The sequence below is a fragment of the Phycodurus eques genome, chromosome 1, assembly GCF_024500275.1.
Source record: "Phycodurus eques isolate BA_2022a chromosome 1, UOR_Pequ_1.1, whole genome shotgun sequence".
Lineage (NCBI taxonomy): Eukaryota > Metazoa > Chordata > Actinopteri > Syngnathiformes > Syngnathidae > Phycodurus > Phycodurus eques.
Window position 1 is genome coordinate 38,711,525 of NC_084525.1, and position 72,089 is coordinate 38,783,613.

The 72,089-nt window shown below is 42.2% G+C and overlaps 1 protein-coding gene across 1 annotated transcript; it reads right to left on the reverse strand.

The window, feature by feature from the left end:
• Positions 1-21,121: 21,121 nt before the first annotated feature.
• On the reverse strand, positions 21,122-37,130 carry slitrk6 (SLIT and NTRK-like family, member 6). The gene is made up of 2 exons (XM_061706639.1): positions 36,703-37,130; positions 21,122-24,792 (listed from the first exon to the last, which is right to left on the reverse strand). The coding sequence occupies exon 2, from the start codon at positions 24,775-24,777 to the stop codon at positions 22,243-22,245; it is 2,535 nt and encodes an 844-aa protein (XP_061562623.1). The 5' UTR covers positions 24,778-24,792; positions 36,703-37,130; the 3' UTR covers positions 21,122-22,242.
• Between the last annotated feature and the right edge of the window lie 34,959 nt (positions 37,131-72,089).

A 72,089-nucleotide genomic window follows, 5' to 3' on the forward strand; every position in this document is an offset into this window, starting at 1 on the left:
TCGCGGGCGTGCTGGAGCCTATCCCAGCTATCTTCGGGAAAGAGGCGGGGTACACCCTGAACTGGTCGCCAGCCAATCGCAGGGGACAACCATTGGCACTCAAATTCACACATACGGGCAATTTAGTGTCTTCAATTAACCTACCATGCATGTTTTTGGAATGTGGGAGGAAACCGGAGTACCCGGAGAAAACCCACACAGGCACGGGGAGAACATGCAAACTCCACACAGGCGAGGCCGGATTTAGACCTGGGTCCTCAGAACTGTGAGACAGATATGCTAAACAGTTGTTCACTGTACCAGATTATTATTCATTCAAGGAAAAATCAAAATGAAGAAGGAGTACAACCTACCCTTCTTTTAATAGATTCTCCCCCCAACCCCCACAACCGCCTCATTTAAATCTGTTTTCCTTTTCTCTGAGAGCAATCCGCTTCTCCGTAATCCCTAAAATTAAGCTCTGGCTATAATACCATTTAACCGATTTCAGAATTTAGTGATTCCACCAAGGGACGCCCCTAAACCCAAAACCCAAGCTGTGAGTGGATCTTGAAGATTGAGAGACCTCCAGACATGTGGGACGTGACCTGTGAGTCACATCTGTTACTTCATGTGAAAACCTGGATTGAATCTTTGGACACGTCTGTTGGTGTTTCCCACACCATCACAGATATCCAAGGAAATCCACAAACTAGCAGAGATTATATCATGTTTTACAAGTTAACATGTATTTATTTATTTAACCTTTACTTATACAGGTAAGGCCATTGAGAACATATTGTTATTTACAATTCCGACCTGGCTACAGGAAGCAGGGTAAAACAATGTAAAATAAAAGCAAATACATGGTACAAAAATAATGGGTAGGGAAAGTATTCAGAGCCCCTTAAAATTTTCACTCTTTGTTATATTGCAACCATTTGCTAAAATAATTTAAGTTCACGGTGGCCGACTGGTTAGAGCGTCTGCCTCACAGTTTTGAGGACCGGGGTTCAATCCTGTGTGGAGTTTGCATGTTCTCCCCGTGGCTGCCTGGGTTTTCTCCGGGTACTCCGGTTTCCTCCCACATCCCAAAAACATGCATGCGAGGTTAATTGAAGACTCTATATTGCCCGTAGGTGTGAATGGGAGTGTGAATGGTTGTTTGTTTCTATGTGCCCTGCGATTGGCTGACAACCGGTTCAGGGTGTACCCCGCCTCCTGCCCGATGATAGATGGGATAGGCTCCAGCACTCCCGCAACCCTTGTGAGGATAATCGTCTCAGAAAATGGATGGATGGATGGAATTGAAGTTAATTTTTTCCTCATTAATGTACACACAGCACCCCATATTGACAGAAAAAAAACGGAATTGTTGACATCTTGGCAGATTTATTAAAAAAGAAAAACTGAAATATCATACAGCCATAAGTATTCAGACCCTTTGCTCAGTATTTACTAGAAGCACCCTTTTGAGTTAATGCAGCCATGAGTCTTTTTGGGAATGATGCAACAAGTTTCTCATACCTGGATTTGGAGATCCTCTGCCATTCCTCCTTGCAGATCCTCTCCAGTTATGTCACGTTGGATGATGAACATTGGTGGACAGCCATTTTCAGGTCTCTCCAGAAAACAACAAACAAGGGACACCCTCCCGCCCTCGGGCTGGGCGGGGACTGGCTGCAGCGTCAACCCTACAGGTTGGGGTGGCGTCTGGCTCTCCTGGGGGAGTAGGGGCGTGGGGAGGGTGTTTGGGCTGTTGGTGTTGGCTGGGTGGATGGCATTGGGTCCCTGCAGCCTCCTCCGGCTGGCTGGTTGTTGGGGTGCCTCGGTGGGGCCAGCGGACCGCCCTGGGTCCCTCGTTGTGGGACGTGTATGTCATGGGTGTGTGTTCTGGTTGTTGTCTTCCCCCTGTCTCATACACACCTGCTCCTGAGAGCATCTTCCTCACCTGTGCCTCGTTTACCCTAATTACACCATGCATTTAACGCTGTGTCTAATTTTTTCTAGTCGCTAGTTCATTGTACCTTGTTGTCACGTTCCAGCATTCCACATCACCGACCCACAGTAAGACTTGACCCTGTTCTGATTTTTTACCTTGCCTCTTTGCCTCACGTTTTTTGGATACTGTTGCCTTTATCGGATTGCCTGCCTGTGTACCAACCTCTGCTCGTTTATTAAACCTCTCTTTTTAAAACTGTCAATTTGTATTAGAGTCGTGCATTTTGGGTTGTGTCATTTGTTCCGTTCATGACAGTGTCCCGTCCACCGGGCTGCTCTCGAATGGACCACTGGGCCCGATCCTGCCTCTCTATTGATTGGGTGGGGTCCTCAGCCTCCGCGGTGCAGGCACAGCAATTACAGGACACTTCTGTCAGGCATTGTGCATGCGAAACGGTGTCAATTCACTTGCATGTGTCTGCAGGCACACACCCCTGCGACTCTTTCGCTGGGTGTGGGGCCACTCACTTATTGCGGCAAATAACTCATGAATATGCAGATCGCTTGGGTATCCACTCACTCACACTCTTGTCCTATAGACTTTTATAATTTACATAGTCAATCCCACCACACTTCAGTTGTACAGCCGGGTTCACGACCCTTGTCTTGGAGCACATTTCATACACAAGGTAACTCAATGTGCTTTACATGATTAAAAGCATTTAAAAACAAAGAAAAACAGCTTATAAACATTTAAAACAAAGAGAGACTAGATAAATAAATGAAATAAAAATACAATTAAAACAGCATACAGTGCAAGTAATATCATTTAAAAGTGGAAATGCTATAAAAAGCATAGGAAAAAAAAGAAGAGTTTTTAACCTGGACTTAAAAAGATGCACACTTGGTGCTGTCACTTCTGTTGGCAACTTATTCCATTTGTGTGCAGCATAATAGCTAAATGCTGCTTCACCATGTTTGCTTTGGACTCTGTGCTCCACTATTCGACCTGAGTCGGTCAATCTCAGATCCCTACTGGGTTTATATACCATTAGCATTTCTTTTGTTGTTTTGGTAAGCCGAAAGGCAAAGCTCTCGATTTACCGGTTGATCTACGTTCCTAGCCTCACCTATGGTCACGAGCTGTGGGTCGTGACCGAAAGAACAAGATCCCGGATGCAAGCGGCCGAAATGAGTTTCCTCATGTCCGGGCTCTCCCTTAGAGATAGGGTGAGAAGCTCTGTCATCCGGGAGGATCTCTGAGTAGAGCCTCTGCTCCTCCACATCGAGAGGAACCAGATGAGGTGGCTGGGGCATCTGTTTAGGATGCCTCCCGGACGCCTCCCTGGTGAGGTGTTCCGGGCACGTCCCACCGGGAGGAGACCCAGGACACGCTGGAGAGACTACGTCTCTCGGCTGGCCTGGGAATGCCTCGGGATCCCCTCGGAAGAGCTGGAGGAAGTGGCTGTGGAGAGGGAAATCTGGGCGTCCCTGCAAAAGCTACTGCCCCCGCGACGCGACCTCGGTTAAGCGGAGGAAAATGGTTGGATGGATGGATGGATAGCATTTGTTTTATGTATTCAGGACTTAAACCATTTAGTGATTTATAGACCAGTAGCAGAACTTTAAAATCTATTCTAAAGCTGACTGGAAGCCAGTGTAAAGACTTTAGAATTGGAGTAATCTGCTCTGACCTCTTTGTTCTTGTCAGAACCTGAGCCACAGCATTCTAAACAGTCACAGAGTTGTTTTGAAGCCACTCCGTTATTTTAGCTGTGTGCTTTGGGTCATTGTCTTGTTGGATGGTGAACCTTAGGCCCAGTCGGAGGTTCTGAGCACTCTGGAGAAGATTTTTGTCCAAGATATCTCTGTACTTGGCCGCATTCATCTTTCCTTTGATTGCAAGCAAAAAAAAAAAAAAAAAAAAAAAACCCACAGCATGACGCTGCCACCACAATGCTTCACTGGTGGGACTGTATTGGACAGGTGATGAGCAGTGCCTGGTTTTCTCCACACATGCCGCTTAGAATTAAGGCCCTATCTTATTTCTCACCATCTTGGAGTCATTCAGGTGTTTTTTAACAAACTCCATGCGAGCTTTCATGTGTCTTGCACTGAGGAGAGGCTTCCACCGGGCCACTTTCCCTGATTGGTTTAGGGCTGCAGTGATGGTTGACTGTGTAGAACTTTCTCCCATCTCCCGACTGCATCTCTGGAGCTCAGCCACAGTGATCTTTCGGTTCTTCTTTACTGCTCTAACCAAAGCTCTTCTCTATTGATAGCTCAGTTTGGCCGGACGGCCAGTTCTAAGAAGGGTTCTGGTCGTCCCAAACGTCTTCCATTTCAGGATTATGGAGGCCACTGGGCTCTCAGGAACCTTAAGGGCAGCAGAATTTTTTTTGTAACCTTGGCCAGATCTGTGCCTTGCCATAATTCTGTCTCTGAGCTCTTCAGGCAGTTCCTTTGACCTCATGATTCTCATTTGCTCTGACATGCAATGTGAACTGTAAGGTCTTATATAGACAGGTGTGTGGCTTTCCTAATCAAGTCCAATCCGTATAATCTATCACAACTGGACTCCAATGAAGGTGTAGAACCATCTCAAGGATGATCAGAAGAAATGGACAGCACACAAGTTAAATATATGAGTATCACAGCAAAGGGTCTGAAAACTTATGGCTGTCTGATATTTCAGTTTGTTTTTTTTAATAGATCTGCAAATATTTCAAGAATTCTTTTTTTTCTCTCAATATGGGGTGCTGTGTGTACGTTAATGAGGGGGAAAAAAAGAACATAAATGATTTTAGCAAATGGCCGCAATATAACACAGAGCGAAAAATTTAAGGGGGTCTGAATACTTTCCATACCCACTGTACGTACTTTCATGACCTGCAATATTAGTGCGCTTTCGATATTCACTTGTCATCGTTTCATATTACGCTACAGGCCAATGACGCTATTTTGTCAATGCGGTTCTTCTGTGTCCAAATGGCTTATATGTGCAGCTTTTGAGGTGACATGAGTAAAAAAGATTAGAGCGCTGTCACCCGTGGCCCTTGAGGACTATTGTCATAAAGAATATGTCACATCTGACATGTTATTTCAACACACATTTACTGTGCCATTTGTTGCCCAAGTAGTCTACACTGCACTTTATTTTGGGTTTTAAAAAAAGGGCTTTTATGACAATAGTTTTACGACTATGCGGCTGTAACTTTGTTGTGATGGCTGGGGTTGGAAAGACATTATCTTGATGCTTTTTAATGATTTGTGCAAGATAAATATGGTAAATACTGGGATGCAACTGTGTGTATTTTAATCTCAAAACAATCTATCATGGTAGCTATTTTTTTATCATCTTCCCATTGGATTTATAGCATGCCTTTTGATCACTGACAGACAATTGCTTTTACAATTGTGCTACAGAACAAAGTAGACTTGAGTATATTGAAGCCACCCTCTACACTGAGATTCACTGATTTTTCAAAGCAAAAAATAAAAAAGCAGCTTCCTCAGCTTATTGCAAAAACTGATCTGACTCAGCTCTACTTTTAGAATGACAGGACAAAGTAGAAGACAAAGGTACAGTTTGGAAGAAGGCAGGACAACAAAAGGAGCTGGGCTTTGTGTGTTTCCTTGACATGTCTTTGAATGAAATTGACAAAATAGTAGGGAGTAGGGAGCCCAACTGTCAAACTTACGTTGGCACAGAATGAAAAGTTTTAATATTGCTATCTTCCAGCGTTGGAATGAGTTGGTGGCTCACACTGCTGTCTTGTGTCATTTAAAAACCATAAAAGGCCATCAGTGAGCGTACTCAATGGTCCTTGTACTAATGGGTCATTGTCTTGTAATATTTATAGAAACACTTTCATTTATTTTGCACAGCACAATTATAAAAAGATATTTGTTTCAATGTCAAGAGTGAAAGCAGCTTTCTGAAGATGCTCGCGTCACTGCCAGTGAAGCGGCCATCTCCAAACTGTTCCCACAAAGTTGTAAATGTCCAAAATATTGGCCCCTGAGCTCCAGTGAAAGGACTTTGGATCGTCAAACAGTTTTGGGATTACCCCTTCCTGTTCCAAAATTTCTGATCTTTTTTGTTCAATTTACTTTGTATGTATGGATTACTTGGGTTGTTCCCAACATCTGGTGAAACTTTCATGTCAATAGGACATTTAGAAATATATTTAATGAGAAAAAAAGTGATGTGTTAAATACGTATTTCAGCCGCTGTGTGTGTGTGTGTGTATATATATATATTTTTTTTTTTTTTTGTTTTTTTGGTTTTTTGTTTTTGTTTTGTTTTTGGGGTGGGTTGCGGGGGAACTTTTGACCACCCTGAGCCAGGGTTGAATTCTGGGTAAAGTAGTAACAATGCGTGTTTGTGGCTCTGCCAATGCCTTGTGATCTTTTATTGAAAACACTGTATTCCCAACACCTTGAAGTTCATTAAAAATTTTTTTTTTTTTGGATGTCTTTGGCTCTGAGGCAACATTGTGGAGCAGGAAAAATACGTTTGGGCATATTTCTTAGAACATTAATAGTGCTGAAACAAACCTCCAATGGTATATATGTTTGTGAGTCGTAATTTGGTATTTAGAGATATGCGCGAGACCTACTTCAGCACCTTAAGGACACACGATGCTAGCATACTGCTAAAACCGGACCCCATAAAAAGTGCAAGGCATTTAAGTGGGAGATTTACATAAATTGTTATCATTTCTACACTGTTTACCTGATGTGGATGTAAATACCCTTAAATTAAAGCTGAAAGTCTACAGTTAAAGTACATCTTCCATCCATCCATTTTCTGAGCCGCTTATCCTCACTAGGGTCGCGGGCGTGCTGGAGCCTATCCCAGCTGTCATCGGGCAGGAGGCGGGGTACACCCTGAACTGGTTGCCAGCCAATCGCAGGGCACATACAAACAGACAACCATTCGCACTCACATGCACACCTACGGGCAATTTAGAGTCTCCAATTTATGCATGTTTTTGGGATGTGGGAGGAAACTGGAGTGCCCAGAGAAAACCCACACAGGCACGGGGAGAACATGCAAACTCCACACAGTCGGGGCCGGGGATTGAACCCGGGTCCTCAGAACTGTGAGGCTGACGCTCTAACCAGTCGCCCACCGTGCCACCTAAAGTACATGTTTTTCATTTAAATTTAAATCCATTGTGGTGGTGTTCAGAACCAAAAAGGTGAGAATAGTGTTCACGTCCCATAAATGAAATGATAGTAAGGAGTGAACTTTATGCATGAGCTGAGCTCATTCATGTATGATGCAGTTTGCCTACCGAGCAAACAGGTCTGCGGATGATGGAGTCAACATGGGACGGCACTTCAACAGGAAGTGTAACGGCTGGACCTGTGGTGTGGCTGACACAACCTGGAGCTGAACACACTCAAGACTCTAGAGATGATCGTGGACTTCAGGAGGCATCCTTGGCCACAGCTGCCCCTCACGGTTGACACACGCTACCCTGTGTCAACCGTCGAGACCTTCAAGTTCCTGGGAATTACAGTATCTCGGGACCTGAAGTAGGAGACCAAGGTCAACTCCATCCTCAAAAAGGCCCAGCAGAGGATGTACTTCCTGCGGCTTATGAGGAAGCACGGCCTGCCAGCACGGTCTGCCAGACAGTTCTACACAACAGTCATTGAATCAGTCCTGTGTTCTTCCATCACAGTCTGGTTTGGTGCTGCTACAAAAAAGGACAAACTCCGACTGCAACGGACAATCAAAACACCTGAAAAGGTTGTCGGTACCCCCCTACCCGTCCTTGAGAATTTGCACGCTGGCAGAACTAAGACAAGAGCATGCAAAATCCTATTGGACCCTCCACATCCTGGTCACCACCTCTTCCAGCCTCTTTCAGGTAGACGCTACTAATCAATGCAAACTAAAACAAGCAGACATTCCATCAACTTCTTCCTTCTTGCCATTAAGCTCTTAAACAGTTAACTTTCATTTAATTCATTTTTTGCTGCAACATGCTGGCAATTTTTGACTTGAGATTGTTGTCACATCACTATCGGGCCAATTATACTTTACTGGTGCACTCACTGTAGTAGTCTCACCACTCTGCACTATTTGCATATCTGTTGTTGGCCAATGCTGGCCACTCATGTGCTTGAGTAGCATCTGCACCTTTGCACAATTGATATTGTCCCAGATTATCGCACTACGAGTCACTTTAAACTGCATCAATTTCTTGAAGTCTGCGCTCTTTGCACAATGCTCATTGCACCGGACTATTGTTCTATTAGTAATTTCCAACTGCTCTAATTGCTCGAGGACTCTGAACCTTTTTGAACAATTGTTTGAACAATTGTCACAAAAAAAAAAGAAAAATATCTGACGGCCGGCATTACCACATGAATGTTAACCTTTTTATTGCTCAGTGACTGTGTTTTTTATGTCTTTACGTCTCAAAAGTATTCTCTGTCAATCGATTCTAATTCTGATTCCACTCTTCAACAACACATTTATTGTCTTCGGTTTTGCATTATTATGCTCTAATATCGTTATATCCGTGGCTTAAAACAACATCGAAACTTTCCTTTGTCGTGATAGTTTTTGGAAAATATATTGTCCCTAAAATTATTTGCTATCATGACAGGCCGAAACACATATATGTAATATACTGAGAGAGAGCAAGAGCAAAGGATAACACAAAAAATTGTAAAAACAGTTTAAAAAAAAATAGAATTACTGTAATAAAAATCTGCAATGTAGTGGGACCGCGAAGCAAGAACCTTGATATAGCGAAGGATTACTGTATCTGTATTCCGTGATGATAAATTGTAGCAGGGACTCATTGCCCCCGGGTTGAGACTCATTGTTTCTATGACTTGCATCCTAGGACTCACATAGTCTCAAGGGTAAAGATATTTCCGCTTTAGGGGTTCAAAGAAATTCATTCCCTGAATTTTGAACAATGATGACATAACTTTCAATTTAATGGTATTTACTAGACTTTACACCAATTTGATCGGGCTGACCGGTATCGGCCAATATTTAGCATTTTATGCTGATCGGCTTTAATGTCATAATTCACCAATCCGATCAATGACGCTCCGCAAAAGACATGAACTCCGCGTTTCCGCGTGCACAGTACATTTTAATCCAAAAGCTAGTTTATTTTTAGCCTTGTCGAGTTTTTTTGACGTAGTACTGTAAATATCTGACGGCCAAAGAAGTTATTTTAAAAAAAATATAAAAAAATAAACCTCGGCGGTGTGGGACAGACATCACGTCGGAGACAGTCAATAGGTAATGCATGGATCAGACTCCAAGACATATTTCCTCATTCACAATTGCACAGTCAGACTACTGCAATAAAATCGTGTAGTCCGATACCACCGCATCCCATTTTTTACGATCATTGGGCTTTATCTTGTCAAGTCAAATGCGACCGGATACTCTTGTTACCGTGGCGACGACAACAAGAGTGGAGCGCGTCGACTTTGTATTATAAGGACAAAATGTGGAAAAACGTGTGTTGGTGGTCACCAATGCTCAGGACAGGAGAGGACGTTCATTAAAGGCTTGCCTGAGTTATGTTCACGTACTTTTAATACGATACGGCTCGCAAGCAGGCAACAAAACGTTATGTAGCCTAGCAAGCTAGTGGTACCACGAACGGTTGGACGTAAATATGCCGCCGTTCTGTCGAATCATGCTCTAAAGTTTGTCTAAACTGGGTGAAGTAATTTAATTAAAAATAACGTAATTTAATTACAGTAAGTTAGCACCCATTTTTTCTGTCATGTAATGTTGGTTTGACCTGACTGACCTTACAATACACAATCTGACTAGAGCAGTGATTTCCAAACTTTATGGAGCCAAGGAACATATTTTACAATTGAAAAATCTCACTGCACACCAACAAACAAAAATGTCACAAAAAGTGGATACATTAATTACTGTATTTACTTCCTGCCATCTAATAGAAGACCATTCATTTGTTCTGTCTGTCACTATGCCTCACTGGGATAAATAGAGGACCAAAGATACATTATTTATTTTAAACATAATTTTTGAGCGATTAAGTACACAAGTATATACAGTAAATGAACAGGTCATTTCAATAGACACATTCCTCCATCTTGTGATCGGATCGGTGATCAGTTATCGGGTTTTTAAACTCGCTGATCGGTGATCGGCCCCAAAAATCCTGATCGTGTGAAGCCTGGTATTTACTTTTATCAATGTCTTCTATTCAATTTATAATAAGCAAAGTTGTAACATTCGATTGATAAACTTCGAACAACTTGGCATAAACACCTTTCCTTAGCACACTCCACTGGACTGTTGGCCTTACGTATTTAAAATCCTCCACCCTTGCTATCTCTTCTCCCTGTAGCCTCACTCTTCCACATCCAGCCCTCTCATTCATGCACCTATATTCTGTCTTACTTTGGCTAATCTTCATTCGTCTCCTTTCCAGTGCATGCCTCCACCTTTTTGATTGTTCCTCCGCCTGCTCCCTGCTTTTATTACAGATCACAATTTCATCTGCGAACACATAGTCCACAGGGATTCAAGTCAAACATCATGTGTAAGCGTATCCATCACCACTGCAAACAGCAAGGGGCTCAGGGCTGATCCCTGATGCAGCCCCACCTCCACCTTAAACTCCTCTGTCACACTTACAGCACACCTCACCACTGTTCTGCTGCCCTCGTACATGTCCTGTATTAATCTATGATACTTCTCTGCCACTTCAGACTTCCGCATGCAGTACCACAGTTCCTCTCTGAGTACTCTGTCATAGGCTTTCTCTAGATCTACAAAGACACAATGTAGCTCCTTCTGACCTTCTCTGTACTTCTTTCTTACGTACTTCTTCTTGCTACTTCTGTACTTTCCTTGTCTGATTTCCTGTACTTTAAGTTTCCACCACAAAATTTCCTTCTCCCCTTTCCTACCAGAAGACACACCAAGCACTTTCCTGACTGTCTCTCTGATCATCTTGGCTGTAGTGGTCCAGTCTTCTGGAAGCTCCTCCTGTCCACCAAGAGCCGCACAACACTCTTCTTTCCTCAGCTTCTACCACATGGTTCTCTGCTCTGCCTTTGTCTTCTTAGGCTTCTTCTCTACCACCAGACTCATCTTACACACAATTATCCTATGCTGTCTAGCTACACTCTCTCCTACCACTACCTTACAGTCAGTAACCTCCTTCAGATTACATCATCTGCACAAAATGTAATTCACCTGTGTGCTTCTAACGCCGCTCTTGTTGGTCACCCGATGTTCCTGCCTCTTCTGGAAGAAAGTATTAATTTCTATCATTTTTGCAAAGTCTACCACGATCTGTCCCTCCAAGTTCCTTTCCTGGATGCCAAACTAACCCATCACTTCTTCATAACCCCTGTTTCCTTCACCAACATGACCATTACAATCTGCACCAATCACAACTCTCTCTCTGTCTGGGATACTCAGAACTACAGGACTTTCTCTTTCTCCTTCCAGAATTTCTCTTTCATCACTAGGTCCAATCCTACCTGTGGGGAATAGCTACTAATTACATAAAACATCCATCCATCCATTTTCTGTACCGCTTTATCCTCACAAGGGTCGCGGGCAAGCTGGAGCCTATCTCAGCTATCTTCGGGCGAGAGGCAATGTACACCCTGAACTGGTCGCCAGTCAATCGCAGGGCACATATAAACAAACAACCATTCATGCACACATTCACATCTAAGGTTTCCAATCAACCTACCATGCATGTTTTTTTTGGGAATGTGGGGGGAAACTGGAGTGCCTGGACAAAACCCACGCAGATTGAACCCCGGTCCTCAGAACTGTGAGGGAGATGTGCTAACATCTACACCATGGTAAAATAATTTGAACCCTGCCCCAAACTTTCGAGCCTTATTGCCTTCCCACCTGCTCTCTTGGCTGCATAATATATCTAATTTTATTCTAATCATCCTGTCAACCAACTCCCTAGCTTTTCCTGTCATCGACCCAACATTCAAAGTCCCCATATTTGGTTTTATTTGGTAGTGAAGTAATCCAAATGTAATTACAAGTAATGAAGTTACATTACTTGAATCTTACAGTACTTGAATGATATTACTGACTACAGTTTTTAACAAGTATCTACTCACTGTATCAGAATACATTTTTAAAGAAACCCTCCCAGCTCTGGAAACAACCCAATGCAAAAAACAAAACAGGTACACAACAGTAAACTGGGACGGAAATGGAGGGAAGCAATGAACAAAGAACCTGCAATACTCTGGTTATGTTCTCCTGCAACAGCGACGCTTCTATACCAGGTGTGTTGCCTGAAACTCCGCCCACCAACGTTAGCCGCAGCGACTGAGGAAACAGACAGGCAGAGAAACAGGAATGTGACAACACTGTGATTGATGTTATCTTTGCTCTATTGACGCAACAAAAAAAGGGCCAGAATATTACAAATTATTTCAGAGAATGGACTTTTCAGTTTGATCTGTTATGCATTCATGGCTTCTTTCATTACAAAATAATATACTGTATCATACATCCCATGATTTTTATGTTTTGAACCAAATTGGGTCACCGGCTTGATGTTCCAACTGCTTTCCAAGCGAACAACAGGATCGGGGTGCAATCCGTGAGCTTTATAGCAAGCTGCGGAGCTTGGCAACCCAAGCATCAAGAGATCGCTGAGGGAGAAGATGGATATGTGAAGGAGCACCAAAATACAGAAGTGGATATTTGCGAAAAATAAATGGACACAATCCATATGGAAAGTAGAAGTGGAAATATTCCATTTTAGACACATTCAATGATTAATGAGACCTCATATATTTTTTTAAAATACTATTTTCAACTTTGGATTACTTTGTGATGTTGACTTTAATCATGTTTTTTCATTGAACAACGACATGAATGTCAAGTAGAATTACCATTTCTTATAGTTCTCCCCGCATTCACCAATATACTGCAGAGGTGAATCATTCAATTAGACTACTACTCTACTCAGCATTTATGTTTTATGTTATCCTGTATTTTTTCATGTCGCAATATATATTCCAATGTAAATATTTTCCAATATCGTGCAGCCCTATATGTGTGTTATACACACACATATAGGGCTTATTACTGTTGAATTTTTTTTTTTTTTTTTTTGTATAGGACTTAGTCACCTGAAGCTGTGTTTAAATGTGGTGTATGAATGAACTTGACTTGCACGTACCACAATTATGGTAATAATGTAATGAATAGGTGGCACGGTGGATGACTGGTTAGAACGTCAGCCTCACAGTTCTGAGGAGCAGGGTTCAATCCCCGGTCCCGCCTGTGTGGAGTTTGCATGTTCTCCCCGTGCCTGCGTGGGTTTTCTCCGGGTACTCCGGTTTCCTCCCATAGGCATGACGTAGGCATGACTGTGAGTGCGAATGGTTGTTTGTTTCTATGTGCCCTGCGATTGGCTGGCAACCAGTTCAGGGTCTACCCCGCCTCCTGCCCGATGACAGCTGGGATAGGCTCCAGCACGCCAGCGACCCTAGTGAGGAGAAGCGGCTCAGAAAATGGATGGATGGATGGATGGATGTAATGAATAAGCTTCAAGTGTGAAGTTGTGAAATTAGGCTAGAGTGAAGACACTGCACTGTATGAGTGAGGAGTAAAGCAGGACATGTTTATTTCAAAGTCATTTTTGGGATAATTTAAGGTTTTTATTGTATTTGTATATGCTCAACAGTTTTTCATTTTTCTTCACCATTTCTCATTTATTGTTCTGAAAGCTCAGGTCCCTTTTAAATAACACAACAAATTTATTTTTGTGCACTTTAATTATAAAAAAACATATATATGGCAGACATTGTGTAGCATACATTTGTATGTTTATGTGTTGGTCCATGGCCTATTGTAAAGCTATTTGACCTCAACATTTATCCATCCATCCATCCATTTTCTGAGCTGCTTCTCCTCACTAGGGTAGCGGCCGTGCTGGAGCCTATCCCAGCTATCACAGGGCACATATAAACAAACAACCATTTGCACTCACATTCACACCTACAGGCAATTTAGAGTTGTCAATTAACCTACCATGCATGTTTTTGGGATGTGGGAGGAAACCGGAGTGCCCGGAGAAAACCCACGCAGGCACGGGGAGAACATGCAAACTCCACACAGGCGGGGCCGGGGATTGAACCCTGATCCTCAGAACTGCGAGGCAGACGCTCTAACCAGTCGTCCACCGTGCCGCCATGCAGCAACCTATTTGCACAATTTTCTGCACTGCCAATTTGAAATAATGTCCTGCGTTTGAATCAGAGGATGGAAATGAAATATATTTTATCCGATTCTTTGATTATTAAAATAATTGTTGTTGCCATTGGCAACATAATTCCTCCCATGGTTCCTCGCATGCGCTATACAGAACATTCTGTGCGAGATGGGCCAGTAGGAAGTATTGGGTATTGGAAGTGTAATTAAATCTCGATAGATGCAGTAGTCAGATTTAATGATATTTTTCAAACACTTTGCAAACCACACTAAAGTCAGCCTTGAGAAAATGGTGCGACTGCTCTTGGATAATATTTCTCACCTCTTTACTGTCGCCATCGACTTCTATTAATAATAATAATAAAACTTTTTTTCATACAGCACCATTAAAAACACATGTTCGCAAAGTGTTTTGACAGAAAGAGTTAAACACAGTACGCACCAAAGATCAAAGACATCACATAAATGCCACTTTGTAAAAGTGCCTTTTAAGTGATCTTAAAAAATGTCACAGATTTTGCATGCGTCTGCTCCTCAGGCAGGTTATTCCAAAGTTGAGGCACTCTGATGGAGAACACTAGATAACCTTTAGCTTTGAGCTTCGACTTTGGAACAACCAGTAGGCTCTCACCTGAGGAATGTGAGTTTGCACCTTCTCAAGTAACAGCCAGAAACCCATCAAACCTGGAAAACTGAGCCACTGGAGACTGAGAGAGTCCTCTGATGATGATAATTTCTGTATCGTCTGCATGGAACACTTAAATAACTCAAAGACAAAAGAAGCCTGCATGGTTAATGGGCCTTCATAGGCCCATTAAGCTTGCACTCCAGGAATCACCACCGTCAGTCATACACCAACAATCATACAACATAGGGGGCACATACAATCCCCCCAACACACACACACACCAACACCGACAACGACTGTACAGACCCTTTCCAAAAAATTTGAATATCATGGAAAAGTTCATTTATTTCCATAATTCCATTAAAAAGGTTAAACTTTCATAGATTATAGATTCAGGGCCCACAATTTACAGTAAACAATTTCAAGTATTTATTTGTTTATTTTTACATAATATGGGCTACCAGCTCATAAAACCCACTCAATCAGGAATTCAAAAGATTTTAATACAGTGAAGAAATCACCATTTACTTTTCAGTTTTTGTATAAAAAAAAGAAAAGAAATTCGGATCAAATAAAATCAATCAAAATATGGTACTTTCAAAACGATATGTTAATCAATACTTTGTTGGGAATCCCTTTGTGTTAATCACTGCCTCGATGCACCGTGGCATTGAGGCAATCAGCCTGTGGCATTGCCTGGGAGTTATGGAAGCCCAGATTTCCTTAATGCTTCCTGTTAGTTGTTCTTTGTTTTTGGGTCTGGTGACGCTCATTTTCCGCTTGGTAATACCCTTTAGCTTCTCAATGGGGTTTAGCCAGTCAAGCATTGTGATGGCATGGGCATCAAACCAGGTTTTGGTGCTGGAAGATGAAATCGGCATCTCCATACAGATCCTCAGCAGAAAGAATCATGAGGTCCTCTAAAACATTCTGGTAGACTGTTGCGGTGACCTTGCATTTAAGAAAGCAGAGTTTACCAACACCTGCACTGGACATTGCACCCCAAATCATGACTGACTGTGGATATTTCAGACTGGATCTCAAGCAGCTTGGGTTCTGTTCTTCGCCCGTCTTCCTCCAAACCCTTGGACCTTGATTCCCAAATGAAAGGGACACTTAACTTTTATCGGAAAATAGGACCTTGGACCACTGGCCAACAGTCCAGTCCTTCTTCTCGTTGGCCCAGATAAGACGCTTCCTACGTTGGGTTAGGCTCAGAAGCACCTTGACCCGAGGAACCTGACAGTTGTAACCCATCTCCCGGATGCGTCTGAGTGTGGTGGTTTTTGAAGCTGTGAGTCCCGCCTCATTCCACTCCTTCTGGATCTCTGTTAGATTCTTCAATCTTCTCTGTTTGATAATCCACTGAAGCCCACGGTGATCTCTTATTCTGGTGCATCTTCTCCTTCCACATTTTGTCCTTCCACTAGACTTTCCAATGATATGCTTGGACACAGCACTTTGTGAACAGCCAGCCTCCTTAGCTATGATGTTTTGTGTCTTACCCATCCTATGGATGGTATCAATGATGGTCTTCTGGCCAGTTGTCAAGTCTGCAGTCTTCCCCATATTGAACCCAACTGAGACAATTGAACCAAACTGAAGTAATTTAATGACACCTGGGGAAACCTGTGCAGGTGCTTTGAGTTTAGTAGATGATTAGTGTGTGACACTCAGTTTAAAACATTTATGGTCTGCAAAATTTGGGGTGATTACTTCACAGTATTCTAATTTTTTGAATTCCTGATTTCCTAGGTTTTATGAGATGGAAGCCCAAATTATGTAAAAATAAACAAACAAATAATTGAAATTGTTTAAATTGTGGGCCATGAATCTATAATCTATGAAAGTAAATTTTTTTGAATATAATTATGGAAATAAATAAACTTTTCCATGGTATTCAAAGTTTTTGGAAAGGGTCTATATGTTCAGTTGTTAAAGCCAGTGAATGATATCACATTTTGTTAATTTCTTCATAATTTCAAAATGTTATGTTAGACAGCACACATACTGTTTGATTGTTGAAGCTAGTGCAGACTTTAGACTGGTATAAGTCCTAATTTTGTTTAAAAGGTTTGAACTAAAAGCTTTAAATGTATTAATGTAATGGTTCTTATTTCATAATGTTACATTACACCCTGAGGTATGTTAACACTGACATGGACTATGGGGTCAATTGTAACATTTCACTCCTTTAACCCATGAAGCCATGCATTTTCTGTTTGGGTTGTACAGGCATTTTTGAGGCATTTTATGAGCAGACCCTTGAAGCTTTTCCGTTTGGCAGTTTGAATGCACAAGGTTAAAAGAGCTCTAAGTTCATGACAGAAATAACAAATATTACAACTGTCTCCCAATTTCGGTGTTTTAGAATCCAAAATAGGCACAGTTCTTCTTCACAAGTAATTGGCAGGTGCTGAACAATTGTCAATGAGCTCATCCATGTATGAAAATACTGTGCCGTCTCATTAACAAGAATGATACTTGAATGCAATAGCTTCAATAAAATAATTATTTTTGTCCATGAATTAAATACCCCACACAGATCAGGGGCACTTCTCATTGGCTCACACCCAGGGGGAAAGAAAATCGGCCACCCATAGCGGTGGGGGGGGGGGCCACCCCACCGGCGGGTGCGGACACCTCGCTAGCGGTCGCAGCCACCGCTAGCTGGTGTCCCAAATATAGTGTTTTTCAACACAGAATGGTTTGATCAGCAGCCCCCCTCCCCTCTCCGTCAACAAAAATTTTCAGCCAACCCTCGGAAAATTTTGGTCACCCCACGGAAAGATTTCTGGCTGTGCCCCTGCTTGGCTCTGACTTGAACCCTGCTACTGGGTCTCATCATGTCCACTTCATAAAAATCTTTTACATGGTCATCATTGGTGTCACAGGTGACTTGTTCTCACAAGTTGATTTTTACTACAGCGTACCACATCTACAGAAATATCAATAAAACATACTCGGCTGGATGTAGTCTGTTGTTTAAAATGCAGCAGCGGGGTGTTCTCCTGGGGTGTTCTCCTGCTGAGGAATTTTGGGACTCATGTTTGCATTGTAATGGAGGATTGCACAGTGCATGTATGCTGTGTCTGTGCATGCAGTACAGGACGTTGTGTGGTGTTTGCAGGTGGAAAATCGATTAAATTTGCTGCACAAAATTTTTTTTGATTGTTTTGGATATAAAGATTGGTGTTTAAAAAAAAGTCTAAAAAAAATCTGTTCAAATGACAGGATTTTGTAAATTAAAAAATAAATAAATAACGAAACAAAGATAGATTATTGTTATGTTATGGTCTGATGAAACCATGGTTGAATGTTTTGGCCGCAATTCCTAAAGGTATGTTCATGCTCATCACAAAAAGAACACTATAGCTCCAGTGAAGCATGGTGGATGCAGCATCGTGCTTTGGGGCTGTTTTTCTTCAGCTGGACCTGGGGCCGTAGTCAATGTGGAGGGAATTATGAACAGTTCCAAACAGCAGGCAGTGCTAGCATAAAACCTTCAGGCTTCTTCTGGAAATCAAGAAAAAAAATGTCAGTAAAAGCCCACTGGAACACCTCAACTTTATTTGGGGTTAATCAAAGGCGCTATAAAGGGTGGCACGTCTGTGTTGACTCCCATTTAACATAAGTTTGAATGTGATTTGGTTAATTCTGAACACAGCCACCATCACCAGTTATAAGCGGGTGCGCACACTTGTGTAACCACATTATATAAGTTGTTTTATTTTTACCTCCCCTTTCAAAAAATTTTTTTTTTTTTAGTTGTTTGTGCCGGCACGGTGGACGACTGGTTAGTACATCTTTGGGGACCGGGGTTCAAATGTGTTCTGTGTGGAGTTTTATATTTGTATGTTCTCCCCGTGCCTGGGTGGGTTTTCTCCGGGCACTCCGGTTTCCTCCCACATCCCAAAAACATGCATGGTATTTTGATTGAAGACTCTAAATTCCCTGTAGGTGTGACTGTGAGTGCGAATCGTTGTTTGTTTCAATGTGCCCTGCGATTGGCTGGCAACCAGTTCAGGGTGTACCCCGCCTCCCGCCCGAAGATAGCTGGGACAGGCTCCAGCAGCCCGCGACCCTGGTGAGGATAAGTGGTGAAGAAAATGGATGGATAGTTGTTTGTCAGGTTCTAGATCACATTAATAGTGAAAAACGTTTTGAAATGAATTATTTTGGCCTCATTTCGTTATATCACAAACACCTGGGGCGGCACGGTGGACGACTGGCTAGCACATTTACCTCACAGTCCTGAGGACCAGGGTTCAAATCCCAGCCCAGCCTGTGTGGAGTTTGCATGTTCGCCCTGTGCCTGCATGGGTTTTCTCCGGGTACTCCGGTTTCCTCCCACATCCCAAAAACATGCGTGATAGGTTGATTGAAGACTCTAAATTGCCCGTAGGTGTGAATGTGAGTGGGAATGGTTGTTTGTTTATACTGCATGTGACCTGCGATTGGCTGGCGACCAGTTCAGGGTGTTCCGCCTCTGGGATAGGTTCCAGCACGTGCGCAACCCTAGTGAGGATAAGCGGTACAGAAAATGGATGGATGGACAAAAACCTGGCATTGGAACAGGGGTGTGCAGACTTATTATCTTCACTATAAGTTCCCCGTGAAGAGTAGCCTCAAGTTTTTCACAGTTCCAGTTCATTCCCATCAATTCCATTACATTACCATGTATTCTCTGTAATTTTGTAAATTCTTGTGAATGTCCACTGGAAGTTTCACACTTTGAAAATTCCCAGAATTTTGTTACCCTTGAGGCTAATTCTACTTCAGCACACAGGATGCGGTTTGGCTGTGATGGAAAACAAATACAAATAAATGGTGACAGTGTGTGGCTGATATGTTGTTCTTGCTCACTAGTTTGGAACATATGGGAAAAATGGCCGTTGTGTGTTTGTTGTATTCCTTTTCTAAGTTAGCTCCAGCCACGCTGAAAAACTTTAATAAGAAATATTTATTTTCCACATAAAGTCATTGCGTGTAATTACAGTGAGTTAACAGAGGAATCATTGCGCAGCTGCTGCCTTGACATGTTGCCTGTATCAGCACTAGCTTTCCATCAGGTAAGCTTAAAAGCAGAACTCGGCCCGAATGAACCGCCATCTTTTTATCAGCACTGTGCATATATGTGCAGTAAAATATTACTTTGCATCATCTCCTCTGTGTGGGGACCATCACATTAACTGTGAGGCTACTTTTGATCAATTACTAAAAAAAAAAAAAAATGAAATGTTTTAAGCTGAGGTGAAATCATTTAGAGCAGGGGTGTCAAACTCATTTTTCCTGGGGGGTCCGTCATGAGCGCGAACACATATAGAGTAAATTTACTATTGCCTCATGTTATTACATATACACAAAAAAATCGATGAATAACTATATTTGAAACCAGAAGCCAGTAAAAAGTTGTTAATTCAGTTTATTTTTAAATGGGGATTGGTAACAAAAATGTTTGGAATCAATAAAAGGGGAGACGATTTGCAATGTTGTTATTTTAGCAAGAAACATGAAGCGACACACTTGATTTGCTTTTGCGGGCCACATAAATTGATGTGGCGGGTCGGATGTGGCCCCCGGGCCTTGAGTTTGACACTTGTGATTTAGGGGAATAATTTAGAGTATGTCATAGTAATAATGTAACATTGACAAAAACAACAAACAGCATGTTCTTTTCTATACCTTTGTATAAAAAACAAAACCCTAGTCTTGCACCGGCAAAGGACTTTTGCAGCAATATTCACAAGGCAGGATTACTAATGCACCAAATTGGACCTATTCCTATAATTTCTCCCTTATAAATGATTTAGTCCACCTCAAAATGGAAAGCAGTGCTTTATTGGCCATTTTCTTCTACCGCCTTAGTGCATGCACACTAGTATAATTTCTCATCATTTGTGGCACTACATTGGATCCTCCATGGCTCCATGTGTTAAGCACACAAGTCCATAAACAAACATCAATCCCCAGTGGTGTGGTGTTTTTGTGCTGGTGCTGTATACGTATATGTGTTTTCATCTCCCCCACTGTGAGGTTGCATGCGCTGCTCTCGCAAGGAGCTTCTGCAGCATCAATTGTTATAGAAACTGTGCTGGCTAGCTACAACCCCCACAGCCATTGTTGTGTGATTAAGGACTAGATTTGAGCTTTTGCGCAGAACGCTGGGGTACAACAGCAGGGAGATAACCAAATGAGTATTTGCACAAGTATGAGCCTGTAAAGAAGGAAGCTGATTGGAGGGGAAGAGGAAGGGGGGATCAAGAAAGCAAAGACTGAGATTTCCATCCTCAATACTTAAAACACACATTAACATGTCCATAATTATGTTGTATTCTTTATTTTTCTGGTCATTAGTTACAACTTCATTTTATGGTCTGTACAGCACTGAAGGCACACAGAACCAAAATATAGAATGCACCAAGACTATATACAAGTTGTACAGAATAAATAATTCAATCAAGTAAGGTAAAAAAGCTACAGAGTGTGTGCTTATATGGAATCCTGAATAATGTCCAAGTTTAGAATGTCAGTCGCTGACTGTCTTTTGCTTATAAGAGTCATAAAAGGGAAATGCATTCTTTTGCAACATTCCAGTCCAGTTCACAACATTGGTTCGGATTAGACAAATTGTGACGTCTGTATTTTTTGGAGCAAGAAGAAGAAGAAAAAAATATCAGCAGGACTCAGTTGATTGTCATGCACTATCTTGTCGCATCTGATTAGTGCAATGCATTTTACAATAGTACTGTATAACAGACTGTACTTCTAAGTGCTCTAGTTGTTTATTTAGACAAAGAAACCTTTCTCAATGTGACCTATCCACACATTTGTATAAAAATAAATATTCTGTGATACGTGTTCAGTGTATATGACAGGAGTGTTGACAAGGGAAAACATTATACCCATACTTCTGTATTTCTGATGTACACTTAGTATATTGCTGACCCGAAAAACCCACCACCAAAGATACACTCCCTGGCCCATGGCACAATGAGCATTCCGGTTCGAGCAATCCAGCTGGCTTATGTTGACAGAGGGTGTAATCAGGTCAGACCCGGAGTGAGGATAGACTGATTAAACGGCAATTCTAGGTCAAGTGGTGATTCAAATTCACTGTTTTCTAACATCTGCTTTATCCTCAACGAATGGGCGTGGGCTGGATGAGGGCAGAGTCTTTACTGATCAATTCATCTGCAAGCTGTGGATGCTGGATGGGTTAAGAAAATAGTCTATTTATGTTATATTTGGCCCCAAAAAGTACACCTTCCACAGGCTACATCACATGGCTGTCAATGGATAATAAAATATCTGCGCAGTTACATTCTGTGCTACAGTTTGACTTAAAGTGACGTGCCTGTTACAGATAATTTCACACTGTGGAAAATAGAAGAGGGCAAAGAGGGCAAGGCACTTGCTTCAAAACGTCACACTTTGTCTCTATTTCTGATGGAGCTCAGTTATATGCCGGTTGATGCTCTACAATCTCCAAGTAGTCTGGCTCAGTATGTAAATTGGCCTTGAGTTCAAAGTACTCATTCTTAGTTTGCTCGAGCATGACCTTACGCGGCCGGGAGTACATAATTGTCTCCATTAACTTTAACTCCTCCTGGTGCCCTGGGACCTGCCTTTCTACAGCAGGCTGAAGATGGGCCATGTTTTTTCGAAGGTACTCCGTTATACCAAGCTGCTGCAGCTCTTTCTCTCGCTCCAGGATATTCCTATACAAGGAGTTGGGGTCTCCAAGCGTAACAAACTCAGCCGGGCATTCCCCTGCCATGTGTTTGAACTTGGAGCTCGGGTTTCCTGTAAGTGGGGAGGTGTTCTCTTTCTCCATGATACTCCGGCAGACATGATTCTTGGAGCTAGATTGGTCTAGGCCAAAATCCAGATCTGTATCGCGATCTTTGTGCTGAGAGCAGTAGGTGGGGTTGCGACATATCTGCACAATGGGACTGTGCGATCGCTCCTCATACAGTGTGGCAGACCCGGGTCTTTGTGTCAGAGTGTGGTGTGTGGTTTTCTGTCCATACATGCTATAATGTAAGTGGATGGGGCTGCTGCTGCTGTTTTCTCTTGGATGATCTCCTGCTACTTTTCTTTTCGCTCTGCGGCGCCTCCTGTGCACCACAAACACAACCAGCCCGGCTGAGCAGAATATAACCATTAGGACTAAAACAAGAAGGCTCAGAATGAGCACAGAGAGTGGCACGGTGTCTGTGATAGAGTTTAGCAAGCCGCTGCCAGTGCCATCGGGGCCCAGCGTGGCAGTCACGCTTTCCTCTCCATCTGGAACCGATGAGTGGGTGCCCAAACCGGTGCACAGCACTTCATGACGAAGGCTTCTAAGATCAGCCTGCATCACTTTCTTTGGGGTGTGGCACAAAATGGAGCCCACTACTGTGTCTTTTCTCAGTTTTTCTACCCACTGTTTCAGGCTAAACAAGTCACAGCTGCAGTCCCAAGGGTTGTCCTCTAAATAAATCAGCTCTAATGAGTCGAGTTGATCAAGCACGTTGCTCACTGGCAGGTGCATAAACAGATTTTTCCTCAGATTTAATTTGGTGAGGGGTGCATTGCGAAATATCTGTGCAGGAAGAGAGCTGAGCAGGTTGTTGTTTAATGACAACAGATTAAGGGTGGGCAGGGGATTAAATGTGCCTGGAGCAATGTCCTTGATAAGGTTATATTCCAGATATAAGTATTCAAGATTGTGGAGACCCACAAACATTGTGGAGTGCAGTTTTTCAATTCGGTTGCCATTCAAATGCAGTTTCTTTAAACTGCTTAAACTAAGGAAAGTCTCATTGTCAATATAATCAATCCTATTGTTTGCCAAGTTGAGCAATTCCAAGCCGTCATGTGTAACAAAATCATACCTGTAGAGTTTCTGAATCATATTTCCTGTCATTACCAATTTAGTCGGGCTTTGAGGAGGTACTCCGATATCTGAAACCTTTTGAATTCCTCTGTCTTGACAATGCATCAAAAACCCTGTCACTGGGTAATTGTGACATGAACAATGCTCTACACAAGGACTACCTGGAACGTGAGATGGTGTTGGTTGCTTGGCGTCATCTTTGGCATCAGTCAATTTGGGAATCTGTGCCCCTTTGGATGATGGTGTGACAACCATATCCAGTGACTTAGAGGGCTCCTCTAAATTGATATCTACGTGGGATGAACAGAGAATTTCTCTCTTGACTTTAGCTAAGATGGTCCCCTTGAAGTTGTGTGGTGTGCTGCAAACCACCTCCCCAATAGCAGATTGGCCCCTCATATTTTCCATCCAGATTTTTAGATGCAAAATATCACAGTCACACACCCAGTCATTGTCCTCCAAGAGTAGTTCCATAATCCGTCCGATGTGTTCTAAAAAGCCAACATAAGGCAGCGTCTGGAGTTTATTGCCACGCAGGTCCAGGTGGGTGAGAGGCACAAAACGAAATATGTTGTTTGGTAAAAACTCAATGGAATTATCATTGAGGATTAGGACCTTGAGGCGGATCAGTTTGTTGAAGGCTCCTGGTTCGATGACCCGAATGAAATTTGTGTCCGCTTGGAGAAACTCCAGATTCCCCAGGCCTTGAAAAGTGTCCTCTTTGAGTGTGACGAGGAAATTTCTATTGATGTGGAGTTTTTTCAGCGAACCAAGAGCACTAAAGACCCCTGGTTCTAACTCTTGTATGCTATTACCGCCGATGTGTAGAGAAAGGGCATTCTTGAGCACTATCACTTCTTCTGCACGAAGCTCAACCAAGTCATTTTTGTAAAGGTTCAAATGGAAGGGGACATTTGACAGAACTTTTATTTGGGAGATTGTACTGATGTTTCTCTGCTCGCAGTTAATATAGAAGATACCGTCCTTTGCCTCGCAAGAACACAAGGAGTCACAAGACTCGCTAATGGAGGTTGACGGCTGTAAGGGATGGGAATCTTGGGATTGCGCCGCCCTTAAAAACAAGCTGACGAAAATGACGCAGGACAACATGATGGTCTGTGACACCTGTAAAAACAAAAAGTGGATGGGGAGCAGAGAGGAAAAAAACAACAATAAATGCAGTTAGTTTCATGTTTTAAAATCTTAAAACAACACTGAAGTTCAAGGTTTCATTATATTGTAGAGTGTGAATAATAATAAAATGTCTACAAAGGTGTAATACAGGAATGTGTCGCAGCTAATGGCAACCCAAATAATACACTTTTACAGATGATAAATATATGTTTCAAAGGCTGAGAGACAACACAATGATGGCATCTCTCTTATGACTCTCAGTGGGATAATGGTGCGTTTGAAAACATGTCTCTTCTTTGACTCAGTGTTTGGCCCTGCCTATGCTATGCATCTATATGACTCATATAGAGCTACTCTGTTCAAATGTCATCTCATGTCTAGCTCAAGAACACATAAGAACTTTTCAACCGGTTATCTCTCAACCGCACAGAATGGATACCATCACAGATGATGGTATAAGCATTGGTGATACATCAACAAAATGTATCCATTAATTTGATTATAGTGACAACAGATCAAAAGCTGAATACTTCTCATGAACCGTCTGTGTGACATCTTGAATCATGAGTACATAATGATGGGAATGCCTTCTTTACAAAACTCAGTATCTGGAATGCCTCATGGAACAAGACTAAGAAACTGTGTATGATTCGGAGATCAAAACCTAGGAGCCATACGTTCGTTCATACTTCCTTACTATTTAATATAACTAAAACATGTGAGACTTGGATAATGTGTGTGTGTGTGCATGTGTGTCTAACTCAAACATAATCTTTATAATGTTATCCATCCATTTTCCGTACCGCTTCTCCTCACAAGGGTCATGGGTGTGCTGGAGCCTATCCCAGCTATCTTTGGGCGAGAGGTGGGGTACACCCTGAACTGGTGACCAGCCAATCGCAGGGCACATATAAACAAACAACCATTCGCACTCACATTCACACCTACGGGCAATTTAGAGTATTCAATCAACCTACCACGCATGTTTTTGGGATGTGGGAGGAAACCGGAGTGTCGGGAGAATAACCACGCTGGCACGGGGAGAACAACACCCGGATTTGAACGCCAATCCTCAGAACTGTGAGGCAGTTATGGTAACCAGTCGTCCAACGTGCCGCCTTTATGATGTTGTATCAAATTAAAATAAAAACTGCCAAATGTCAAATTTTTTTGAATTAGTATTAAAATTAAGGACAGGTGTCATAGATTATAGAACACAGGATACAGAACACAAAATAAATACAGTGAAAAGTGAAACAATGGGAGACTATTGTATCTCTTTGAGGAAACAAAAAGAAGACTGTAGTTCACGCAGTTCTCCAAATAAGGGACGAAGCATGCTTGCATCAAGCCATTTATTTGGCGCTACCAGTAAAATTTACTGTTAAATTAACACATAAAACCAAAATAATTAACTATGTTAACACGAAAAATATTGAACCAAATGATATCATTTCATCTAGCGAAAGGCCCCTCGCTTAATGCTATCATGTAATGTGAAACGCCATAGATGGGCTAACATTTGCATTGTTACAGTAATCAAACTTTTAAACAACTACCTGTACAACGATATCACACAGTAACACATACAAACAGAGCATACAACAGTACTCACAGGCATAAATTATTTTTGCTCTGTGTGAACTACTATTAGTTAGAGACCTTCTGTCCCTTTTGGCTTGCTCTTAATTACATGCCACATCGCTTCCAGTAGACTTCAGTGTGTCTTTGCCTGTTGTAGCACAACTCTCAGTTCAGACTTGCTTGTATTCTGTAAAAAAAAAATCATAAAAACCAATCACTTAAAAATCCGCAATAGAGTGTGGGCGCGAAGGATAAACCACGATAAACTGTTCTCCAACCTTGCCAGCATTTAGGATGTTTTATGAATAGTTCTGCTTTCTCTCTCATTGTTTAACACCTTTCTGTGTCTCTCAATGCAAACATCCTTGCCACAATTGACATAATTCCAAGGTCATTTTCCAGACACCTCACAGACACTGAAGCTTTGCAAAAGTATGAAGCACAGTTATCACAGAGGATATTTTCAGATAAACATGAATGAAACACCAAAGCCAGAAATAAAACATGACTCCTCTTAACAAAAGCAGGCAACTGAATAAATACCCTTGTTGGTTACATTTTATCAAGAAGGATGGAAACATGTTCATGAGATTACACCATTAATTCTTCACACAGTCGAAAAATCAGTTTCCGCTTGAAGGACAATCTATGAGCATAGTACTGAAAAACTAACCCACTGTATTATTGATAAATCATAATACAGCCCAATATTAATTATAGACCCTGGTCCACTGTGTGGCTTTGAGTTGCCTTGTTTTTTGTGGCACATGGGATGGCTAAGGCCAACCTAAAGTAACAAAGGATGTAAGAATCCCCAAATTAAGTTAAAAAAGTAAAAGAGCAGAACTAATCTGACCCATTTGTGTGTCATGTTGTGTATCAACACCCCATCAACATTTTTGGAATGGAGATTTGCCACTGTTTTTGCCCTATTTGTTTATGCTCGCAGCAGTGTCACATGCTGACGATACAAATGGATATTTTACAAGTTTTCCACTTTCCAGTCCCAGAAGCTTACATTTGCATCTCTGTTTAAAACCTCCTCTATTATGGTTAAGTCTCAAGTTTGGGAATACAATTCTATTTTTTAACCAAAAACCTAAATTAAGAGGAGTTAAAAGATGAATTCCAAGTCTAAGGTTGACCTTTGCAATTTTTGCTATCACTAAGAAGGCGTTTGCTAACACTGTTTTGACCTGAAACTGGATAGAAATGGTGTGTTTCGAGTGCATGTTTGTAAAAACAATATTATGTTCATCTAAATGCTGAAAAGAGATGCCTGTAAAAAGAATAGGATGTGAATGAATGACTGTTGAGTGTTTAGTCTAGGCATCATGCACTGTTACTGTATCCAGCTTTCATATTAATTATACACATCCATTCATTGTCTGTACCACTTATCCTCACGAGGGTCGCAGGTGTGCTGGAGCCTATCCCAGCTATCTTCGGGCAAGAGGCGGGGTACACCCTGAAGTGGTCGCCAGCCAATCGCAGGGCACAGCCAAACAATTTTCACCTACGGCAATTTAGTCTTCAATCAACCTACCACGCATGTTTTTGGGATGTGGGAGGAAACCAGAGAACCCGGAGGAAACCCATGCAGGCATGGGAAGAACATGCAAACTCCACACAGGCGGGGCCGGGATTTGAACCCCGGTCCTTAGAACTGTGAGGCAGATGTGCTAACCAGTCGTTCACCATGCCACCGACTTATACACAGTATATCAAATTTGAAACCAATACATAGGCTGTGTATTCCAAAGACAGTTTCATATAAGACCTAAAAGGAAAACAGTTGGTTCACGTGCACAAAAACACAACAGTCGAACGTCAAAGCAGTAAGGCAATTTCCTTTTAATATTTTAGCACCATTCTTGTCCGTGGTCCTCATACCCAAGATGTTCACCACAGAAAATAAAAACCAGACTATGATCCAGTGTTATCTGATGGTGAATAATATCACAGCAGTAGCCAAATATAGAGGGACATTACACTTCACACTGTCACACTTTTTCATCTGCATTTCAAACAGACTTCAAAATTATTTGCACTCCCAAGACGAAGTTGTATGTGACACCAGGTCACAGGTGTGTGAGAGAAAACGTCTTTCAGTCCTAGTCTTCCTACTCCTCATTCGACATTCAAATATAAACATTCACTTTGCCGTTCAGACGACTCAATTTGTGGCTCCGCCAAAGCCCAGTGAGAGCTCCCCTCATGTGTGCTTGCAAAGACACTTTATTCTTAACTGTCCTCACCATCACAATGTATTTTACTCATCAGCATATTTTGACCCCTATTTGCTTCTTCAAGCATTCTGAGAACGCAGTCTATTGTTAAAACCTTGTCTGAAGACCACAGTATACCAACTTTTGTGCAACTCCGACATTAACAAACCTCTGCAACACACAACTGTTCATTGTTACATTACAAAGGGAGCATCGCAAAGCATGTGATGTTTACTGACGGCATAAAACCCTTTTTTTCTGTTTATTTTGTATGCCTTGTGCACAGAATGCCCCATGTGTTAGTGTTATTTTTATCCTCAGATGTGTCACACTTTGCGGGAAATCAACTCATTACACAAATCTGAATTCAGACAGTGCAGAGTTGTGAGCATTCAGTATACTGTAATTACAATTGTCATCATGGAGTATGCACACAGCGGATTGTACTGCCATCAAATAAAATACAGCATACTGTGAAGCCCAATTCCATTTCCCAAGTATAAATGGCCTGTGAGCCATAATCTTTGGATTCCAAATCAAAATGTCAATCAAAAAAAGCCATGTATACATTTTGAGAACAAAGTACAATCATGATTCTGGAAGTTGTTTGATTTTCAGTTCATCTCCAAAATCTGCACAGTCATTTCTTCACATTTTATTCATGAGCTTCACCCTCATTAACAAGCTACTGTACCTGCATTCAGGTGATTTATAGAGCTTGACAGCAGCTATGTTGAGGGAGTCCACATTATTTGCGAAAGTTCTCAAATAGAATAGACTACAGAAGTAGGATCAAACATGAGCTGAAAAGTGGTGCAGAATTTTAAACACTTGAATGTAGGAATGATGCCATCCTGGGAAATATTCTCACTTAATTACCGTTTGCATATACAGTTGCCTTTTGATAGACTAGTTTCTAACTGCAAACACGCATGAAAAGATTAATAATACTTCAAAAAGAGTGAAAAGTTCCACCCCTTGGTGCAATATTCTACAGGCGGGTCCTCCATCCCTTCTGGCTTCATCTGTTCTTCACTACTTGAATTGCTCAATTGAACACCGCAACCACAGTCAGTGAGAAAGGCCACAGGGTACTGGCAAAGATAGTCTTATGATTCACTCCATAAATACAGTAGGTGTTGCTGCTGTATGATACTCAAACTTCCCTCTCAAATGAGGCATCCCTGTTGAGCAGGGCAACACTTGCACACAGGAATACAGATATAAATTATGCAGATATGAATAGTTGAGGATTAGAACAGGATTCGACAATGAAAAGCTGTAAGTTATGTTATATACAAGCTTCAGCCCCGTCGGCCAACTGGTTAGCACATCTGCCTCACAGTTCTGAGGACTGGGGTTCAAATCCCAGCTCCGCCTGTGTGGGGTTTGCATGTTCTCACCGTGCCTGCGGGCACTCCGGTTTCCTCCCACATCCCAAAAACATGCGTGATAGGTTGATTGAAGACTTTAAATTGCCCATAGGTGTGAATGTGAGTGCGAATCGTTGTTTGTTTATATGTGCCCTGCGATTGGCTGGCGAACAGTTCAGGGTTTAACCCGCCTCTCGCCCAGATTCAGCTGGGATAGGCTCCAGCACGCCCGCGACCCTAGTGAGGATAAGCGGTAAGGGAAATGAATGAATGAATGAATAGCGATGAGAGACTGCTTCATTCAAGCCTTGTTTGTGACAGGTCTTTTTAATGTAACCTCTGAAATAAAGTGAGAAAATTAATTCATAGCATAGCATTTTCATAGAATAACTGAAAATGTACCATCAATCAGTTTGAAGGGGCACAAACTAGACTTGACTTGGGACTTTTTTGTAAAGACTTACTTGTGACTTGCAAAGCAATGACCTGGTCCCACCTGTTCCCTGCGATTGGCTGGCGACCAGTTAAGGGTCGCCAGCAGGCTCACCCAAAGATAGCTGGGATGGACTCGAGCACGCCCGTGACCCTAGTGAGGATAAGCGGTGCAGAAAATGCATGGATGGATGGGTTCAGCCCCATCTTTGATTAAGAATTGATTATTGATTTGGCGCACAGCAGAAAAAAAAAACACTTTGGGGCCCTCAATGTCAGCGCTCCATATTGGAAATACTATTTTCTCGTTCAGTCGTCAGTCAACTGTCAGTCGTGAGCCCTTAGATTCTACAAACCCCCATCCTGCTTGCCTTTTGTGACATGCTAAAGTCAGTTTTAGTTGAATCAAGTAGAGTAGATCAGTCGTCCCCAACCACCGGTCCGCGGACCGGTACCGGGCTGTGAGGCATTTGTTACCGGGCCGGAGAGAAAGAATGACCAATTTATATAATTTCTGTTGTACTGCAATTCGCGTGTCAATGTGCTTTATTTTGAAAATTTACCGGATCTTCTCAGCTGCACCAGCTGCGCGCCTCAATTGACACGTCGAGTCTGCACAAAACGCTTCCGTTTCCAAGCGGGCTGGCTAACGGCGGGAGAGCTCAAAGTACGAAATAATTTCATAAACTAATTCAGTTCATTGCGTTTACTGAAAAGATTTATTCTTTTGAACGAAACGTTTGCGAACGAAACAACACTATATCAGGAGTCCTACTTAAAATACAGGTTTATTGCAACAGTTAACTCTCACGCACCAAGTCCGCTCTGATACAGATACAGTCACACACACACGCCACCACCTGCCGGTCCGTGAGAAAAATGCCGACTCCTAACCGGTCCGCGGTGCAAAGAGGGTTGGGGAACACTGGAGTAGATGACTTATTTCCTGCGAACTCCTCCCTCACCAAACACAGTTTATTTACTTCACATTTCAATGATTCATGCATGCTTCATGAAGCAAAGTTAGGAGTTTAATGACAAATAAAACAAATACTGCAGTTTTTTTGGAAAACACAAATTCAGGGTGTAAATATGAATAACTAAAAATATACAATACAATAATACAGTGAATGGAATAATAATCGTGCCCAAAAGTGCTTACATATAATGGTGGTGATGGTGTCAGTGGAATTAGTTTGAGCAATTGTGGCGAATAAAGCAAGAGCAGCAGCATTAATGTAGATTAGTAAGAGGGCCGTTTATGTTTAGCCCCCTCAAGCAATGCTGGAATTAACTAAATGTAGAGACTCAAGTACAGGAGACCGTTCAAGACCAATTCAACAAGAATGTAAGTTAAAAAGGTTCTACAACCCATGTTAGGGCATGTCAAAAGAACAAAGCCAAGTCAAATAATGAAAACAAAACTCCCAACGCTCTTTCTACTTGTTTTTGAATGGCCTTACAATTAAGACCTTAACAATAATGCAAGACTGCATGCATTAGCTTTCAAAAGCACGTCTCAAGTGTGTGGACATCACCACACAGGAGGAAGCAGTGTGAACAAATGTTATTTTCGTTAAATAATGCTTATTCTTCTTCAGAAAGCCCATCGATCCTCTGTATGCTCGTCTCGGAATTCCATGTATTTACCGTGCTCAGCAAGAGGCACTTTAACCTCATTGCACACCACACATATAGTTACCACACTTAGAACTAACCTCTTTCTTCAACTGTAGGCAAAAATAAGTTTAATATTAATGTAAAGGTTGTTTTGTGAATACAGCCATCCATTTTGACGCCCGAAGCACTGAGTCCTCTGCAAGCAGCTTCTTGATTTGTCTTTTTTTTCTCCCCCCTATCTGTGCTATTTATCTCTCTCAACGTTTGGCAGTTACACAGGCACGCATTGCTGCAAAACATGACCTGCCTCAGGAGCCGTCATTTTGGGGTGTCCTGATCCGATCTTTGAGATCGGAAATTGGTCCGATGTCAGCAAAACAAAAATAAAATAAAATAAAATAAAAAAATAAAAAATAATTTTAAGAAATCTAAAGAAAAAAGTAAAAAAATCGGCCTGGATGTAAAAGCTCCGATTTTACCACTCTTATACAAACATTCCATTCCATACTTCCCTCCAGCACTTCTACCCAGCAGCGTATCCGTCATGCAGAGCCCACATGATCACAACAACAGGTTGCTAAAGTGCTAACATATCAAGGAGTAAGAGTGAATGTTACTTGTTGAAAGTCGTTTATTGACACTCCAGTTTAAGTTCACTGTAAAACTAAAAACATGTAACAAAAGTATTACATCTATTGAATATTCAAATACATCACAGACTTCGTTTCTTTCTTCAATTTTGTTCACAAAATTCGCTAGCTCAAAGCTAACACACAATGAATGAAAAACATCATCCATCCATCCATCCATTTTCTGAGCCGCTTCTCCTCACTAGGGTCGCGGGCGTGCTGGAGCCTATCCCAGCTATCATCGGGCAGGAGGCGGGGTACACCCTGAAATGGTTGCCAGCCAATCGCAGGGCACATACAAACAAACAACCATTCGCACTCACAGTCACACCTACGGGCAATTTAGAGTTTTCAATTAACCTACCATGCATGTTTTTGGGATGGAGGAAGAAACCGGAGTAAACCCAAGCAAGCACGGGAAGAACATGCAAACTCCACAGAGGCGGGGCCGGGGATTGAACCCCAGTCCTCAGAACTGTGAGGCAGATGGTCTAAACAGTCGGTCACCGTGCCGCTGAAAAACATCATTGACGAGCTAACGAAAATTAGCATTGAACTTGCTGCACTTATATCTCTCAAAATAATGAATATTGGTACATAAATGCAAGCAGGCAACATAACAGTATTCTCTGTTAGAACTAACCTCTTTCTTCAAACTCTGTGAAAAACGAGTTATATTAGCAATATTCGATCATGACGTCTTCTCGTGTCCACCACACTGGTCCCACAGAGATCAAGACATGCACCGCAGAAACTGCGCTCCCAACAAGGCATACAGAGACAGCTAATGACCTCGAGCCTCAATACATAATTCATATCCACCACACCATTGTCATTAAAACTATACCCCACGTGCATCAAGAAGTTCAAGTGCATTGGCGCACATGTGGAAAAAGCAAATGCTATTTCCACTATATACAGACAGTAAAAAAAGAAAAATAAATGAAAAATAAAAAATAAAATAAAATCACGGAATTGAAATTAAATTATTATTTTACACTTTGAAAGTATAATTTGTATTATTTATTGAGGTTATTTTTCATGGTTTTTTAAATTACTTTTGATTTAATCTATTCAAATGTAGAATATGCTTCTGTTTAAGTTAAGTAGAGGTTATGTTGCAATTTAAATATTTATTTTGTTATTATTGGTTTTATTTAAGTTATTTTTCAGGATTTTTTAAACAAATTATTATTTATTTTATTCAATTGTAGTACATTCTTATTTTTAACGTTACTTTATGTATGGTTAAAAATGGGTCAATTTTCTCATTCCTACTGTTTCTCTGTTTGAGTAATCTCACTTGATCAAGCCTTTTCTTATATTCCATACCACAAAATAAGGAAAGCATATTTGATTATTGCTGATATCGGCATCGGCCAAAACCCAAGGCTGCAATATTGGTATTGGATCACAGGTGAAAAAGTTGCATAGGGACATCCCTACTGTCAAACCTCAAACAAGTCCCTTGGAGGTCAAACGCCAACAGTCGTGTGTGGCCCCTATTACATCAAGTCATCAACTGCTTTTTCTCGCAGGCGCAAACGAGAAGGGAGTCAAAGACAGTGTTACTTGTTGCATGCAGCGAGGCTCTGTTTCATTTCAGTCACACACACATACCCCTCACCCCTCCTCTGTTCTATTGCTTGACTGTGCAGAAATGTGAGTGCATTTTTTTTTTATGCACACATGCACACTCTCATCGTCGCATGCCACAGCACCGTGCAGTGATCCCGAGAGCCAATTACTGAGGGAGTGAGGGTCCCTTTTTCATCCATAGTAATGAAAGTGATGTGGCTCACCCTACAGGGATCAACACCACTACTATGCCCTCGAACATGCGAGAGCAAGCGAGATTCACTCCAACGCAAGCCTGATTTAATGATACTTCTGACAACCGAGGTACATCCACTTTTCCTTTTGCCATGCAGCACTTTTTGTGAAGTGCATGCGTGTTTCTCTCTATGGCAACCACTGTTACGCTATTTGATATTCCAATGGAAACTTCGGGGGTTTTATGTCTTCTACGGTTAATTGTTCATGGCGTTCGAGCTATGAAACCTTAAAAACCAAAATAACCCTAATCTAACTAGAATGATGCGGCACGGTGAAGTGCTGTGGAGTTTCCTCCCACATTGCCCCAAAAATGTATGTTCGGTTTATTGAAGAACCTAATGAGAAATTTTATGAACTCCCTGAAGGATCAGCACCAAATTGTGGATTTATAGATAGCCACTCATTGCATATGTCTGAAAATTATTAAATCAATTTATGAGAATTTTTTTTGCAGCCCATGTCAGAAAAACAGTTTTTTTTTTTTTTTTTATTATTGTTCCATCACATGTTGGGAAATCTACATAATACTGTCCCCACGGCAATTTTCTCCACTCATGACTTGGCAGCAAAGATCTGCCATTTGCTTTACTTCTTTACGGACTATTGGAAAACACATCGTGTCAAAGCCAAACGCTAACACATTAGCGTTAACTTACAGCACTATCAGTGTTGGCTTCCAACAGCCGAAATTTTGGACTTTACAATGGGAGTTACTGTAGTTAATTAGAGGATAGTTTTTTTGATGATGCTTCTACTGCCTTTATAGGAACTTTTCTTCAGACTTGGGGCTGCCGCTTCAACAAGCAGCTTGCCAAATAACTCAATTCAAAATGCTACACCTTGAAGTAGGGGTAGGGGGCCGGGTGAACAGTGGCTCTTTTGCACGAGACAAAACAGGCTGATTTCAATGAGGCTGTATGAAGAGGGTGAAATGTGTGTGGTAATTCTTGATATTTGGGGTAATTGATGAAAGCCTGATGAAATGTTAAAAGGACACCTGTGAGCTGTTTACATTTGTCAGTGAATGAGTTTCCTTTACAATCCGTGCGTCAAGATTCATGCAGATTCAGAAATGCCTATCTATAATTTTTTTACAACCACTTATCTGATTCAGGGTCGCAAGGAGTTGTAGCCGAACTTTTGACAAAAGGCAAACTACACAGTGGACTGGTCGCCAGATTTGTGATTCATATAACCCTGTTCACTAACACAACAACTAACTATCCAGCCATCCATTTTCTATACCGCTTCTACTTATTCGGTTCGCGGATGAGCTGGATTCTTTCCCAGATGAATTTGCCAGCCAGTCGCAGGCCACATAGACAAACACCCATTCATACTCAATTTAACACCTTTGGACAATTTAGGTCTTCAATGACGCTAACATGCATGTTTCTGGAAAGCGGGAGGAAGCTCGAGTACTCAGCGAAACCCCACGGAAGCACAGAGAGAATACCGTATGCAAGCGCCACACAGAGAGGCTGAGATTCGAACCCATAACTTCTGAAGTGTGAGGCAGCTGTCAGCTGTGCTAACCAGGAACCATTCTGGGCCAATTAACTGATGCTGAAAATCATAATGAAGTAATGTTCAGGACAGTGTAACACCCAGACACTGCATCTACTTTCCAAAAAAGAGAGCAGTATTATGAAATCGGTGTCAAAAGGATCGATTAACTCGGTTATTTTGGAGGTACGGTCAATTTTGACATGGCATAAACACCTACCTGCTTTCATATTGGTCTACATACGTGGGTGTACCTGAGAAGCCTCAGGTTAAAGCAAATACAGAACGCCTAACACGCCTGTAATACACAGTGAACAGGGAAAAGCGAGACATGAATTTACTTATGTTACTGTGAGACGAAAGGCAGTGAAAGGGCACAACATGAGTCTGTGCTGTGCCGTCGATTGTGTCACGGTGTTCAAGGTTAGCTGTCAAGTTCAAGCTTTTCTTTTCTTTTTTTCATCAAATAGACAATGGACATTGTGAAGGAATCGTGTCTCTTCGTGTTATAAAATGCTCTAAATTGGATGTCATATTGATGCATGTCCGATGGTGTCCATCCCATAATACTAGCTACTATGGATACACGGTAAATTAGCTTTCCGAACGTTCATTTCGCTCACCATTATAGACGTAATAAAATTGAATGTAAAGTTGAGGGGGGTGGGAAATGTAATGACAATAAATTCTTACCAACAAACAAAGTGGTTGGGAAAGAAGCTATTCCAAATGACACCGCGCAGAGTCCATCAGTGCGCAGAAGCGAGTCAGTCCGCGGTTGTGGGTGAACTTCTTCAGTCTCCCGGTGGTCTCCGCGGGTCAGGTCTCCGCTTGCCCGGTCACTGACACACTGTCACACGCGTGGAAGTATGCTCTCTCTCCTCTGACCGACACTAGTCCTCCGTCAGCTTTCCCCGAATGAATGTGTCGAAAGTTCCCAGCCTAAAGTAATACAAAAATGTACGGTGTTGTGGAATAAAACAGGTGTTAATTTGTTTCTTCACAAGCGCAGACCATAATAACATGCTCCGTAATGTTCTGCTCTTGCCGCGCCGTGCTTTGTAAAGCGTTAACAACTCTGCGACGCCTTGGCTTGGCTCTTCTGCTCCCTCATTTGCATGCCGTGGAGGTGCACACAGCGAAAGGCGAGGAAGAGCAAGTGTCAAAGCGAAAGGAAATGACACATCCGGTAAAGTTTAACGAAATAAAAGCGGTGAACACCATAACTGCGATGCAGTAATACTATAACTAGCGGCCGTCTTCGACGACATTTGATTATTACTGATCACAATTTAATATTGTATACGAATAGAAGGAATTGATATTATATTAATACAACAACAAAAAATACACAAATTTCACGTGTTTCAAACGACCAACTTCCGGTATTTACCAATCCAAATGTGGGGGTCTAATCAAATCATAAAACAGGGAGCTGTTCGACCCAACTCCCTCCTCCTGGAGTATTTTACATTACGGGGGGGGAATGAATTGAAGTGCTTTAAATAGCTCATCTGCAGCGCCGTTCAAAGGGTTGCTGTTATATAATAGACAGGTAGCAGGAATAAACATATTCTACGATCCAGTGAAGGATAACAAAAGTAATGAGACGGAGATAAAGGAAAAGTGTCGAATGCAGAAAAGGTTAATCAAGAATGTGCATGTTTCAAGGCATCCAGTCAGTCTGAAACAACCTTTGACCTCCCCATTGTTGCATGCTGTCTGTTATTCCAGCTCATGACTCTGTGACAAAGCCCGAAAGGCAACTGATTCATCCCCCCCATCTAAATTCTCTGCAGCCTTTACAGGCTGATCGCTTTCAGATGGGCGCTGATGTGGCTTTACACAGCTTGGAGCCACACTTGGTTTGTCACCAGATTTAGGGTGAATTACGTTCCCATCTGGAGCATCAGCAAGTTTTTGCAGAGCTTCACTTGTGACCCAGTCTGAGCACATGATCAGCATTTAAAATGACTTTGGAGAGCTGGTGTTTAAATAACTTGCAGACCCGACTATTTGAGAGAAAATATACTGTAATCGATCCTCTTAGTGGCGCCTGGTTGAAGAGAGCTTTTAAGCTTCATAATTTCGTATGAACGCAATAAAGCTGTGTGTTGGTGCATGATATCATTGGGTCAGCGAGGTTGAGTGATCTTTTGAACACACTTGAGTCGAGCCGCTGCTGCTCCGCATCGAGAGGAGCCAGATGAGTTGGCTCGGGCATCTGGTTAGGATGCCTCTCGGACGCCTCCCTGGTGAGGCGTTCCGGGCAAGTCCCACTGGGAGGAGGCCCCGGGGATGACCCAGGACACGCTGGAGAGACTACATCTCTCGGCTGGCCTGGGAAAGCTTCGGGATCCCCCCGGAAGAGCTGAAGTGGCTGGGGAGAGGGAAGTTTGGGCTTACCTGCTTAAGCTGCTGCCCGACCTCGGATAAGAAGAAGAAGAATCGCCTTTTATTGTCATGAACATGCATGCATCATTTTCAAATGTTGGCTTGAGATAAAATAAGTTATTATTAACAACAAATGCTGAAGCGGAACACATGCTGTGGTACGGGGCGAGTGTAGTTTAGGACCCAAGGGCAGCATACCAAACCACCCAATCGTCGAAAATGTCTTTAATATCAGCTGTGACAATTAGCTGGTTACAGACCAGTTAACTTCACAGTCGAGATGGTGAGACTTTTGAATATTGGGAATTTGTCTTTTTACAAAGTCATGTAATGCTCCGTAAACCACAGATAGCAGGCCAGGGATGCATACACTTCCTTGTTGTCTTAATCCACAATTCACAGAGAGCAGCCAGGGAAACTCACTTTGTTGTCTTTTTTGCACAATCTCAAACAGCCATCGGGACAGGCAAACAAACGCGCTAAGGAAGAACTCGTGGTCGGGCCAGAAGGCTGGGCCAACAGCCACAGGAACAGGCAAACGAGATATGGCAGAACTCGTGGTCCAAGGCAGAAGGCGGGGAGATTCACGGGGTGGTGTAGCGTCTTGCGTGGATGAGGGTCAAACAATCTGACAATGAGTGAGTCATCAACAAAGCCTTCAATAGATGGGATGGGTGTGGCTAACTGGCGGAGCTCGGTGTGGCTTCCCGTGGCTGAAAGACTGACGTACACATAAGCTTTACTTTCTTCTTTAAGTCATCAATCTATCTATTTTTATTTTTTCATTTTCACAGGCCTGTCATGATGTCAATTTTGGTTTAACATGGCATTAGGATAGATTATTAGTTTTCTGTGTTGAGATTTAGTATTGCCTTCCCTCCCATTAGTTATGTTCCACCTGTTCTCGTCATCCCTGCTCCCCATATATATCAGCCAATCAGTTCTGTCATTCCCTTGTGTCTTGTGCAGGTGTGCCTGTGTCTTGTCAGTTTGTATGTAGTTCCCTCTTTTCCATGTTCTCTTCCTCTGACCATTGTCAGTTGTCCTGTGTTGTGTCATGTTGCCTGTCATCTTTGGTGGTGTCTATTCCTTGTGTTTTGTTGTTAATTTGAATCTTGGTTTTACGAAATGTTCTTTATTCTACATTACATTTTGTTTGCCTTTTTGAAAATACATTGTTTTGAGACTCCCCTGATCTCCTGCCTTCTTTGCCTGCGTCCCTGCGTTTGGGTCGAGCTCATGCCCGCACACCACCACGATTAACCCCCCGACCCCCAATGTAGTTATTTGAGCCTGTTTAAACACATTTTACAAGTTCCAATTGCGAAGTACAAATATGTCAAAGTTGAAATGGTAGACTTCAAGGTGTTTCTAGATTTATGCTTATAATGCTTCAGCACTATGCAAGTGTGCGCTTTCCCAACCACTGGTGTCCAACAGTCATATTACTTACCGTACAGAGAATATAATAGGTCTTGTCATTGATAAAGAATAATGCAACAGTTTTAAGCCCCAACAAATGATAAACAGTTGGGTCAAAGGTTTACATTTTCATACTCACAAAGTATTTATTTCAACTGTTCTCTTTCCAGGATGCATTTAGAAGCGGCTCTCCAAAAAGAGCCGAAATTCCCATCACTAATTCTATGAGACTAGTGTTAGTGATTGGGTCCGCAGATTCTACGAGGAAGCCTTCGCCGATGTTGGTCGCAATCAAATGGGTCGACAGGATCTTAAGGATAGCAGAAACGAAGAAGATAACTGACTGTGCAATCAATGTGACTTTTCTCTCCCTTTGAAGGGTTAGAATTAAGGGTTAATTTAGATAAAGGTTAAGGGTTAATTCAAGAGATTGTAGTTCTAGCACACTCACCTGTTAATATTTTTTTATTCACAAAGCATAATACTTGTATTTTAGTGTAATATTATAGTTAAAGGGCGGCACGGTGGACGACTGGTTAGAGCGTCAGCCTCACAGTTCTGTGGACCAGGGTTCGGTCCCCGGTCTCGCCTGTGTGGAGTTTGCATGTTCTCCCCGTGCCTGCGTGGGTTTTCTCCGGGCACTCCGGTTTCCTCCCACATCCCAAAAACATGCATGAATTGGAGACTCTAAATTGCCCGTAGGTGTGAATGTGAGTGCGAATGGTTGTTTGTTTCTATGTGCCCTGCGATTGGTTGGCAACCAGTTCAGGGTGTACCCCGCCTCCTGCCCGATGACAGCTGGGATAGGCTCCAGCATGCCCGCGACCCTAGTGAGGAGAAGCGGCTCAGAAAATGGATGGATGGATTATAGTTAAAGGTATGTGAAAAATTTGGACTGAGCTGTTTTTCCATCGATCCATTTTACGGACTGCTTATCCTCACTAGGGTCACGACCATACTGGAGCCTATCTAAGATGACTCTGGACGAGAGGCGGGCTACACCCTGAACTGGTCGCCAGCCAATCACAGGGCACATATAAACAAACAACCATTCGCACTCACATTCACTCCTACGGGCAATTTAGAGTCTTCAATTAACCTACGATGCATGTTTTTAGGATGTGGGAGGAAACTGGAGTACCTGCAGAAAACCCCCGCAGGCATGGGGAGAACATGCAAACTTCACACAGGTGAGGGCATATTTAAACAAGGATCCTCAGAACTGTGAGGCAGATGTGCGGCTACCATGCTGCCCTGATCTGTTTTTGAACAAAATAATTTTCTTGAAGTTGTCTGGTTTTGTGTTTAAATTACCTTTTTTAATAAATGCCAGATTGTATCCAAACTAGGTAATTAATTGTTAAATACATATTAACTACCATACACTATATCCCGGATTAAATACTCAAAATAAAAATCCTTGTTTTAACCTTGAACCAGAAACAATAATGGGCAAAAATCCAAGTAATTTCACTCAATTCACAAAAAATGTGGAGTTATCTGTTTTTGCTTTTGAACTCTTAAAATCCCAGTCTTGTTCCAAGCTACTGCCCTTGAGCAAGATGCCGCCCCCGACTCAAGAGGTGCATTGTTTGTGTGTCCCTTTATTCTAACATCTCTCCTTGCATGCTTGCATGTGTGTGTTTCTATGTGGTGTGCAAAGCAAAAGATACAGCCGACTGTGAGTTGAATTAATTTGAATTTTCAGCTGTTATCATGAGCTATTGTAGCACTTTTATGTTGCTTTGTTTTGCTCATGCTTGACCTGTTAGGTCAGTCATTATTTTCCAGTCAAAATGTAGTTTGCAGCAAAGCTATGCCCATGGGTTTGTTTTATTCTTCTTATTACAAACACAATGCAAGTTAATCAAGGAAAACAGTGCTGAATTTTTTTTTTCATATAGCCAAGTTATTAAAACACCCATTGTATATAATTGAAAGTAAAAAAAACAACAACTAAAAAAGCTTTCACTTTTTTACTTAAGTATATTTCAGAGTTTGTACCGTTTCACTTAAGCAAAGGAGTTTAATCTATTAGGGTCAAGTGAAAGCTACTACAAGCCACACAAACCAGATGAGGGAACAACTCCAACATGGCCAAACACCTTGCTGACTGGCAAAATTTGGAGATGACATCTATCTCACAGTTCTAAGGTTGGGGGGTCGAATCTTGCCTCTGGTCTTCCTGTGTGAATTTTGCATGCTGTCCCCATGCTTGCATGGATTTCCTTCCTCCCACATTACAAAAATATGCATGTTAGGTTAATTGAACACTCTCAATTGTCCATAGGTCTGAATGTGAGCACGAATTATTGTTTGTCTATAAATTCTCTACGATTGACTGGCGTCCAGTCCAGTGTGTACTGTAACTCATTTCCCACCCCGAAGTCAACTGGAATTATCTCCAAATCCACTGTAATGAAGACAAAGGATGGAGATGGAAAAAAAAAAAAAATAAACAGATGGAAATTCTGTTGAGGCACTATTAGTATCAAGCTTTTTTGTCAAGCTTTTTCTACTTGTTTATTCCCTACAGTAAGGTTAACAGGCTTTCTTCTCACTCATATTTGTGTGTGTAAAATGTTTTGCTTATGAACGAGAGTGCTTTATGTGTTAATTATTGGGTGTGGCTTATATGCCATGCACTCAATAGACACGCATTTGACGATATTTCTATCATATTTAGTCTAACAGAAATGAACTACAATGTCTTATTTTATTTGTCCTTTGGTTTTAGCAAAACTCATGCTCCACATGCAATCTTGGCTTTGTTTGTACCCCAAGGCGTTGTCTTCCTCTTCATTTTCTGCTTCCCATACAGAGCTGCATCCGCCATGCTCTTACTTTCCCTACCTCTGATGTCACTATAAGTCATCTTCATGGGAGCAGCTTAGTACCTAAGGAGCCAAAGGAGTAATACACAGCTGCATGATGGGATGTATCAGACAAGGCAGCTATTGGTCGTCGACACAATGCATTGCTTCCTTTTTGCATCAGCAGCTTTTTTTTCTCAGTTTCAGAGTGCACGTGTGAACTATTGAGGTCATTTCAGGTTAAACAGATGTGGCGCTGTCTTACACATTGGCAAAAAAACTACATTGGGACACGAGGACAACATTAGTTTCTTTACAACAAGTTACAATATATTCTGATGAAGAAATTTTGTATATTTCCATTATATAAGACATTATTATCGTAGAGGGTGACGTGTCCGCCTCACACATCTGAGGTTCTGGGTTCAAATCTTGGCTTAAGTCTTTCAGGGTGGCAAAAATGTCAAAAACAAGAATGGTAATTGACGACTCAAGTTGTCCATCCATGTGAATGTGAATGTGAATGGTTTGTCTATATGCTATGTACAGGTTTGAATGTTGGCCTTTTGAAATTCTGATTGAAATAATTCCGATTGAAGATCTCAGGTCAACTGTTTACATGTGATGTTATCTATTCCAATCTGCTGTTTACATGTGCCACAACATTCAATCAGAACAACCGTTTTACAGACATGTTACATCTCTGTAAAAATCACGTGATTTATCAAAATGGAGGTCAGTCGTCCATTTACCAAAGCAGTTGTAATTGTTTTTACACTTTTATTAAAGCAACAGCGTGATAAAAACAAGTTACTAGTACCGTAGTTACAAACAAGCTGTCTGCTGCAGACCAGGGAGGTATTCCAGCAAGAAAATTGCTCATTAATCTATATCTGAGTTCTGACTTGACTTCCCCTGAATTCAAAATCTGGGATCACTCAGGTGCAGAACAGCTGATCTGATGCAATTCATCCATCCATCCATCCATTTTCTGAGCCGCTTCTCCTCACTAGGGTCGTGGGCGTACTGGAGCCAATCCCAACTGTCATCGGGCAGGAGGTGGGGTACACCCTGAACTGGTTGCCAGCCAATCGCAGGGCACATACAAACAAACAACCATTCGCACTCACAGTCACACCTACGGGCAATTTAGAGTCTCCAATTAATGCATGTTTTTGGGATGTGGGAGGAAACCGGCGTGCCCGGAGAAAACCCACGCAGGCACGGGGAGAACAAGCAAACTCCACACAGGTGGGGCTGGGGATTGAACCCGGGTCCTCAGAACTATGAGGCTGACGCTTTAACCAGTCGTCCACCGTGCCGCTGATGCAATTCACTCAAGTCTAAGTTTTCTCACCTTGAGCTAAGCTCGTGCACGGCCACAACTAAAAGACATCATCAATGGTGCCAAGATGTCAATTCACGATGCAAACCGATAGAAATGTCAAGTTACTTAGTTCCCCCTTGGAATTTGAGGTGCTAATGCTTTAGTGATATGAAAATATATTCTGTTAAAAAAAAAGTTACACTGCTGAGGTAGTGAAGGAAAAATAAGCAATTCATGCACGAGTGAATACAGAAGTTTCAATGCATTACTATTAAATGCACTGACTTAACATTTAACTGCTCTTTAAATTCCAACATGTAGGAATATATCTGATTTTCATTTACCGTATGTGCAGTCCGATGTATAAAAGTGTTCTTGGAAACAGTTTAATGCAATATAAAAACATCATTCAGCCAGTAAAGGCATACATTATTTTTGCTTGGCCATGATTGGACGTGACTAAAGTTTTATTCATACTAATTAACATTTATTAACAGAGTAAATATTAATTTAATTAATATTAACTTTTAATTTAATATTCATCACATTTTTATCTAACACAATTTTATTTACATATTTTTGTCATTGATTTGTAGACCCAAATGTGGCAGTCTATATGAATATGAAGTAAATAAATAAATAAAAACACATTTGATTTGTACTGAGCCAATGGAAAGACATTTTGTGCAGGAGCAGTGATTGTATATGCATGTGTCCCATCCACGTCACATTTGGAACCCAAAATGACATCCAATTAGGCTGCATGGGGGACCAAACTTTTTGTGCTCATGGGCTACACTGGAACTTTAAAATTGACAGATAGGCCAGTTCATTTGTAGATGAGGTCAAAAGGAATAGTTAGTGTATAAAATATTTATAATAATAATAATAATACAAAAATAAAATAATGTTCTTTAAAAATGATAATAACCACCGTGCCAGGAAAATAAATCATTCTCATTTAAAGTTTTAATATTTATAATGATGTCGTTGATAATTAATGAAGCAGTTGTTGAAATTTTTAAAATTCAAATATATGATATATGTAAAATTATTTCATTAATGTTAATATATTTTATTGACAATAAATCAATTCGCTAATGATTTAATTAGAAAAAGGAATAAAAAAGTAAATAATTATGAATACAAATAAAATATTACATTAAATATTCTCCTTTTAAAATGTAACTATTTAGAACTAAGACAAATTAATTTGTATTTTTTTTAAAATAAAAAACATTGCTAAATGGCGGCACTGGTTAGCACATCTGCCTCAAAGTTCTGTTCTCCTGTGTGGAGTTTGCATGTTCTCCCCGTGCCTGCGTGGGTTTTCTACTTGTACGCCGGTTTCCTCCCACATCCCAATAAACATGCATGGTAGGTTAATTGACAACTCTAAATAGCCTGTTGGTGTAAATGTGTGTGGAAATGGTTGGTTGTTTATGTGTGCCCTGTCACTGGCTGGCAACCAGTTCAGGGTGTAACCCGCCTCTCGCCCGAAGATAGCTGGGATAGGCTCCAGCACTCCCGCGACCCTTGTGAGGATAAGCGGCTCAGAAAATGGATGGATGGATGTTTAGATAAACAATTTATTCACCAATCACTTGCAATCCTCTGGAACAATTTTTCTTACACCATTACAGTTAACAGACATTTAAATGTGATGGTGACTTTTCTCATTGGCGTATACATCATTGCACAATATTTGCACCGATGTCAGTGCAAATCATATGAATAAACCTATGAAAAGTAATAGTAAAAATAAAAATAATAATTTTTAGATTTCATTGTGGCTCAATATCGGTGGGATTGTGGCAAAACAGACTAGTCAGGTTTGCTTCAGGTGGGAGGAGACATGTAGAAAGTCAGTCAGGATTGACTTTGAGCATACCTAACCTGCCAGCGAGTAGGAGTCTTCATTCCTCTTCCCCACCTCTTCGAAATGGATTGATCAGGCTTTCCATCATCCCAGAGCCAACTTCCTCCGAGTTTTCATGTAACCTGCTTTCTGGAATACCCACCAGCTCTGGATGCAAGCCGCCATATATATGCGTAAATGATCATGTCAGTGGGTCAAAAAACAGCATGCGCAGACTGGACGCAACCTGACTATACCGATATCATGTACACATGATAGGTTCAGGGAAAGGAATATTCTACCCATGTGAAACCGAATACAATTCCATTCTTTTTCAGCCTGTTTATTCTGATTGAGACGTTTATATTTGGGATATTCCGATCCAATTCAACTTTTTTATTTCCGATCCGATACCGATATTACAGCCTTGAATTTTGGCCGAGACCGATATCAGTCCGATCCGTTACCAGCAAGAATCATACACACTTTATTTATTGTGTCGTATGGAATGTTAGAAAAGGCTTGATGAAGTGATATTACTCAAACAGAAAACAATAATCAGCAACAGTAGGTATGAGAAAAACTGACTCATTTTTTTATTAACCAATGTTTTCCATGAAGTGACTTTAAAAATAAGAATGAACTACAGTTGAATAAGAGAAATAAAAATAATATTATAAAATATTGAAATACAACTTCAATAAAATCAATAATAAAAATATATATTTAAATTGCAACAAAACACAAAAGCATATTCTACTTTTGAATACATTAAATAAAAAAAATATTAAAAAAATAAAATAAAAAATAAAATAACCTCAATAATTAATAAATGCAACTTATACTTTTAAACAATCAAAGTTCATTTTTTTCTTCTTTTTTTTTAACTGTCAGTGTATGGTGGGAATATAATTTTCTTTATGCACGTGTGGCAATAAACTTTTGTTTTTGATGCAACTGGGGCTTAGTTTTATTGACAATTGCTGTTCCTGCTGTGCACATCTTGGCCTATGAGGGGTAGTGTGATACATGCAATGAGATACACACTTGCAGTCACAAAGAAAGCAGAAGTCATGATTGAATTTTGTTATTATAACTTGTTTTTTATAGCCTTTGAAGAATATATGGCAGAGACTTATACATATGTACATATATATATATGCAGTGTTCCCTCGCCACTTCGCGCTTCACGTTTTGCGGCTTCAGTGCTTCGCGGGTTTTTCCAAAATACGTATTCATCAAAAAAAAAAAAAAAATCAAAAATTAAAAATGAAAAAATACAGCCATATCGGCGACCATATTGCGGAAAGACGCGTTGTTTCATGTTGATGCGCAAGAGAGGTTTCCCTGCATGCCAAACAAAGACATGAGTTGACTCAGAGGCTTTGTACATGCCTGTACATGCCTCTACTGTACTGTACATACTCATACAAGGCGCGTGATTGGTTCCCGGCGCGACATCGACCAATGAGAGCACAAGTGGATTTATCCCGTGAGCTGATTGGCTGCGCATTATCGCAGCCTCACCAAGCATCTTCCCTGTATATATATATATATAATTGTTATTGCCTGCTTGTATGTGGTTATACAGCGTTTGTGTACCAATATTCATCATTTTGAGAGATATAAGTGCTGCGAGTTCAATGTTAATTTTTGTTAGCTCGTCTATGGTGTTTTTCATTCATTGTATGTTAGTTTTGTGGTAGTGATTTTTGTGAACAAAAACAAAGAAACAAATTAAGGCTGTGATGTATTTGTCAATAAGTGTAATTCTTTTGTTATGTGATTTTAGTTTTCCATTGAAGTTCAACTGGTGTGTCAATGAACGACTTTAAGCAAGCAACATTCACTCTTATCCCTTGCTACTATGTTAGCACCTTAGCAACCTGTTGTGATCACGTGGGCTACTATTTTTATTCAGTTTGGACTTCCAGCCCCATTCTAATCGGAATAGAAGGTTCTATGCAAACCCGGCTTGTGATTGACTGCCGACCAGTCTTGGGTGTAGCCCTCCTGTCACTTAAAGTCAACTTGGATAGGCTTTGACTTGGTCAGCAACCCAGAACAGGAAAACTGCTAAAAATAGATGGATTAGTGTGCAAACCAGACACTACTTGTTCAATTAGTACTTTATTTAACCTGGGGAATTTATTCTCCCTGACCCTTCATTTGTCCCTAAGTGCCAGAGTCCCTGACCTCCTCTAAACCACACTTTGTTCCCAAGTGTTCCTCTAGTTGGTATAAATGCCCTTTCATTGGCCTTATTGCTGCTTTGGTTTCCTCAAAGTCTCCTGTAAACCACAGTTGATGTATTCTTTCACATGTAGAGACATGCCAGACTACACTTGCAGCTCGCGGCATATGTGCACGTCAAAGCGTGTGCACTCAACACTAATGTTCGGAAAACAACACACTGTAATACACAAACAATGTCCCTCAAAACACAGTCAAAATGTATGTCCCACATGGGGCAAATTATTGGAATTCCAGGTCACTGTGTTTACCTTTTCCATGACCAGACTCCAAAGTGTCCCCACTCAGATAGAGGGAGTATTCTTTGTCACCACACTGCAGCCTTTTTTGACAAACACGCGATTAGGCGGCACTTTGTGATGAAAGAAGCATGCTAATTTCCCTCACTGACTCACATCAAGGCTTGTATAGCATGCTTTTCCGCCACACTGTGGCAACCGACCCATTAAAGGTCGTAACACAGTCTGAGATACACACATCTGTGTTGTTTACATTCCATGTGCACCTTGTGGAAATGGAGGTCTTGTGTTTTTGTAATCAAAGAGGGGTCTGTCAGATTAATCTAAAGTGTAACGGGGCAAAAACATTTGTGATGGTTTGAAGTTTTGACTGGCACCACAAGCCACAGCATGCTTTTTTTGGGGGGGTGGGGTGATTTTTCAGAGTGAGAGGTTTGTTTTCTGCCACGTTGATCTTTCACAGCAATCAATTACAGCTTGTAAAGTGATACTTTGAAGTCTGCATGTAAACAGCGAGGGGGGAAGAAATATGATGATAGAAATACTGCATGCCATTAGGGCACAGAGGAAGTACAGTACTAAGGGTTCCTCTGACATTCCAGAAAAAAAAAAAAAAAACGCTTCTTAGGTCAATTGAAGACTAAATTGTTCACAGGTGTGAGCGCTTCTTTTTCAATATTGAAAAAGAGACCTCAATGGGTTTTATTTTCTAGTTAAATAAAAATTGGTTGCTGTATTGATTGATTGCTTGGTTGATTTATTTATTGATTTGTTGATTGACTGAAATCCTTGCCAGTCCAGGGTGTACCCTGCCACTCACAGTCAGCTGGGATAGGCTCCAGATCCCACGTGACCTTGATGAGGAGAAGCGGTACAGAAAATGGATGGATGCATGCTATTTAATGCACTCTGCACAAAATCACCTACCTTGCACATGTCCAAATCCTAGTGTTGCTCACTTGTTGTGTGTTAAATGAAATGTTCAACTCGAATAAGCAATTAAGCAGAAGGTTGGCAAATGCTTGGCAGCCAGATGCAAAAGTCCCAGCAGGACAGAAAGCAGTGTGTGAAAGTGTGTGATCGGAGTGAGACACTTCACAAGGCAGCTGGGGCATGAAACCGGTAGTAGTGGCCTCCTGATTGAGTTGAGAGGAAAGTAGGTCCAGTTGTATTCCCAGTTGTGCTGCATTAGAACCCAGTGCTGCTGCTCTGTTGTTGAAGAACATTGACTCATTGCATCCCTACCCTAACCCTAAAATGCATATTTACTGCATTTAACCCATTCCTGCAGAGTATGGGGGCAGATTCATAACTCCTGGCTCTACCTTAGTTAAGGGAACTGGCTTTTAATTAACCTAAAATAGCCTTGGTTTGTGATAGAAACCTTGAGTACTCAGGCATGGTGGCAGAGTGCCGTGCAATGCTCAATGACAGCCGCTTTGATTCTGCCTTGTACCTCCCAGAGCCCCCAGCTTTGAGGCCTTTCTGTGTGGCGTTTGAATGCTCACCCCGATACCTGTGTAGGCTCCCAGCACACCAAAGCATGTATGCTGGGTTAATTTTCAGCCAGTTCTATTCGCCAAGGTGTTTACATCTGGATTCGAACCCTGTGCGCATACAGACAACCAGTCACACTCACATTCACACCTAAGGGGCAATTTCGAGTCTTCAATTAACCTACCATATGTTTTGGGAATGTGGGAGGAAACCGGAGTACCCAGAGAAAACCCAAGCAGGAGAGGCCGGATTTTTTAATTTATTTTTTTTAACCCAGGTGTCCTGTTTTTTTTTTTTTTTTACTGAGTTTGTTTCTTCTTCGACACTGATGTCCCCTCTTTCAAGCCATCTGGGAGTGGTTCCGCATCAGGTACCCGGATCCATGCCAAAAGATTGAGATTTGACCATCAGATAAGAGCTAGTGAACGAATATACTGTACGACCTTGTCCACGGAGGCCAGAAACTCATCTGGCAAATGTATCACTCATGTTGCCTGGACCACGTTGATCCATTTTCTAGCCTAAATCTTATTAGCAATCTATTCGCTGAAGAGCGCCCTTCCCCTCGGCACCATATCTTTTCCCAGTGTGAGTCAATAAGTGTCATATGAACATTGCTGATAATGCCCGTGAACACCTGTCTGTTCGTGTCTCTGGAGAGGTGTTCATCTGACACCGCTCTAGTTTATCTCAAAAGACCTCTCACCCCTCAATGGAACAAAAGAAGGCAATATCCTGTTTGTTGTTCACCTCTAATTAAAACCTAACATTGCTTTTGTGTCTCAAACAAGGCACTTGGAGGGCACCTCTGCTTTTGTGTTGACTCCCTTTATTCACTGTTGGTCTGAGTCACTTCCAGGTAACAGTTAAATGTGTTCTTGCAAAGTGCCCAAATAAAAAAAAAACAATAAAAAAAAGTCAGGTGACAGCTGGTGAACAGTAGTGCTCTAGAAAAAGAGAGACCTCGGGGTGCGACCCTTCCTGTCGCATGGTCACACGGCCCATTGCGCTCTAATTCAGATTTTATTGAACACCTGTTTGCAGTTGTTCTCCATGTCTTCCCTGACTTGTTTTTCTGCCTCCTGTTTTGCACTGCAGCAAAAACATTTTTCGGGTCCATATTACATTACATTATAAATAATCTAAAACCGGAGAGAAACTCTTGGTGGTGGTCAAACAAAAAAAGGTATATAGTTTGGGGAACAATATTATTGATGGATTCCGTATTTACAATGAAAGGCAAAACATTTTCACATAAAAAAGCAAATTATAAACTAAGTTTCTAAGATTTATCAATATTGATCTCCATGGTTGGGTTCTTGGGTACTCTTGTCTCTGTATTTGGAAAAGAACCAAAATACTCGATGTGAATCATCACATTGGATGGACTGTGTCTTTGCAATTTGTTTGTTTAGGGTACCACCTTGTGGTGATTGAATGTAACAGACGTTCTATAAAAGTGCAATGGCAGATTTTGTGGTTTAAATGTGACAGGATTTCAAATAGGAAATAAGACAATGAAAGTGGAAGAAAAACACAATAAAATTGTAGTTTAAACATCTTCATCGTTACCACCTCCTGCATATGGCATGTAAGATTTCATGGGTCACTGGTAGTGTACCGTTCACAACTCTGCCAACATACAGCAACCAGGATCTATTCCAGTGTTGCTGTGGATGTGAGTGGTTGCCTGTCTTCATGTGAGTCCTGCAATTTACTGGCAACCTGTAGTCTGGCATTGTCCACAGTCAGCTGGGATTGTTTTCAGCGTATTTGCAACCCTGAACAGGATTTGTGGCATTGAAGATGGATGGATGGCAAAAGTGTTGAAAAGAAGCACAAAGTGTTGAAAAAAAGCACATCCTGCCTAAATGGGCCAATCTTCCATGCACACACATGCCTTTTTGTCAGGGATGAAGGCAATAACTTAATTGACTTGGCTTTAGTTTCTGTTCATCAGTATCGGTGTGGTGAGTGTGCGTCAATCAATCATGTATCACCTATTAAATTTAGTCAGAGCTCAGATGTGCAATATATTTGAGGTATAAGCCAAGTGGGCAAAAGCAGCTGCCTTCGATGTCATGCATTCCTACAATCTTTGGGCCTCAGCTGCAGGTTGCCCTCCACTGGCAATTACTTTCAGCCACAGACTGTGACCAGGAACTGTTCCCCTTTGGGTTGGCACACACACTTGCACACCTCTCGCCTGCTGAATGCTAATTCTGGGCTTCTGTCAGTGCAGCTTTGGTCTGAGCTCCTAATCCCTTCCTGTATGGCGGCAGGGAATCCTCCTAAATGTACCCTGATGGTTGTGTGTTCACCAGTCCATGCCCGTCCATGATGGTCAAACACATGGAAGACACACTAGTGAGACCCATAACAGCGTGTGCACAATGAAAACACACTGTTGGCCAAGCTTTTTAGCACCACTGAATAGGCAATGATGCATGTATACACAGGGAAGTAGGAAGTCACTCATCCACGCCAGTAAAACTGCAATGGGGATATTAACCTGCATGAGCTTGGTGTCTTGAAGACGATTATAGAGAAAGCAAACAGTGAGTGAGGAGGAGTGGGGATTAGGGTGACAGTGTTTGGTTTAGAGGATTAATGTATGGTTACAAAGGGATAGGTCACTCCCCAAAGAGAATGAGTGCTAAGCAGGGATGAGAGAAGATGTTTAGTGGCAGCCAGGTAGGGCTAAATAAAATGGTGATGCTGCATGTGTGGAGGACAGAAAATGTACAGAATTTGTGATGCTAGCTACATTGTCTCTGCAAAATGCAATAACGAGACAGTAGTCACATGATGGTTTAGAACACAGGGTACACTTAAAGTTGACCAGTTCCAGCCCTATTCCCTCATTACTTTGTCCCCCACTGGTCCACACTCATACTGCGCTGCATTCACTTCATATTACAACACTGCATTACTACAACTTGATTACTTTTCTGACTTGTTGGTTTTTTGTGACTTATTCTGTGTATTCCTATTGTGCAAGGAGGTGGTTATAATTAATAACTGGCAGGAACAGCAATCGCTTTGATTATACCACACATTCAGCCTGGGTGCTCATACATGTGCTCTTGTCCTCTTGCAATCATGCCAGAACCTTCTCAACATTGTGTGCTGTAGCCATGTACTACTCATGAACCCAGATCGGAGCACTCACAATCGTCAGATGAACCAGACAATAGGGGTTCTATTAACAAGACTGGCGTAAATCCGGCGCGGCGTGTGACGTAACTCTGCGCAGAGACGGTTTAGAGCTGGTGTTGGTGATTTTGTGGAACAATAATAACAATGCATTATACTTATACTGTATAGTGCTTTTTCATGATACTCAAATACACTTTACAATTGCAAACATTATTCACGCACTCCACAATCACAACAGCACAATTAAAACAGGAACGTCTGCGCTGACAACCATTTGCACCCACATTCACACCCATGGGCAATTTAGAGTCTTTAATTAACCTACCGTGCATGTTTTCGGGATGTGGGAGGAATACCCGGAGAAAACCCACACAGGCACGGGGAGAACATGCGAACTCCACACAGGCTAGGCCGAATTTGAATCCGGGTCCTCAGAACTGTGAGGCAGATGTGCTAACCAGTCGGCCAATCTTCTTCTTTTCGTTTCGGCTTGTCCATTTAGGGGTCGCCACAGCGCGTCATCTTTTCCCATGTAAGCCTATCTCCTGCATCCTCCTCTCGAACACCAACTGCCCTCATGTCTTCCCTCACGACATCCATCAACCTTCTTTTTGGTCTTCCTCTAGCTCTCTTGCCTGGCAGCTCCATCCTCATCATCCTTCTACCAATATACTCACTATTTCTCCTCTGGATGTGTCCATACCATCGAAGTCTGCTCTCTCTAACTTTGTCTCCAAAACATCGAACGTTGGCTGTCCCTCTAATGAGCTCATTTCTAATTTTATCCAACCTGGTCACTCCGAGAGCGATCCTCAACATCTTAATTTCCGCCATCTCCAGCTCTGCTTCCTGTTGTCTCTTCAGAGCCACTGTCGCTAATCCGTACATCGTGGCTGGCCTCACCACAGTCTTATAAACTTTGCCCTTGATCCTAGCAGAGACTCTTCTGTCACATAACACACGACACCTTCCTCCACCCGTTCCAACCTGCTTGGACCCGTTTCTTCACTTCCTGACCACACTCACCATTGCTCTGGATGGTTGACCCCAAGTATTTAAAGTCCTCCACCCTTGCTATCTCTTTTCCCTGTAGCCTCACTGTTCCCCCACCACCCCTCTCATTCATGCACATATATTCTGTCTTACTTCGGCTAATCTTCATTCCTCTGCTTTCCAGTGCATGCCTCCATCTTTATAACTGTTCCTCCACCTAATCCCTGCTTTTACTGCAGATCACAATGTCATCTGCAAACATCATGGTCCACGGGGATTCCATTCTAACCTCATCTGTCAACCTATCCATCACCACTGCAAACAGGAAGGGGCTCAGGGCTGATCCCTGATGCAGTCCCACCTCCACCTTAAATTCGTCTGTCACATCTAGATCACACCTCACCGCTGTTCTGCTGCCCTCGTACATGTCCTGTATTATTCTAACATACTTCTTTGCCACTCCAGACTTCCGCATGCAGTACCACAGTTCCTCTCTGGGTACTCTGTCATAGACTTTCTCTAGATCTACAAAGACACAATGTAGCTCCTTCTGACCTTCTCTGTACTTTTCCATCAACATCCTCAAGGCAAATAATGCATCTGTGGTACTCCATAATGCATCTGTGGTAAACCATACTGTTGCTTGCAAATACTCACTTCTGTCCTGAGTCTAGCCTCCACTACTCTTTCCCATAACCTAATTGTGTGGCTCATCAACTTTATTCCTCTATAGTTCCCATAGCTCTGCACATCACGTTTGTTCTTAAAAATGGGCACCAGCACACTTTTCCTCCATTCCTCAGGCATCTTCTCACCTGCTAGAATTCTATTGAACAAGCTGGACAAAAACTCCGCAGCCACCTCTCCTAGCTTCCATACCTCCACAGGAATGTCATCAGGACCAACTGCCTTTTCATTTTTCATCCTCTTTAATGCCTTTCTATCTTCCCCCTTACTAATCATTGCCACTTCCTGGTCCACCACACTTGCCTCTTCTACTCTCCCTTCTCTCTCATTTTCCTCATTCATCAACTACTTGAAGTATTCTTTCCATCTAGCTAGCACACTGCTGGCACCAGTCAACATATTTCCATCTCTATCCTTAATCAGCCTAACCTGCTGCACGTCCTTCCCATCTCTATCCCTCTGTCTGGCCAGCCTGTATAGATCATTTTCTCCTTCGTTAGTGTCCAACCTGGCATACATGTCATCATATGCCTTTTGTTTGGCCTTTGCCACATCTACCTTTGCCCTGTGTCGCATCTCAATATATTCCTTTCGCCTCTCCTCTGTCCTCTCAGTGTCCCACTTATTCTTCGCTAACCTTTTTCCTTGTATGATTTCCTGTACTGTAAGGTTCCACCACCAAGTCTCCTTCTGTCCTTTACTGCCAGAAGATACACCAAGTAATCTCCTGCATGCCTCTCTGATCACCTTGGCTGCAGAGGTCCCATCTTCTGGAAGCTCCTCCTGTCCACCGAGAGCCTGTCACACCTCTTCCCGAAAAGCTGCACAACACTCGTCCTGTCTCAGCTTCCACCACATGGTTCTCTCCTCTACCTTTGTCTTCCTAATCTTCCTCCCCACCACCAGAGTCATCTTACACACCACCATCCTATGCTGTCTAGCCACACTCTCCCCTACCACTACCTTACAGTCGGTAACCTCCTTCAGATTACATTGTCTGCACAAGATATAATCCACCTGTGTGCTTCTCCCTCCACTCTTGTAGGTCACCCTATGTTCATGTTTCTTCTGGAAAAAAGTGTTCACTCCAGCCATTTGCATCCTTGTTGCAAAGTCTACCACCACCTGACCCTCCAAATTCCTTTCCTGGATGTCGTACTTACCCATCACTTCTTCATCACCCCTATTTCCTTCACCAACATGTCCATTCCAATCTGCACCAATTACGACTCTCTCTCTGTCTGGGATGCTCAGAACTACTTCATCTAGCTCCTTCCAGAATTTCTCTTTCACCTCTTGGTCACATCCTACCTGTGGGGCATAGCCACTAATCACATTACACATAACACCCTCAATTTCAAGTTTCAGCCTCATCACTCGATATGATACTCTTAAGACATTCTGAGCCAACTCTTCTTTTAAAATAACCCTGACTCAATTTCTCTTCCCATCTACACCATGGTAAAATAATTTAAACCCTGCCCCTAAACTTCTAGCCTATTTTCCTGTCATAGTCCCAACATTCAAAGTCCCCACATTCAGTTCTAGGCTCTGTGCTTTCCTCTTCTCTTTCTGCCGAAAAACCCGCTTTCCACCTCTTCTTCTTCTTTGACTTCGACCCACATTAGCTGAATTTCCAACGGCGCCCTACAGGTTGACGGCACCGGTGCCGGTCATTGTTAACCCGGGCCATGACCGATCCGGTATGGAATTTTTTGGATGAACACTCATATTTGTTTGGCAAAGTTTTAAGCCGGATGCCCTTCCTGATGCAACCCTCTGCATTTATCCAGGCTTGGGACCGGCTTGCAGTTTGCACTGGCTTGTGCCCCCCATAGGGCTGCATTGCTAACCAGTCAGCCAATGTGTCGCTTTAAAAAACAAAAAAAAACAAAACAAAAAACAAAAATATAGGGCTGCATTGCTAACTAGTCGGCCAATGTGCCGCTTTAAAATAAATAAATAAATAAACGAATAATAATAATTCCCCAAAACATGCATGGTAGGTTAATTGAAGACTCTAAATTGACCGTCGGTGTGAATGTGAGTGCAAATGGTTGTTTGGTTATACTGAATGTGCCCTACAATTGGCTGGCAACCAGTTCAGGGTCTACCCCGCCTCTCCCCCAAAGATAGCTGGGCTAGGCTCTGGCAGCCCGCGACCCAAGTGAGGATAAGCGGGACGGAACATCCATCCATCCATTTTCTTTACCGCTTCTCCTCACTAGGGTTGCTTGCATGAATTGGAGACTCTAAATTGCCCGTAGGTGTGTGAATGTGAGTGCGAATGGTTGTTTGTTTGTATGTGCCCTGCGATTGGCTGGCAACCAGTTCATGGTGTACCCCGCCTCCTGCACGATGATAGCTGGGATAGGCTCCAGCAGGCCCGCAACCCTAGTGAGAAGCGGCTCAGAAAATGGATGGCTGGATAATAATAATAATAATGCTAAGGCTAAATACTGGAACAATCCCGATAGTCGACAAGTACTTTAAGGGAAAGTTGAAAAGAATTCTGAAGAGAGAGTTGAACAGGGCGTGAAATTGCTGAGAGGTAAACAGGGCGGGGGAGGGGGGGGGGGTCGCACGGAGTCCGTGCGGGGGACAGACATCCCCCTCAGAGGAGCCCCACTCTCGGTGTGCGCATTTCCCCTGCTGCAGTGCATGTACATAAGACTTAAAATTAGATGTCTTAATTTTTTTTTTCTTACAGCTTGCAACACCTGCCGACGAGCACGCCTGCTGGCCCCCCATCATGATCCTACGCAAGAGGCCCATTGTGTTGCAAACAGCCAGCCTTGTTTAGCACCAGGGACAAGGTCGTTTAAGTGATAATTAAGTCGTCTCATTAACGTAATGAGACACATTTTTAATGAAGGTGATTTGGGGGGGAAATGTGCAGACACAATGAGGAAAACATGCAAGCTGACAGATGTAATGAGCGTGCAAGTGCACACGTTTACAGAAAAATATATTCATCTAAAGTTGCACAAATCTTTGTTTGAATCGAGCCTCAGCGAGTGCTCAATTCAGTGAGCATCAAAAGATTAACCCAGTACGTTTGTTTGGCTTTTTTGTGACACTTGATCAAATTGAAAACAAAAGCCCACACCGTTCCCACCACTGTGAATCTAAGAGGTGCTCCTTTGAGCTTGCGCACATACAGTAATCCCTATATCTCCTTCAAGCAAAAGTACCTCTTGAAATGGAATTCATTCATTCAGTTTCCATCAAAAGCTCACTTCATTCACTCTCTTCTCTATTCCAGGGTAAACACAAATAAATAATTTTGATATATTTTTTTTACATCAGCAGTAAGAGGGGTTGTTTACTTTGGTCATTAGGGCACAAGTGACTCTCTCCTGCAATGCATAGGAGCCAATCAGATAATGCAGTAGCTCTTGGTAAAAGCAACACATATTCTGCCACCCCATACTGTTTGAATAGTGTCCAAAGGCCATAGCATTCAGAATGTCTGTCTGTAAATATAACCAAGAGAAAGAGACACAGAAAACTCAGAACCACAATGTAGTACATCCAGCAATTTGTGTTCTTTCATCTTAGAAAGTGGCTTTTTTATTACAAACCCCCAATTCTAATGATATTGGGACATTCAAACGTGAACTAAAAATAGAACACAATGATTTACAAATCATTTTCAACCAATATTTAAATGAATGCACTACAAAGATATCTAATGATCAAACTGATGAACCAGTTTTTTTTTTTTTTTTTTCAAATATTTACTCATTTCGAATTTGATGCCTGGAACACATTCCAAAAACGGGTATATTTACCATTGTGTTACATCACCTTTACTTTTAACAACACTCAATAGCTTTTGAGAACTGAGGACACCAATTGTTGAAGCCTCGAAGGTAGAATTCTTTCCAAGTCTTTCTTGATGTATAACTTCAGTTGCTCAACAATCTCCGTTGTTGTATTTTGCACTTCATAATACGCCACACATTTTCAGAGAGACAGGATCTGGACTGGTGGCAGGCCAGTGTGGTACTCGCACTCTTTTACTATGAAACACGTGCTGATTGTGGCTTGGCATTGTCTCTCTGAAATACGGGGATGTCCTGCTTGGATGGCAGCATATGTTGCTGCAAAACCTGTATGTAATTTTCAGCATTAATAGCGCCTTCACAGATGTGCAAGTTACCCCTGCCATGGCCACTAAATCACCCCCAGATATCACAGATGCTGACTTTTGAACTTTGCACTAATAACAAACCGCATGGTCCTTTTCGTCTTTGGCCCGGAGGACACGACGTCAATGATTTCTCAAAACAATTTGAAATGTGGACTCGTGAGACCACAGCACATTTGTCCACTTTTCATCTGCCCATCTCAGATGAGCTCGGGCCCAGAGAAGGCAGCATTTCTGGGTGTTGTAAATACGTATACGGCTTTTGCTTTGCATTGTAGAGTTTTAACTTGCATTCATAGACAGAGTGACAAACTGTGTTAACTCATAATGGTTTTCAGAAGGGTTCCTGAGCCAATATGGCAATGTCCTTTACACAATGATGCCAGTTTTTAATGCAGTGTCACCTGAGGGATCGAAGGTGACAGGCATTCTTAAACTGTTTGACTATTTGCTCACCAAGTTCTTCACAAAGTGGTGAACATCACCCCATCCTTGCTTGTGAACAACTGAGCCTTTCGGGGATGCTCCTTTTATACCCAACCATGACATCCCCTGTTTCCAAATAAGCTGTTCACCTGTGGAATGTTCCAAACGTGTGTTTTTGGAGCATTCCTCAACTTTCCCAGGTTTTTGTTGCTCCTGTCCCATGTTTTTAGAACATGTTGCAGACATCAAATTCAAAATGAGAGAATATTTTTTTTAAAAAAGAACAATAATGGAGTACGGGTTAAAAAGAATTTGCAAATTATTGTATTTTGTTTTTGTTTTTTACATTTTACACAACGTCACAACTTCATTGAAATTGGGGTATGTACAAGCAGATTGTTTTACAGTCTGTCGAGCTGCACCCTTTCGGTTCTGTACCTCCGTAGTTGTATGGTGGGGGGCTGTGGGGGAGGGGTGGGGCACATCCATTACTCATGGACAGTCACAAAGGCTGCCAATGGGACATCCGTCTCCAGTAGGCACTATTAGCTTGTCAAGTGCGGTAAATAGACATGTCTTGGAGGAGACATTTGTCTCAACAGCTGGGGAGTAGTTGTCCATCTTGTTCCAAAGCATGAATTTACAGAGAATGTCTTGTACCTGTCAAGCAGCAGACAGACCACACATGGCTAAATGAGGGTCCACGCATATTCCTGAAGTATATTTGGAATTATGCATGCTTACAAATGGATATTTGAGTGTGTATGTCCGCCATTGAATGCTTTTGCTGCACATTCATTGATCTCTCCTTGTTTGTCCTCGACTTTGCTTGTCTTTTCCTGCATCCCGCCACTTTCCAATCTGCACACTGAGAGTCTCCCACCGACCATACCAATTAGCAGCAGTTAACTGGCCATGCCACTGGGCTGCAGATGACTACATTTCCCACAGCGCAAGGAGGGAGATCGCCTCCCATTATTAATGACTGCCAGAGAAGCGACAGATGCTGAGTGCTACCCAGTGAACCTGCCACTGGATTTGTTCCATCTCCCCGCAACCTACACTTCTCTTGCAAAAGGTCCCCTCTTTATTCGCCTGTTTGACTCTTCGCTGCCTGTTTGATTTTGCAGTTTATTTATTTGACCCCCTTGCCTCTGTGTGAAACTGACGTGATTGTGTGCATATTATCATGCATCTCCTCACACACGCCTTTGGAAATCAGGGTGATGGGGCGGAGATGAAGAGAAGGTGAGCCAGGGTTGACTGATCAATCTTGCCGTTGTTTTAATCGTTTTCATGGAGGAAGGCATGACTTCCTGTTTGCCTGCATGTGTGTGCGTGTATGTGTCTCCCAAAGCGTTATTGATCAAGTGCCAGGACGGTGGGTTAATGCACAGTGTTTTCGAGTGCTAAGGGCACATGGCAACCAAAGTCATTTCAGGAAAAAGGGCCGCTGGCGAGGGATCTGTGAGTTTAATCCTTAAATCAAGAGGAAGTGGTAAAATGTTGCTCGTCCCCTTCCTAAAGTGACTCTCAGTGGCCTCGAGCACTCATCTCAGGGTCAGCTGGTGGATGCCACGTTGAGACATTTCCTGCAGTGCGGAATAAATTAATGTAAAACTTGAAACAAAAATATGTAGTAAATTTAATAAGTAGTAAGTTTCCATTTAACAAAAGCTTCAATCGCTACTATGGTACCCTGGCCAGTGATGGGGTTTTACACTGCTGACTCAGTGACCACCAGTTAGTGGTTAGTCTAGTCATAATTTTGGTATTTCAGCAGCTTTATTTGTTGAAGCATTACCAGACATATATATTCCTATAGGTTTTTCATTAATTTATAGGCCTTCCCTTACTCTACTTTTCATTCCAGTGAATGACACACATCATTCACTTGAAAGGAGCAGGGCTTGTTTGTACATTTAGTTTTGACCTTAGTATAAAAGTGGTACACATACTTTCTCCTCATCTGGCCATATTACTGTCTTAATGCATCAAAATACACATATTAACATCAGAAGGACTTAACTTTTATTTTAGTATTGCATTTTGAGCTTGTTCAAGGGTCCAATTAACAATTGGACCCAATTGCTGTTCCTTTATAGGCCACTGCTGCTGATCAATAACCTCATTAATCAATGATCAATAACCTCATTAATGATATGTTAGGGTCATTTTGTGAAACGGGGCACAGAACCGGTGGCACGGTGGACGACTGGTTAGAGCGTCAGCCTCACAGTTCTGAGGACACGGGTTCAATCCCCGGCCCCGACTGTGTGGAGTTTGCATGTTCTCCCTGTGCCTGCGTGGGTTTTCTCCGGGCACTCTGGTTTCCTCCCACACCCCAAAAACATGCATTAATTGGAGACTCTAAATTGCCCGTAGGTGTGACTGTGAGTGCGAATGGTCTTCTGTTTGTATGTGCCCTGCGATTGGCTGGCAACCAGTTCAGGGTGTACCCCGCCTCCTACCCGATGACAGCTGGGATAGGCTCCAGCACGCCCGCGACCCTAGTGAGGATAAGCAGCTCAGAAAATGGATGGATGGATGGATGATGTTTTTCATTCATTGTGTGTTAGCTTTGAGCTAGCGAATTTTGTGAACAAAATTGAAGAGAGAAACGAAGTCTGTGATATATTTGAATATTCAATAGATGTAATACTTGTGTTACACTTGTGTTGCCTAATGTAAATCTCAAGCAGCAGGGTTGCTGGCACCATACACTTCCACTTCACGACGGTCATAAAATTAACAATGGCCATAAAAGACACACTAGCAAAGTATGCTTCTAATGACACCTGGAAGCCTGCAGGTCACTGGTAGAGGGCATTATACAGTAAAATATTCTTAAAGCATCACAGGATCAGAGCGTTTGTTTACTTCAGATTAAGCATTATCTCAATAATAGTCAGAGGACCTAAGAAATACGGTGATCATCATTAAGTCCCCCCTTCCGACACAAAGAAGCACCCATGTGTAGGCAGTAGTTATTTTTATGTCTCTCGTGTTACGGTATGGCAGGTCATATAATCTTGCCTTTTATGTTATGGAAGAACTGGAACGATCCCTGCTGCTCATTATTTTATGTGTGTGAAGATCTGTGTTTGCATGGAAGCTGCCCATCAAATTGCCGGTTGCCAAGGCAATCACTGGTACTTTTTGCGTGTAGTGTGGAAGTATACATATAAATCTGGGTCATATCATCACACATCTCAACAATAAATTAACATTGCAGCAGGATATCATTTTGTGCAAAAGCAGGAATCACAGTTTTACCCTTGTCAGTCAATTGTTTTGGGGCAAGAAATAAGGAGAAATACAGTCTAAAATCAAACATTGTCAAGAAATGTTTCTACATCAATCACTAATTCACATTATTGATCATTATCAAAGAACTCTAAAGGTGCCTGAAGCCCAGGACACAAACAATCAGGGGTCAGGATAAAAGATAGATCTTAGTAAAAGGTCTGTAGGAGTCTGAAAGCAACAAAAGGTGGAGACCCTTTGAATCACGTGGTTGTAAAATAACAATTTTCCAGGCAAGCCTTTGAGGAGATACATCAGATAAAATGGCCAACAGAGCATCCATTATTTGAAAATGCAGTCTACAATCTGACAGCAAGAGGGCGTTAAAAGCTTGTAGCACACTTACTAGGTAACATGTCTCCAAGGGATGGTTATGTCGTTCTCTGTCTGTGTTGAGCTGCAGGAGTCTGCATGCCAAACAGTCTTTAAATAGAGAAACAACAGCCTGAGTTATTTGAATGTTTTTATTCCCAATATGTATTTTTTAATGGAAACGTCCCATTTTCTACTCTTGCCATCCTACACAACTAACATTGCAATCAGAGCACCACCATGGACTAAAATTAACGCACCGACCTCCACCTCAAGGACAGCGGATGCTGTAAATACTGCCCAATGCTGAGACATAAAGTACATTCAAACACAACTATACCTTTATAAGAAATCAGGAGAGTAAAACTGCAATGAATAAATAAATTACCAATAAACAAGAAGGGGGGATTTGCTACTTTCGTTCTTGAAATAAAAGCAGCTTCAATCGATTGTGGTGGGCGAAGCAAATAGTTTGTTGTTGCTCACAGTCAGAACTACAAAACGCTAGAATCTCAATCTATTGATTCAGAAGTGTCGCCACACATCACTGGAAGTGCAAGGGCATTTCATTCTCTTGATGAAGACCCCCCAACCCCTTGGGTGAGGATTTAAAGAGTACCACTGTAATCACTCTTTTTCTGAAGAACAAGGTTATTTATAACACTTCTTGTTGCAGACTTAACACCCTCACTGTGTCTTCTAGAGGACACTGGACCTTTGCCAAGGCACTGTGCTGCTCCTCATCACAAAACTCAGTCACGCTACTCTGTTCAGCTTTTATTTATTTATGTATTTTCTTATTTGTTTGTTTGTTTATTTCCATCCATCCATCCATCCATCCATTTTCTAAACAAACAACCCTTCGCACTCACATTCACACCTACTGGCAATTTAGAGTTATCAATTAACCTACCATGCATGTTTTTGGGAGGTGGGAGGAAACCGGAGTGCCCGGAGAAAACCCACGCAGGCACGGGGAGAACATGCAAACTCCACACAGGCGGGGCCGGGGATTGAACCCTGGACCTCAGAACTGTGAGGCAGACGCTCTAATCAGTCGTGCACCGTGCCACCTGTTTATTTATTTATTTATTTTAATGATTTTTTTTTTGGGGGGGGGGGAGGGTTGTATAACATAGTTCCTTTAGAGGGGATGATTTACCTTGGGCGGCACGGTGGGGGACTGGTTAGAGCGTCATGAATTGGAGACTCTAAATTGCCCGTAGGTGTGAATGTGAGTGCGAATGGTTGTTTGTTTCTATGTGCCGTGCGATTGGCTGGCAACCAGTTCAGTGTGTACCCCGCCTCCTGCCCGATGATAGTTGGGATGGGCTCCGGCACGCCCGCGACCCTAGTGAGGAGAAGCGGCTCTCGATTTGCTAAATGCCAGAAAAATTAATAGTTTTGTGGGCAATTTTCTATTACTTTCTTCAGTCTTACATTTACATACATTTCATCAGTATTTGGTACCATTGTCTTTAAACTGTTATGATTTGGGTCAAACGCTTTGGCTGTCCTTCCACAAGCTTTTCACAGTAGTTGGCAGGAATTTTGGTCAATACTTTCTGAACTCACTGGTTTAACTGAGCCAAGTTTGTCGGCCACCTTGCTCGCACGTGCCTTGACAGGTCTCCCCATAAATTTTCAATATGGTTGAGGTCAGGGCTTTGTGATAACCACTCCAAAATATTGACTTTGATATCCTTAAATCACTTTGTAAGCAGTTTGGCAGTATGTTTCGTGTCATCTGAAAGAACCATTTGCGCTCAAGCTTTACCTTCCTGACTGATGCCTTGAGATGTTGCTTCAGTATTGCAACATAATGTTCTTTTCTCATGATGCCATCTAGTTAGTACACCAGTCCCTCCCCAACAACCCCAAACATGATGCTGCCACCACCATCTTTCAAAGTTGGGATGGTGTTCTCAGGATTGCTAGCCTCCCTCCTTTTCCTCCAAACGTAGAAATGTTCATTATGGCCAAACGGTTCCATTTCAGGTTTGTCAGACCACAGGACATGTCTCTAAAAATTAAGGTATTTGTCGCTGTGTGCATTTTCAAACTATAATCTGGCTTTTTGATGTTTCTTTTGATGTAATGGTGTCATAATCAGTGCCCTGCAATTTCTCTTTTGGAGCTTGGATGGCGCTTTGCGTCCGGCCCTGCCCGCTCTCTTTCTCCCCAGATATTACCATCCCCTCGCCTGTGCACTTGTTCCCAATCAGCACTCATCACTGCCTGTATTTAAGCAAGCCTGACCCAGGCATTCGACGCCAAAGTATTTACACTTGTTTGTGATACACAGGGCGGCACTGTGGACGACTGGTTAGAGCGTCAGTCTCACAGTTCTGAGGACAGGGGTTTAATCCCCTGCCCCGACTGTGTGGAGTTTGCATGTTCTCCCCGTGCCTGCGTGGGTTTTCTCCGGGCACTCCGGTTTCCTCCCTCATCCCAAAAACATGCATGAATTGGAGACTCTAAATTGCCCGTAGTTGTGAATGTGAGTGCGAATGGTTGTTTGTTTGTATGTGCCCAGCGATTGGCTGGCAACCAGTTCAGGGTGTACCCCGCCTCCTGCCCGATGATAGCTGGGATAGGCTCCAGCATGCTAGTGAGGAGAAGCAGCTCAGAAAATGGATGGATGGATGGATGTGATACACAGGCCGACTCTCGTGTGTAAGTTATTATCCGACGACCCACACCTATCCAACGACCCACACCTGTACTTACCCACTTGTGTTCTCTTCCACTCCAATGCCTCCCGCTTTTGCTGCCTGCTCCAACCACGCCATCAAGCTTGTCCACCTCCTCTCATTCCCGCTTCCTGATCTAGCCCTCACTCAGGGTTTGAGTTCTGTGGCTTCATATTCAATAGACATTAGGATGCTTGTGAGTGAATGAGGTTGGGATGACACCGCTTTCAACTGATTTTTATTTTGAAGGATTATCTGAGCAGCTCAAAGATGAGCGCACTCCCAGAGACGAACCCACCTTGCTAGAGGAATTAATTTCGTTAGCCATAAAATTGGACTATCGTCTTTGTGAAAGAGCTAGAGAACGAGGAATTAGAACGCGCAGTATAACACCTTCCATGGGCACAGCAGCTCCAGCCATTCCGTCGCATGCCGAACACCCTGCCACCTCCTCTTCACCCCCTCAATGGACTGGATGAGCCCATGCAACTGGGCAAGACCCGTTTAGACCCCTGGAACGTCAGCGCCGCTTCAATCAGCGATTATGTATTTATTGTGGACAGCCAGATCACCTCATGGCCACCTGCTCCATAAAACCAAAAGACCGGGCTCACCACGACCTGAGAGCGCCATGGTGAGTCAAACCAACACGTCTCCTAGCTCTCTTTCCCGTATGACCATTCCCTCATGTATTCTTGGTCCCGATAGAAATACCCCTGTCACAGCCGTCATTGTGCAAATGACTACATTTTTCACGAGGGCTTGGCGTGTCAGCTCCAGCTTCCCCTCGGACCCCTCCCGTTCCCTAAAAACGTTACAGCCCTGGACAGGCGACTCAGCTTCCATGTTAGCTACCGACCAGACTGCACCACTCACACTACTTATCTCAGGAAATCACCGTGAAACCCTGCAGCTGTTTGTCATTCCTTCCCCGGAGACTCCACTCGTTCTCTGTATCCCCTGGCTCAAGAAACATAACCCCGCCATCGATTGGACTCACCTGTCCATCACTGGTTTGCCACTCTCACTGTCTCCTTTCGGCTGTCCCGACCTCCAGCAAACCTCAGTCACCAGTCTGAATCTGGAGTAGAAGTCCTATCGATCGGGAGAGATCGATAGGAATTATCCTATCGATCTCTCCCGGGTCCCTGAAGAATTTCACGACATCTCCTCGGTGTTCAGTAAGGATCTTGCCATTGCTCTTCCCCCCCACCGCCCCTATGATTGTGCCATTGATCTCTTGCATGGTGCACTTCTCCCCTCCAGCCGCCTATTTAACCTTTCCTGTCCTGAAAAATAAGCTATGGAGAAGTATATCCACGACTCCCTTGCCTCTGGACTCATCATCCAGCCCTCTTCTTTCCCCATGGGGGCTGGATTCTTTTTTTTTTCCAAAATAAAGATACCACTCTCCACCTCTGCATTGACTTCCGTGGTCTCAACAACATAACAGTAAAGAACAAAGCCCCGCTGCCCCTAATTGACCCCTCATTCGAACCCATCTGCGATGCTCAAATATTGGACCTGCGCTTATCGTTTATCATCTCATCTGCATTAGAGAGGGGGACGAATGGAAATCTGCCTTCAATACCCCCCACAGACCCTTTGAATACCTGGTCATGCCTTTTGGATTTACCGCAGTGTTTCAAACCTTCATCAACGATGTCCTCCGTGATATGCTTAACCGGTTCGTATTTGTCTATTTAGACGACATCCTCATCTTCTCCCGGTCCCCTGAAGAATATTGCCAACATATCCGCCAAGTCCTTCAGTGCCTACTTGAAACCGTCTCTTTGTGACACCTCTCCTCTGTACACTTGCTGGGATACGTCATTGTAAAAGGACAACTACAACCGGACCCAGCTAAAATCCAAGCAGTCGTTAACTGGCTCATTCCCTCCACCTGCAAATAACTGCAACGTTTCCTGGGCTTTGCCAACTTCTACTCCAGATTCAGCCGGGATTACAGTAAAGTGCCCGTTCCCCTCACCAGTCTCACCTCCACCAGATTTCCATTTCAGTGGAACCCAGAAGCATCTCAGGCTTTCGAACGCCTGAAGGAGCTTTTCACCAGCGCCCCCATCCTGAGACGCCCTGACCCCTCCCTCCAATTCGTTGTGGAGGTTGACGCGTCGGACACGGGAACCGGGGCCGTCCTCTCCCAGGGGGATCCCAAAACCCAGAAATTACATTCTTCCCCCATCGCCTGTCACCATCCGAACACAATTACGACATAGGAAATTGTGAGCTGCTGGCCATCATCTCGGCTCTGGAGGAATGGAGGCATTGGCTGGAGGGGACCGCTTCTCCGTTCATCATATGGACTGACCACAAAAATCTTCATTCTTCCAAGTGTCTTAACCCCCGGCAAGCTCGTTGGGCCCTATTCCTCAGTTGATTCCATTTTAGCCTCTCCTTCCACCCTAGTTCTCATAAGGGCAAATGGGACACCCTCTCTCGCATTCATAAACCCCCCTCCAACTCAGGGGAACCGGACCCCATCCTTCCCTCCTCCTGCTTTGTTGGGGCTGCCACGTGGAAGATCAAACGAGTTGTTAAGAAGGCTCAGAGAACCCAACCCGATCCCAAGACTGGACCACCTGACTGTCTCTTCGTGCCCAATTCTGTCTGCTCAGAAGTACTTCAGTGGGCCCATAACTCCAAACTAACCTGTCTTCCTGGAATCACACGAAACATTCAATTCATTCAACAACACTTCCGGTTGGCCCAGTCTGGCTAAAGACACCCGAGAGTTTGTCCTAGCCTGCTCCGTCTGTGCCCGAGGTAAGGCTTCGTACCAACCCCCAGCTGGTCTGCTGCGCCCCTTACCCATTCCGAGCTGCCCTTGGTCTCACATTTCCTTGGACTTCATTACCAGCCTACCCCCCTCTGAAAGTCACACCATCATCCTTACCATCATCGATCCATGCACATAAAACAAAGCATGTTTATCTCTGTGACACAGAACCCGTTTCCTTCTTGAGTGGTATGATAGCTGGATATTCCCATGGTGTTTATACTTACACATAATTGTTTGAACAAATGAATGTGGCATCTTGAGGCATCTGAATATTGTACCCAAGTATGAACCAGACTTTGTCAAGTGCACAATTCTCTTCCTGATGTCTTGGTTAATTTCTTTTGATTTCCACATGATGTTACACCATGAAAAAGTGTGTTTTGGGTGTGCCAAGTTCAAATACATCCACAGGCATGTCTGTAATAAACTTAAATGTTGTCATTAAACCAATTAGAAGCTTCCATAGAAATGACATAACCATCTGGGCTTTCCTAAATTGTTTAAAGCCATAATAATGTCATTGTATGTAAACTTCTCACTTTGACGAAAGTAATGAAAAATTGCCAAAAAAATAAAAACTCTTATTATTCTGCCAGTTAGTAAATAATGTTGGTAATCGTAATTGATCTAAAACAGGAAAAGCGTATGTAAATATCTGGTTTCAAATGTATATGTGCCCTGCCATTGGCAGGTGACCAGTTCTTTGTGTACCCCGACTCTTGCTCAAACTCAACTGGGATAAGCTCCAGCTCACTCACGACCTTAGTGAGGATAAGTAGTACAAAGAGAGGATGGATGGATAGATATGTTTTTAATGTTTTCATGTGAAGACACTGATCATGTTCATGATTTCTCACAGTAATTATTAACAATGATTTAAATAATTCTTATGATATCAAAAGTTGAATTTCACTGGTGAGCTATTTTTAGAACAGGCCTGAGGGTGACTTGTGGTCCTTCGGGGTAACTTGGTGCCCATGGGTTTACATGCCGGGTTTACATGCCGGGTTTACATGCAGACTTTTTTTCATTCTGGTTGAAGATCTCCGGTCAACTATTTAAATGTCACGTACTCTATTCCAATCTGTTTCCATGTGCCACTACTTTTAACCAGAAGAGCCATTTTACAGACGCAGGTCTGTGTAAACAACACATACTTTATCAAGATGGAGGTCAGTCGCAATTGTTTTTACACTTTTATTTAAGCAATAGCTTGATACTAATGCGCTCTTATTGGAAGCACTGAAGAGGAGAAGGCATACACTTTGACGTTTTGGTCTATGCGGATTTGCTGAATCTTTCGTAAACTTTTTAAAATAGTTTAATAATCCTTGTAGTTTTGTCACTGTCTAAGCATACAATAATGTTTAATTCTTTGAGAGTGTATATTAAAAAAAGCATCCTCTACGTCAGAGCAGTACATTCTATGCTGTGTTTGAAAGCTGCCATAATTTCAAATGCGTAAAAAACGATATCACTGCGCATTCACATCAAGCGCTTAACACCATTCCGAGTCACCGTTTACTTGGCAAAAAAATGCATTTGTTCGGTTTGGGGAAAGGAATATTCTACCCCTGTAAAACCAAATTCATTTCCATTCGGTTTCAGCCTGTTTCTTCAAATTGAGGTACAGTATTTATAGAGCATTTTTATTCGGTTTGGGTTTGTAACCTGAATTTAATCGGAATACAAGTCTTATGTTGTTGGCCCCAGATACAAAAACGATTCACTGGATTGAATAAAGCACACCTCTATAATTAGATCGGTTAATGTTTTCATGGAGGCAAAACAAGAGGACAAAAAGGCATACTGAATTATCAAACATACTAAATTAACAAAGTCCAAAAAGCAAGGTTGAAAGTAACAAAGAAACACATGGCATAAATTCAAATTCACAATCAAAACCATAACATGACAAGGGAACCATGATTTACAGCAACATCAATGATCCGACACAGATTAAACAAACCCAGAGAAATAAATACAAACAAACAGTCAAGATAACGAGGCTGATTGGTTCACCGAAGTAGACAAGAACAGTTGGAAGTGAAAACCAAATGAGCAGACAGGACATTAACATGCGACACAGGAAAACGTGACAAAACATGAAACAAACAAAATCTAAATCAAAACCAAGTCAACAAAAACACAGATCATGAAAATCCAACACAATAGGCAACAATATTAAAACATTATTATTATAATGGAAGACTTTAAACAGTTCTTGGATCAAATCTCTTTAGATTGTGCAGGTGTACCTAATGGTGTGGCCAGTGACTACCTTTTAGCAGACTTCATAGTCTTAGGGAAAACTTTTATTGAACTACAAGCTAAAAATAATCATAATAATCTTAAAGTAAGATGCAGAGACTGAGCACGTAGTTAAATTACCCTGAAAAGTGTTTTAATGAAAACAACAAGGCGTCCTCCACGATAATGGTGCTCTGTTTCTTTTGGAGAAAAAGGAAACAAAAATCGCAAAACGTCTGCACAGTTTGACTGAAGGTCCCCTGATGATTAATGAAAGTGAGAACTCCCCCAAGGAGTTACATAAATTTCTCAGACAGACTGTTGCAAAGACCCATTTATTTCATTGAGACACAATCAATTATTTGAGGACCATCCTAAAGGCATAAATTACTGTGGCATAATGTAAATTTCCCTAATCTACCGCATGCAGAAATGTGTTCAATAGAATACCAACATTTGAAATAGTTAGACATTGCCTGATTTGTGTGTGTTGACAGTGTGACACTGTCAAAAATGCACCACGAAGAAAGGGGTTATTCTTATCTGTGAGTTGTTTGTGGTAGGAGGGTATATTTTTGGCAGATCCATACCTGCCAATTTTGACAGTTGAACAGTCACCGAGTAAAAATGCACATCCATTAAAACCTGACAACTAATTTATTCTTATCCATGAATACTCGTGATTTATCAGGTCATGGTTTGTCAACATAGTTAGTGCAAATTCCATTCATTGTTTACCAATACAAAGATACCAATACAATGGTTTTAACATTTTCTTACATTGTCCTATTACACATAAATTCCATGCATGTCAGTCATCTTGTTCAAAAAAATAAATAAATAGACATAGGCAATTTTGGCAAGTGAATCTAACATAAGCCCCTTCCACAATGCCTTCAAGGAAAATTGGCACATCAGAGGTGACCTTTTCAGACAGAACTCTCAGAAGCATGACACAGTCGTTGTGGCTTTGCACACTTATAAAATTTAAAGTGTGGCATTGTCAGCGCCAGCGTCTTGCAAGAGCAACAATTGCTTTCAACACAAAGGGCATTCAGTCCCGAATGTTAAACTTCAAACTCGGGTCACAGCGCCTTACACATGGCGGCGGGTTCTGCCTGTGTTACGCCTTTGATATTATGTTGGAAGATGGCAAATTTGTGATTTGACTTCAACGCCCTACCCACCTCACCCCTCATCCCATATTGGTACCTAAGCACCAATATGGCTGAGACGTTGCTGAAACTGCCAAGACTGATTCACCTGGAAGTCGCTAATATAGGCCTATATGCAGTATATATATTCTTTAAATAAATACATAACGTATGTGTGTTTGTGTGTGCATGCCGTGTGCATGTTCCGTACTCAGCCAGCGGAGCACGGACAGTTGTCTAATAAGGAAGACACTTTAACCTCCATAAAGTCCAAAATATTGTTGTGATCGATCTGATTTTTCCAGAGGTTGAAGTGGGCGTAAGGAGATGTTTATATCAATTTT

Excerpts from the sequence above, each read along its gene's own strand:
- slitrk6 (XM_061706639.1), bottom strand. The coding sequence starts at position 24,777 with ATGTTGTCCTGCGTCATTTTCGTCAGCTTGTTTTTAAGGGCGGCGCAA.